This window comes from Camellia sinensis, chromosome 5 (assembly GCF_055761805.1).
Source record: "Camellia sinensis isolate YWXY chromosome 5, ASM5576180v1, whole genome shotgun sequence".
NCBI lineage: Eukaryota > Viridiplantae > Streptophyta > Magnoliopsida > Ericales > Theaceae > Camellia > Camellia sinensis.
The window spans coordinates 20205919-20271621 of NC_138965.1; the positions used below are offsets into that span (position 1 = coordinate 20205919).

Here is a 65703-nt window from a genome sequence, read left to right on the forward strand (position 1 = left end):
TTTTTCCTCTAAAAAGAGTTTCGGGGCATGATTAACAAAATTCGTCTAATTTTAGACAACAACAATTATTAAATTGAACCATATTCGAATATGTTAGATGTAAAATTGATATAATTAAAAATATATAGGCCTAATTGATTTTTAAAAAATAATTTGAGGATAAAATGAAAAAAAATTCCAAGAAAAATTAGAAACACCTCAATTTTTATAAAGGTGTGATTAAAAAATTTAGAAAAATTATTTATTCTTGATTTATCAAATTAACCGATATAGTTTCACTTTTCTATCTTAGTTCTTAAATAATAATGGTGGATACTTAGAGTAATGTGATTCGAGGTTCACCACTCCATAATGTTGTTTCTTTGCCCTATTTTTTCTATTGATTGTAAAAATAAGGGAAAATTATTACATTCTTACATTTTACTCATAATTTCACTTTAGCCCTTACCTTATTAATTGTCTCAGTCAACTTCCAGACTTCTAGTCAAGTTACTATTAAGTTATCTCTGTTTCGAAAACTAACAGACAACAATCATTTATTAATTACATTTTCCTACCCCTTCACTTTTATCAAAGGCTCATTTTAATCACTTCACTTTAGTCCTTAACAATCTTATACTTTTCTTAAAACCTTACTTTAGTCTCTTACGTATGATTGAGCTTAAATGTAATTTGACTTAAAATCTAAGGAATTGATTGAAACAATTAAAAAAATAAATAGCAAAGTAAGATTAAGCATAAAATATACCAATACAAAGTGTAATTTGTTTTAAACATAATAATAAATTCAAGCATTACCACAATGCAGCTATTGGATTGTTCTTTATCCATTGCAAAATTTTCAAACTTGAATTGTTAGTGGGATTATGATATCATATCACTATGCATTTGTCACTTGTGCTTGGGGTTCGCCATAAACAATTTCTTGTTCTATCCCTTGGAGATGCTATTTGTCTTTCCCATGCTAGAGAGACAAAGTTTGGTTTCAATTTCCATAATTTAATTTTTTAGAAATTAAGTTTTTTATTTTTTATTTTTTATTTTTTTATGTGTTTTTATTTTTAGTGATTTTTTAAAATATTTTAAGAATTATTTTACTTTTTAGATATATTTAATATGTATAATATTTGTGAAAAAAATCTTTAAAAAATTTACTAAATATCAAAAATACAAAAAAGAAGAAGACAATTTAGTACATTTTTCATATTTTTATATATTTATTGATTTTTAAAATATTTTTTATAAATATTTTGCTTTTTAGGTATATCTAAGTTAGGTGCATCTAAATTTTTTTTTAAAAAAAACTTAAAATATTAAAAAAAATACTACAAATAAAAAATATAGAAAACAAAAAATTTAGTTTCTAAAAAATTAAATTTTGAAAATTAAAACCAAACAATGATAATTTCAACTTTAACTATAATATAGTATAAAATAATTCAACATAGCACTCACTTTAGTGCTGTCTTCTTTTATTTTTCGTTTTGGGACAATTGTTTATTAGTGAAACAATCTAAAATTAATCACACTATATAAATTTGACACAGAGAAAATATTGGTGCTAAGTATAAGATTTTTTATTTTTTATTTTTATTTTTATACCAAACACATAACAGACTGGCACCTCATTGATAATTCTATTATCCAATTAATTTGAGATTTCCTCCTTTCTTTGTGTGTTTAGAAAAGAGAAAAAACTAACAAGGGGTTGGTTCAGTGGATAAGACTTTTGAATCCCTTATCCAAGGTTTGGGTTCGAGTCTCCATAACCCCTTATTAGGGTTAAATATACTCCTTAACACCTGGAGCACGCGGGGGCCTAAGTTTCGGCCCGGACGTAGATGCGGTGGGGTTCTCTGCAGATATGCTGTAGGTTTTAAGGGGCAATACTTCCTGATGGATATGTTAGAATAGCCTATCTGCATATCTATTTTATGAATCTAAAAAAAAAAAAAAAAGAAAAGAAAAAATAATTTCTCAAAATATGGTTGAAAGAAAATTTCATAAGATATTCCTTCCTTTTTGTCTTCAATGATCATTTGGAAGAATAGAAACTTTAAAGGGAGTAGTTGTCCTTTGTTGACTTTTTACCATACAAATTTTCTTTTACCCCGGCTTTGGTTTAGGGTGAGTGTGAATGAAGTGACCACATTTGTTTTCTTCCAAATCTTTTTACTTTTCATTACAAAATGTATAATTTCAATCCTTTATATTTTAAGTTAATTTTGTAATATTACCTTTTCATCTATCTGATACTATTCATGTTGACAAAATTTGTTATGCGAACGATATACAAGATTTTTCCTATTTCATTAGTATCCGTATATTTTTATTAAAAAAATTATTTTAATTATGTCACTTAAAAATGAGATTTTAATGGAAATAAAAAATAATTAAAACAATGTTTTAATAATGCAATGATGCTAATTGGAATTAACCTGTGTATTTAAGATGGGAAAACGAGGAGATTAGATTTTTTTTTTTTGCCAATTGGTAGAACATTAATTTATAAATATAAAAATAATTATATCAAACTGTTCAATTATAATCTAACAATATATAATTGGAAGTTCAACAATCTCCACAAAATATAACTCATAATGGGTAAAAATTAACAAATTCATACAACAAAAAAATATCATAGTGGGAGAGAAAAAATTAATCTTGAGAAATATTACAATAAAAAGATACTATTTTTATGGTGAAAGCTTCAAATTTTGGTCATGAAAGTTACGATTTTTGTTTTAAATATTATATTTTTTTGTGATAAATAAAAAAGTTATATTTTTTTATAATAAGCAAAAAAATCAATACATTTTATAATAAAATTTTATTCTTGTAATAAAAACTATACTCTTCATACAAGATATATACAATATACACAATTTTTTTAAAGTGCACATGCCTTTTCCTATTAATCTTTATCTTTAACAATAATTAACTCTATAATCTTTTAAAAATAATCAACTTAAAAAAAAAAATTTAACACAAAATATGATTTGTGTCCTATCATTTCACACATTTTAAAAACAAACCAATAGTTTTGATTTCACGCATTGCCATAGCCTTGATCATATTTGGGCCCCACAAGCCCTCATCCTTCCTTTCCCACCTCCCTCCTGTGGGGTTGTCTTTGACTATATATTTAAATACATCATTTTGGTCATTCATAGAATGATTAATCTTGTATTTACTATATAAAATTAAAAGGAAAATGATAATGACTTATCAATAAATTATTAATAGTTTTGATAAATATCAACAACAATAACAAAAAAAAAAATATTAAAATAAAATATGTAAAATGTTATAATTTTTTTTTTGGGTTAGTTACAAAAAAAAAAAAATTTAAGATTTCACGTATTTTTCACTTTAAATTCTAATGTTTCAATTTCGACAAATTAAATCTTATAGTTCCATCTATATTTCAATGTGGTCCTCTGTCCATTTCCATCTGCGTAAGGTAATGGGAAATGAAACATTGGAGTTTAAAGTAAAAAAGTGTGAAACCTTGATTTTTTTTTTTTTTTGTTTGTTGGTAATTAACCCTTTTTAATTTTTAAAAAAATTGTTAATTACAAAAAATTCTAAAATTTCACGTATTTTTCACTTTAAACTACAGTGTTTCATTCTCCATTACCTTACGTAGACGGAGATGGACGAGAGGTCACATTGAAACACGGATGGAACTCCAGGACTTAGTTTGTCAAAATTAAAATACTGAAATTTAAAGTGAAAAATATATGAAAACTTGAGTTTAGTTTTTTTTTTTGTTGTTGTTGTAATTAACTGTATTTTTTTCTTTATTGATAGTCTATTGAATTATCATTATCATGATCCACATTAAAACAACAAATTCTACGCCATATAAAAATGCCACACAATGACTATAAAATGTCAAAATTACCTTTCTCAATAAGGAAAATAGGTTTTAAAATGGGTAACATTTGTCTCTACACAAGTTGCCCCTTGTGTAAAATAAAGGTTAGCACCAAATTGATGTGTTTAAACTATCCTACATATATACATACATATATGTGTTCGTCCCTTGTATTTCCCAGGCTTGTTTGGATTTGTTAAATTTGTTGTATGCATGTATTGATTTTTTTTTTTTTTAATAATTGATTGTTCAGTTTGATGTAAGTGTCATGATATTTGTAATTTATTCTATCAATTGATATAAATAAATAAATAAGTTTTAAAATATTTTCCCACTGAATTTGTTCATAGAATTTTGGAGTGTTTTGACTTCAACTGAAATTTAAGTAATTCAAACTTTGTTCTTTCTCAATTAATAGGAGATTATTTTCAATGAAAAGAGAATTACATTGGTAGTCCAACAACTAGTCCCCTATATAGGAAATCAAATTGATCTTATGTTGTGCATTGTCTGTAATGCATTCTGTAGTGCCTGAAAACGAGATTGTTTTGAGACAAAACTTAAAAAAACACAAACACAAACAAAAATAAAAACAAAACAGAACATGCTCTTTTCCTCTTCCCCTATAGAGAATCAACTGAACTAGTCCAATTAATTCTAAACAATTCAAACTTGAAATTCTCAAGTTAGTAGCAAATTTTACAACATTAAAATAACACAATAAACATCATATTACTAACCCTTTGGGAGGTCTTTGTCATGTGCTCCACAGTATAATCATTCCAAGGATATGATACTTTTTTTTGTACTTTTGATACAAGCATGATTAGATTCCATAATTTGTAGGGATATTTACCAATAAATCTTACTTTACAAACTGTTATACCAAATAGTCCCACTTTTATTCTATTATACAAAATAGTCCTGCTGATGTGTTGATTTGGTCCCTTTTGTTTTTTTCTTTCATTTTTGTTTCACTCTGTGGACGAGAGTGCCCTTTCATTGATTTACAAACTGTCATTTTTGGTTCACTGATTTGGTCCCACTTTCATTCCGGTGTGGCACACCCTCAGAGATTCGCGCGCGTGTGTGTGTATTAGTGTGTGTGTGTGAGTGTGTGTTGAAGCATCTGTGTGTCTGCGTGCATCAGTGTGTTTGAGAGGGCTTGACCATGTGTTTGTCTCAATGAATTCGAAGACGTTGAGAATCTCAGATTGATCCCCAAATGCGACCATGTGTTTCACCCCGAATGCATCGATGCTTGGCTCAATTCTCATGTGACTTGTCCGGTTTGCCGAGCCGATCTCGTTCCTCAACCCGATGAGACTCTGCAAATTCCAGATTTCAATCTCCAGATCGATGTTCCGGAGGAAACCCAGAACCCCCAAAACCCAACCGATGAAGTTTCGATCTGGGTCGTTGAAGATCCGGAAGAAGACTATCTTCCTCCTCCTCCTAAGGCGCTGGACCGGACCTAGAACCAGAGCTTTAACCAGAACCGTCCTCCGAGATCTGGGTCGGTCGGGTCCAGACTATTTGAGAGGTTCCCCAGGTCGCATTCAATGGTGTTCCATCTGTGTGTCTGCATGTATCAGTGTCTTCCATCTGTGTGTGTGCGTGTATCAGTGTGTTCGATTTGTCCGATCTGGAATCACATGTGTGTTCGATGGTGTTCGATGTGTTTTATCTGTGTGTCTGCGTGTATCAGTGTGTTCGATGTGTTCGATGTATCAGTGTGTTCGATGTGTTGAAGCCATCGCCATTGCCCTCGGATGATGATGTGTTCGATGATGTTCGATGTGTTCGATATGGAATCACATGTGTTCGATCTGCTGCTGTGTGTGTTAATGGCGTCTTGTGTCTGCTAGAGAGAGGAGCTATGTGTGTGGCTGGGTCTCTATGTGAGAGAGAGAGAGAATGCTGAGAGTGAGAGAATGCCCAGCCTAAATAAAAACCCCTTACAGCGGTTTGCCATTGTGTGACGCCATGGCAGTGTATCACATGCAACACACCACACATCCATTTTACTAATCGTGCACGTGAGCCACACATTGAAGCCCCCAGCCGCATCAAATATAGGATACATAAGGGTAATTAGGTCCCTCACAATTAAATGGGACTAAACGGTTTAATAGAATAAAAATAGGACCAATTGGTTCATAAGTTCAAATTTTGGGATTTATTGGTAAATCTCCCTAATTTGTATAGTTTGAGTCCTGTTCTTTGAGTCCTGTTATTTTTATTATTATAATCAAGTCACTAAGTATGGAATAAACATACATGCATTAAAGTTTTTTTTCTTTTTTTTTCTTCAATGATTCCCTTGTAATCTTTTGCTTCTATTTTTTAAAGTAATCATTTGCTTCTAATTATCAATACACCACCACTATCCAAAGCATTTCTACTTGCCCATTTGATTTTCATGAACATTTCCAACTTTGTGGTTTGTTTCACCCATTATTATTATTATGGAAATCTCTTCAGTATGCAACCCTGGTAGACTATACCTTGCTATGTATTTTTTGATATATATTGCATATTTTTCTAATAGATGTTATGCAATCTTTTACAACAATTTGTGGTTATGTATTCTCTTTTGTGATACAAAAATGATTGAGGCCTCAAATTTTTTGGCTCAAATTTGCCTCGAATTTGGTTTTTTTTTTTTTTTTTTTTTTTGCTGGGTTGATGCTTTGCTTATTATTATTATTATTATTTTTATTTATTTTTTTCTGCAATGATTTAGCCCAGAAAAAACAAACAAAAAAAAAAAAAAAAAAAATTGCATTTCGAGGCAATTTCGCGCCTCAGTCTCGAGGCCTCAATCACGGCTCTTTGTGATAATATTATACATTTTCATTGAAACATTTTTGATCCACAAAATGTGCAGCACTACAACAAAAATACTTAACATTATTGTAAAATACACAAGTTTATATTTAAATCATAAATTACTGTAATTTTAACAAAAAAATTTACATAATATTATTATAAAAATGCATAACAAATAAATATCGAAACTGGAGGGTTTTCCTACTTCTACCACTACTATTATTATTATGCATAAAAACTTTTCCAAGAGTTAAGAGTGACAAAAGATGAATTATGATTTATCATTTGTTATGACTGAGCTTTGAACATGCGCATATGAAACAATCAATTGCTTCACACAATATCAAATATAGAAATAAAAAAATAAGAGTAAATTATGTTGATCTTTTAAAAAAAATTACAAATAACTCTGCTGTTGGGTCGGTGGACCGTAATAAGTACTATTCACTCAAACACTGGGTTCAATAGGGGGTTTGGGGGGCTCCCTCCAAGGGGGAGCGGGGTCCGGGCGGGTTTACCCCTTGACTGAAATTTTTTGGATACTTTCGTAATTTTCATATTTTTTCCATGTAATCCTAATTCTATACTTATAAATAGATAAGCGAGCGCCTCTTTTAGGTTAAGAGAGAGTTGTATTTTTTTGATCATAGTAAAAACCGCAGCAGCCGTGGACGTAGCCTCATTCTGGGGTGAACCACGTAAATCCTTATGTTCTTGTGTGTGAGATTTGTTTTGATTTGTTTTTCTTTCTTATTTATTATTTTGTGTCTCACTGATCTTGATTAGGAAGGGTCAGTTCCTAACATTTACAATTATAATAAAATTACGCCATATTCTCCCAAATTTCAATTCACATAAAACTGATAACACTCATTACATGCACTCCAGCAAAAGACATAGCATCAAGTACAAATTTTTTAAAAATAATTACAAAAAAAAAATGATAATATTTTGCTTCCAGCTAGATTTCTTAGACAAAAATAAAAGAGAGGATTTTTGTTAAAAACATTTCATTTCAAACTTTGTCGGTATAGTTTACATTTTTGATGTTTTCTTCCTTAATTTTTGTTTTACATGTTTTCATAAACTAATAAATAAAATACAAAGATAGAAACACTAATCAAAACAATTTTCAAAAATTCAAAAAGAAAGTGTTTATCACTGAAAATTGAGATGCTTTCAGAATTTTCTTTCAATAACAATTTGTTAGATAAGTTTACCTTTTTAGTTTCATTTTTCTCTCTTTGATAACACAATAAATATTGACAAGGATAATAGATGTGCTAGCATATGTAAAATACTAAATAGGAGTACCTTTATAAGGTTGGAGCAGGAGATTTATTAAAAAGTTATTTGAAATCATATAAATAACATAAATTTAAACACAATTTGGAATTCATTTATTTTTTGAGTTTGATTTGAACTTGACTCACCAAACTTATAAGCATTATAAACAAATTAAACTACTTAAGTTCAATTCGATTAAAACTCATTTAAAATCAACTCGAAAGGTAAAAAAGCCAAATTCGAATACATTTTGAAACTTATTAAGTTTTTAAGCTGAACTTAGACAATCTACTACACGACTCAATTTATTATAACCCCACATGTTAATCCAACCGAGTACGAAACCATTGCCTGTTAATCTCACAACACAAAGCAGATGCTACAAGGCAATGTTGGGTATAATAGGCCTACTAAAGTAAAACTATTTCACCTCAAAAACTATGTATAGCACAACCCAAATGAAAGAACTTACATAAAAAATAATATATATAAAAGAAAGGCCCCATAGCCATTAAAAAAGTTTAACATCAGCATCATGCAAATTCAATACAGAAATTCCAGATTCTACCAGGAAATGTTAGCAGAGTCCCAACAACAACAGGTCATGTTTTCAGTTAAAAATGGAACTGGGGATCTGATTTGCTCCTCTATCAAGTGTGAAATTGGCAAAAACAGAGAACACTTGTTGAACACTTCCCAACACTTGGTCGCACATGAAACACAAAACCAATTTTCTTTTTTTGACTTAATATTCATATATATGTCGTGCTTCACATTTTTTGAATTTTTGCGTGTCGGCGTGCCAGTGGCGTGTCACATTTCCATAGTTTGACCCACTTATGGAGAAGATTTCCATAGTTTGACCCACTTATGGAGAAGAGCCTGGCCACATGTGAAGAGTATATTGAGGATATAAATAATAAAGTTACTTCTCTCGTTACAGCTTGAGCCTTTTGATGAGTTGGTTGTCAACATTTCAATAAGTACATGGGAGCCGTATTGTGTAGCTTGATGGGAATATGCCAATACCTAAATCTCCATAATTATCTATACTACATTTTTAAATAACATAAACTATCAAATTTCTTCTTCTCTCCATCCCTGGGCTTAGAAAAAGAAAAATAAGACACACCGAGAGAGATCAATTGGAACTTGATCTTAGCTAAAATCACAGGTAAGTTGACAAGATAGTTTCAAATATTGATGCAACCTAATAAATGAAATATGGCTTAGTAAGTATAAAAGGACTCACAAATTGTGGAGATCAATTGTATTTATAAAATATATATATATATATATATATATATTGTGGAGATCAATTGTCTAACTAGTTATGGTCCAAGTTTGGGCACTAGAAACGTTGCAATAAGGAAAAGAGATCCGTGCCTGCAATCTGAGCACCAAAAAACAAGAACATCAATAAAGATTTTTGGTGGGAAAGGGAAAGGAAAAGGAAAAGTGACCAAAATTTAAATTATATTTTTGTAAATTTTCCCCTCTCTTTTCCTTTCTCTTCACAAATTCCTACATAATCTAAATAGATTCTTAATAATTCAAAGAATTTGACTCAATCTTTAGATCAAACTCTTTACACACTACTGGAATTTGGGGATTTAACGGCGTTTAATTAACGGCGTTTTATTAAACGTCAGCTTTTTTAAAAATTAACGGCGTTTTTTAAACGTCGCAATTGTTCTTAATTAAAACGGTACAGTTTTGTGACTAGAAGTCGTTTGAAAAGCGCCTCCGAATCTTGCCTCTCCTCAAACCCTATCCTGTCTCTCTAAACCTTTATTTTGATAACCCCATTTTGAGCACCGCCGTCTGCATATGAAGTTCGAATCTCTCCCTCACTCTCTTTCTCTCTCTTTCTTGCAGAGGATCGAATCAATACGAAGTTCTCTCTCTTGATTCGGTGATTCTTCTTCTTGAGCACAGAGCGATTGCGATTTTGAAGTTCGATTTTGAGCACCGTGATTTGGAACTCTTCTTCAGATCCGTGATCTTCGTCTTATTCGATCAGAGGTTAGATGTTCTTCTGTGCTCTGTTTGGAACTCTTCTTCTTAGACGTTTCTTCAGCTCTGTGAATCTCTTCTTTTATGCTCTGTTTCCACTTTTTGCTTAAATCATTATCTTCTTCGTTTCTAGTTTTACTTATTGTTCTGCTCAAATCACTATTCGGTAAATTTTCGATTTTTGATTTGTTAAAGTACAATGTTGATTTGGTTGTTGATTTTTGTTTGTGCAGAGAAGGATCGAGAATTGGGGGAAGCCTTAGAGAGAAGGCAGTTGAAGAGGTTCTGTTCTATATGTATTCTCTCTTCTATGTAATTGCCATTCTATGTATTTTCTAAAATAAATAAATGCTAGTCTCAATTCATCTAAATTGGTTAACTCTATATAACTTACTATTAGTCAGATTTGTGTTGTATATTTTTTTTGTTCTATGGAGCTCTATTGGGTTATGAATTCCAGTTTGGTTTAATCAGTTGACAGTAGTGATGACTGATATAGATATAGTGTAGGCAATTGAGCTATCTAGAAGTCTCATTATTGATTACTGATAAAATAATGATCAATTTGCTTCACAACTTTTGCTTCACAACTTTTGCTTCTAGTTTAGACTGTAATCAAATGCACGTCTTCTGAAAATATTTGCCAACAAAGTAAGAAGTAAAGAACTAATAGCATATTAGTGAGACTTCCTCATTTATAAGAGAAAAGTAAGTGTTATTTTCTCACATGTTAGTGGCTGAAAGCTGAAATAAATTGTTGGACCGGTTATATGGTGTCCAGGTGTCATATGCTATGATAGTATTATTAATCTAATGTCTAAATGATCATATATAAATAATTAAAAAAAAGAAGCATTTATAGCAATCGCTTTTCTAGAGTTCATATTAGGCCTATTGAATTTCTTATTTCACTTATCTATCTTCATTTGAAACTAGTGGATGACATGTAAAGGGGCAGAACAGATGGATGGAGATTGGAAAGGGCTCCACTTGAAACTTGTAAACAAGATTTTATTGAATTACTATGTAAAATGTGATAGACCAACTAAGCTTTTGTAGGACAGCTAAGGCAGTTCATCTTTGATTGTTAAGGTATTTAGGCTTTGTGGTTTTGTTGAATCTTGTTGTTCTAGAAGATACCAAACATTTTTATGTTTTGTAGGATGATATGAAATGTGCAGAGGCATATGTGAAGTTCATGTGGTAATTCTTGACTCTGAAGAACATGTCATCAATTAATAAACTATGTTCTTATGTGCATGCTCGTCTTGTGCTCTAGATTTCATTGTTAAGATAAATAAAATATGGGCTCACACTTCTTCCTGCACTTGATTTAGCAAATGCTTAGTTAATGAAATCTATTGTACTTCCTTTTGTTAAACTTGATCTAGATCTAAAGAAATTAGTTTTTATTTTTTTATTTCCAAGTTTAAAAACTCTTATTGATCACACATTGTCAGATCTGGATATTGGACTAGTGATAAGAGGGAATGGGTTGAACTATCAAGATCGGCCCGTTTATTGATCCTGTAGTTTGGGGCAAAACAGGTAAAGATTTTGACTACCACTTTGCTTTTATTTGTGTTCTCTTTATAGTGTTTTATCTAGATTTTTGTTATGTTTATACAAATATATTGTATTTTTTTTTTCCATTAATGTTCTTCACAGTAATTGCTTTTGTTTTGATTGGAGTATAAGAGTCTTTAGTGAAGGTATGGTAAGTAAGATTCCTGACTTTGAGACTGTTAGGGATATCAGAGAGAAGCTTTGCTACATAAGGTTAGTGAATATCATCGTAGTTTGGTTTGCTTTTATGGAATTTGAGATTGTTCTATATTTCTCTCTGTTTTGCAACACCTCAAGAATTCATGTGTAGTACATTTTTATGACAATTAGATTCAATGGTCAGTGTCTAAGTCTAATTTGATGAAGATGTTATGCTATACTTAATTTTCTCAAATTTTGTCCATGAAGTTTTGAGATTATTAGTTTCAATTGTTGTCAATTGTGGATGCTAAAGACTTAATTTTTATGTGGTTTTCATGCCTTTTTTAGGTTATCCTTTTGAAAGCAATCTGTGATCTATACTGTTGCTTTCCACTTGACAGTGCAAAGGCACAATTTATTCATGTCGTAGATTGTGAGGAAATTTCTGTTTAACTATCCCATTTTGTATAGCTCAATTTTAATGTTGGGTCCAACATTCCTGAAATTTTATTGCCCGGCCTAACATTCCTAGTCAATTTGTAGAGCATTTCTACTTGATTTAATGCTGGGCCAAAATTTCTTCATTACTTTGACAGTGGAAGCACTGGAAGCAGTGGCAGCAATAGAAGCAGGTATTATAATCTTTTTCTTTCATTTGTTATGTTTATTGCGTATTCTCGAATTGATTGAATTTTTTTAAGCAGTGAAAATAATCTTGAATAAAATCCATGATTTTGATTGAATTATTCTGTAAGGTAAGCTTCAAGGGTTGTTTGTCCCAAAAACTGGGGCAAGTCTTAGCATCTCTAGACTCAAAGTTCCTATAAAAAATACAGTTAAACAATGTATATTTGGTGTAAAAGAATTTGGGTGTTGCAGATGTTTGAAGACCATAATAGGTAGACACAGTTTCATGTTCTTTCTGTTCATGGACTTGATGACACTATTCGCTCTAAGCTTGAACATGAATTTGGAGCCTCCTCTGACTTGGGTTTCCACTTTCTCCATTTCCATCTTTCTGAGGAATTAGAGGGTGGTGGTGACTGGATATATCCACCTCCACCACCTCCTCCTCCTCCTCCATGTGTCCTTCAAATGAAGGTTGATCTTTCAACGGATAGGGATTCCATTCCACAGATAGAAAGTGGGGGGTTAAAGGATTCACTCCTGCTCCTGTCTGCTACTGCTGCTGCTGCTGCAACCCCCACCAGAGAGGACTGCATTCCTTTCAAATTGGCTACCTCTTTCTTCTCTCTCATTTCTGGAATGAAATTAGGCCCCTTGGATGTCAATGTCAATGACGCTGAATTTGCTCCACAAAAGGACTTGAACTTCAAGCTGATCTCATAAATTTTGATACTACTGCTTTGATTGCTCTTATATCAGGAATCAGTAATGGCAGTACACAGAATATTCTGGCTAAATCCGAGAGCGAATTAAGGAAGCGCTTTAAGAGCAACTATGAGTTTGTGATTGCCCAGGTATATATTTTATATTTCAAGTGCATGCGCTGTGCCATCCACATCATAATCTTAAGCATTGTTCTGTGTTTATTGTATGCATTAGATTAGTTATCTTTTCTGCCAATTCTATGTGCAATGAACATCTAAAGCCAATCAAGAAGGTTTATTCTTTCCAATTTTGGCTACTTGTATTTCAAGCATCTCCTTGAATATAGCTAGCTATGAGACCTAGGATAGTTTTGAGTGGATATTTTTTCCCCCTCCATGTTAGCATTGGAGACTATCATGAGCTAAATTTATATTAAAGAACTGGTATTTTTGGGTCCAAAATATAAACATACCATCTGGTGGTGGAGTGTGATCATAGAAAGGGAAAACATTAGGCAGTCATCAGCCGATTGCTTTTGTCACTTGATTATGACTTAGTTTATGCCTAATCACATATACTGAGGTGGGTACAGTGTACACTACTAGTCAAATTTTTTTTTTTGCAACTAAAGGCTGAGTGTGGATATATGATGACAGGAAACTCTCTCTCTCTCTCTCTCTCTCTCTCTCTCTCTCAGGATTTCTGCTAGTTCATTTTCTTTCAATTATGCCTTGATTTCTGATTCATTTCTAGTTCTTTCATCTTTGCTAATTTCTTCTTCTGTGTCGTTGCATTTTTATCGTACATCTGTTGTCTCTTTATCTTCAAGCTAGTTTTTTATCTTCAAGAAGAACTAACAAGGTAAAAGTACCAATATCACTAGTTTTTAATTTCTCACTTTTATAAATCTATTAAGACATGATGTGATTTGGTGTAGGAAATTAGTGAATAATTGTAGAAATTTGGACTGTTGACAGTCTTGTGCCTTGGCTTTTTTCCTTCTAAGATGCCTTTGCCTCATACTTTTAGATTTTGATTACTTTCTGTTTTCTTTTTTATTCCCTTTGTCTCGAGATATAAAAATCTGTAGTAAAAATAATTATATAAAATCAAACACAACATTCTAGTAAGAAAGTAAATATTTACATGACAAAAATGCAGCATGTTCTTTACAAAATAAGACAGTAAGATCTCAAACACCTCTTGAAATATGAACCATGTGTATAGTTTGTGCCATTGGCATTACAAACATGAATCAATAGATCACTCAACACCAATAATGTATTATAACAGATTATTAACATATTATATTTCCTAGAGCTGAATAAAAAACATCTAGCAGATGAGGAGTTGGAGAGTAGAGCATTAGAGAACTGATTGGCCATGATAGGAGAAGTGTCACATGTACTAGGATTTTAATAATGCATAATTTAATTTTCTTTGGATAGTTTAGGGAAATGAAAAATATACACAAAATTAGTGTTGTACTATTATATATTAGCAAAGATGACATGCTTGACAACTGAACCAGTGCTTACCCCATTCCTCCAAGTGGGACACCTTGGGATGCTGATGGCTTGGAGCTCTCGATTGAAAGGATTAATTGGTGCTGTCTGCCCATATTAAGCAAGTAGCAATTAAATCTAAAGAAAAGGTCCAACAAAAAATTGCATCAAACAAAATGATCTATGAATTTCGTCTGTTTTCATTTTTCAGACTTGAAAAAGCCTATTGCTGTCATTGCAAGAAAGTCGCGAGTTGGGTCTTCTAGGAATGAGGTCAAAACCTTGACTTCGATCCTCACTGCTCGAAGTAAGGTTGTTAGTGTGGACTTCTCTCAATTTTAATTTCATCATCAATTCTTTCCCCTCTGTACATACTTTTTCTATTTGTATATGTATATTATTCCTTGTTACTTAGTAGACATTGATGCAGCAGATGTTGATAATGAATTGGCAGCCTGAAATCAATTCAAAGATGAGATCAATTCTCATAGACTGGTTGACAGAGGTTCACAGGATGTTTGAACTAATGCCTGAGACCCTTTACCTCACAATTAACATAGTTGATCGGTACCTTTCAATGAATGTTGTCCCAAGGAGGGAGCTTCAGTTGGTCGGCATTAGTTCAATGCTAATTGCTTGCAAGTATGAAGAAATTTGGGCACCAGAGGTAATTGGTGTTCTATTTTCATCATTTAGAACCATGTCTGATCTAAAAATTGTTTGGTTTCACTGAAATTTGGGCACCAGATTTGATTATATTAAATCTGGAACAAGCAAGGAATATACATGTTCTTATTAATGGTGATTTATGTCTTCATGCTTTTGATAGAATTTATTGCTTTGTTCTAGATTTTCTTTAAAAAGATTATAATTTACAACTATTATTTATTTATCTGTAGGTCAAAAGGATAATTTTGCTGAGGGAAAGAGCTGATTCAAGATGTAAGAGGAATTTGCAGCTTTTTTTTTTTTAGCTAACATCTAGTGTTCTTTGCGTCTTTTTATGAAAAAAAGAAAAAGAAAGTGAAGTATAGGTTCCTTGTTAGTGGAACTGTCGTTGATTGCATTGGTTATTATTGATATGGGAAATTTCCTAGGTCCTTATGCAACACTCATCTGGTAGTCATTGACTGAATGAAACGTACATCGATTACATTTTTTTTTCCCCTTCTTTTTTGCCCACAGTGGTCCTCATTTTGATTGGGTGTGTAAAACATTTAATTGAATGTAAAAGAAAGTGAAGTATAGGTTCCTTCTTTTTTTTTCCCCTTCTTTTTTGCCCACCTGGCTCTGATTTTCTTTGCAGGATGTGGATGAGAAACTTTTGTATATTCTACAGGAGAGAGAGAGAGAGAGAGAGAGAGATTTGTATTTTTTTTTCAGCACTCAATTGAGAATTTGTATGTGTGGAGATCATATGATATGCTTGTTTTAATCGGTTTTGGGCATTTCTTGTGGATATGTATGTTGGGTGAATGGCAATGTTAAGTTGGGAGTCTTGCACCACTCACTTTTATGTACATTAATGTAATAGAAAGGCTTTTAAACATAGCAACTTTATATAAGTGTTATTTTTCAGTTTTATTACAGGGATTTTTTAGTTCAATTACATTAAAAAAAGTTTTTAAAAAAAACAAGGCTATCGCGGCGTTTCTAAAAAGGTCACTAAATATCACACCAAAGGCAGGATTTCTTTTAAAAAGAGATACAGCGGCGTTTTAAAACGTCGCTAAATAGCATGGTGACGTCATGCTAATGTTTAGTAGAACTTTTAGCGGCGTTTTTATAAAACGCCGCCTATAGTCATATAGCGACGTTTCTAAAGCGCCATAAAGTTATAGCGACGGCCGCGTCTTCGGCGTTTGGCGCCAAACGTCACAAAATGTTTTGACGGCGTTTTTAGGACCTATCGCGGCGTTTTTTAAACGCCGCTAAATCCTTGATTTGCAGCAGTGACATCCTTCAAAACATTAATGCTGTGTTTGGTTGGGGGATTTGAGGAGGGATTTGGAAAGGGAAAGGGAAAAGGTGTGTGAAACTAGATGAAATATAGGCATATTTTATTCATATTTCACCTACCTTTTCCATTTCCCTTTCCAAATCCCTCTCTAAATCCCCCAACCAAACACAGCATAAGGAAGGTTAAGTTTGAGAACTTCCAACCAAGAAAATTGAAAAATCAAATTTTATGAGGAAAAACTCTTTTAACATGAGCTTCTCTCTCTAGAGATTTTCCATGGCTCATCTATCATGGTAAGAGGGCTTCCGCCTCCAAGAGACCCGATGACATCCACCCCTGTTATTCCAAGTTCATATATTGGGTGTGTAGTTGTGTATAACCCTTGAACACTTCATATCTATTTTTTCGGGTTAAGTTCGGGTTTTCCACAGTTTCTTCTTTGGTTGCTTTACAATCCCCCCCGAAAATCCCTGGTTCATCTAGTCGATGGGTTTATACCAGCTCTCTCAAATTTTTCTTTGTGTGGCAGTGGGCTTAACAGTGAGAGGTAAGGTCTACCTCTCAGGATCTCTATCTAGGCTAAACCAATGGGTTGCTGCTCCTCCCTAGTTCCAAATTGTTGTTGTAATAGCCATTGTTAGAGAGGTTGGAGCGGGGATGTGCCTTTTAAGAGATCCCCTTGGTCTACTTGGTGTTGCAGATCTCAAAGGTATGGATTCATCTCCTTCTCAATGGGCTGGATGTGCTTGTTCTCTATTATTGGAGTGATACTGGCTTATTGCGATGTGAGAATTGTAATGGTGGTTACTGCCACCAGGGCATTGCCGTATCAATCGGTGGAGTTGTAATAGTGATAGGTGACCTTTGTATGAAAATTTGGTGAGATTAACAATGGGTGTGGATAGAGCTACTAGAGAAAACTGGCTATTTTGTTTGTGCCAGGAGAAGTCATCGGGGTAGGTGGTTGGCCTAAGCAGTTAACCTTTGGGCAGACCTATGTTATCTACAATGCAGATCATTCCAATACGTGGAACAGGAACGGGATTGTAATACGTGGTTTTAAAAAGCGGCCAGAGTCATTATACAACGTCGTTATGTAACAGTTGTGGTGTTTAACGCTACCCGTTACGGCTACCAAGGCCATTACAACGTTGTTACTGTTATGCCCATTACGCTTCTGTTTTTTATAAATTTTGTATGAAAGGCTATTTTCTCATTTTTATTTTTTAGTTGTTAAAATCACATACAAAAACATAAAACCTAAGTAAAGATCTTAACTCTATATGTTTTGAATATCCAATCTTCAAGTTCTATAAGACTTGAGTTGTTATCAAGATTAAATGAACTTCCTTCTATCTTTTTCTTTTCAAACTGTTATTACTTTTTTTTTTTATTGACAAGCTTTCATGACTTTTTCACTGTTTGTTTGGACAGAAAACATTTTATGAATTTTTTTTTTCCGTATTTTCTGGTGTTTGGTACAATGGAAAACATTTTCCATGGTCAACAGAAAACATGTTTATATAGGCAAAAAATGTTTTCCACTTTTAAAAGGAAAAAAACATTTTCCAAACTAAAGTCTTACTAATGAAACCACACCACCACCACCACCACCTTCATTACACCACCACCACCACCAAACATAGAAAATTATTTTTTGTAGAAAATATTTTTCATTAGAAAATGTTTTCCACCCAAACAAATGGAGCATTAAATCTTTAAATATTAACTTATATGTGTTTCCTCTTATGTTAAATTTTATGGAACACTTACGGGCTGGTCTTACTGACCGGAGTTATTTATCTATAAGTTCTGCTAATCTTTTCACCTATCAATATCCCTAAAATACCTTCATCACCTCCTTCAGCACCTCAACCCCACTATTATAACCCCGACCTCCAGCCGCCACCTTCGACGACAATCTCTGGCATACAGAATCATCAATCAAATCCCACTATTATTTAAAAACTCAACCAAAAAGAGAGAGCACCGCCATCAATTGTTGGCCAGAATCTAGCATAATGTAATAGGAAGCGAGTTTTCTGGTCACCACTAGAAAAACCTCTCCACCAACTAAGTGAACAAGACATTTCTCAACTTACTTGCAAAGATTGCCGCCAATAGCTTAAAGACAAAGATCTCTTTCTAATAAGAAGGCTTTAGGATGTGACGACCGTTGTGGAACAAATCGCAGATGATCCAACAAATCATCTCTCTCGAGATGCTCCTTGAAACACCGTCAAATTCAAACACCAAAGCTCAGAAGAAGCTTTACAATTCCAGCCCTGAAAATCTGTCACCTCTATATAAGTGTCCGTGGTTTTTAGATGCAATTGCTACGTTACAACCCCTGCTACCGCATCAATGCTACCGTTACCATTACAATAGCTGCCATCGTTATTTAAAGGCTCTAAAATGTGATACGAGAGGGATAGACTTGTATAACTTACACTTCAATAATTCAGGGTACTTTCAGAATAATTTTCTTTTGACAATTAAGCATCCAATAAAACATAGTTGTTTCTCTAAAATAATCATGGGGCAACACATTTTTATATAAGCATTATGACTTATTTTTGACATTTTGTCTCGCCAATTTCAATCACATTAGATTTTAGTTCATTATATTTGTTTCTCCCCTCCCTCTTGGGACATCTATAAGAAAATATATTGAAAATTACTTTTGGAGTCGCTTTTAGATCTCTAAAATTAAAGTTTTGGTACAAAAGTGTACCATATTTCAAAACATGCATTCCATGACATAATTCGCTAGAGTATTAGCATTTTTTTGGTAACACTGGGACAAACAAACAGATATGTTGCAGCTCCGGTATGTTGCATTGCGATGACTAATGAGCCCAAACCATGGGCGGGTTTTCCCAAAAACTATGGGCTGGTTTTTCACAAAACCATGGGCTAGATTTTGGTTACAGGAGGTTTTAAGGAACCATTATACGTTCCAATTGTTTTCACCTTTCATTGGCCTAATTCTGTTCTTATTTAGATCTACTTGATAAATTATGTTTTAAGAGTTAGGCATGTTTCCCCTCTTCGAAGGGTGTGTTTCCTTTGGATGTGTAATGAGCTTCATTGTAATATCTAATTTTTAGTATAAAAATTTTGACTTACCTACCAAAGAAAAAAAACCTCTTTGAACACTAATGACTCTTCATGTACATAGTCGCTCCTTTCACTACAAGAAAATGAGTTTTGGCGACGTTTATTTAACAGCGTTTTATTAAACGCCACAGTTTGATAATACTTAACGACTTTTTTTAAACGTCGTTTTTTTTAAAAATCAAAACGGCACTATTTCAGCAACCAAAGGTGTTTCAAAACGCCTTCGAATGTCCTATCTCTCTCTCTCCAATGGGCAAGCGGTGAATATCAAATATAATACATTTTGTAGCCCTAATCTCTCACTCACTCACTCAGTCTCTCTTTCGTTCTCTCTCTCACTCTCTCTGTAAACCGTCTCAACGGATCGATTCATCTCTCGCTGTAGCCCTAATAGAAGTTCTCTCTCTATTTCGAGGATCGATTCATCTCTCACGGATCAATTCATCTCTCGCTGTAGCCCTAATCAAAGTTCTCTCTCTCGATTTTGATTTCGAAATCTATGTTTCGGTGATTCTCTCTCTCTCTCTATATATATATTCATCCTTTGTTCTCTGCGATATCGATCTGAAGCTCTGAAGCTCTAAAGCTCTGGGAGATTGCGAAGAGAGAAGAGGGGTTGGTTTCGATCACAAAGGAAGTGATCTTAGGAGAGGCTGTGCTTAGATTTCTCAAATTAGTCTCAAAGCGATTTCGATTTTGAAATTCATTGCAGAGCGATTTCAATTTTGAAGTTCTCTCTCTCGATTTCGAAGCTTCACCGTGAGGTATTGATTTCTCTCTCTCTAGTTTTTCCCTCATAGTTCTTCTAGTTCTTTCCCTAATATTGTGTACAACGTGACAAATATCTAACTGCCAATCTAGTGCATTTTTCACTACTTAGATTATAATCACTTGTACCCCTCACAAATAATTCCAGAACAGCATCTATATTTTGACTCTATTTTGCTTCGTAGGCTGTATGTGTCAGGGTATCAGTTGACCAGTCAGAAGTGTATGCAGTTTAGCGACTTTAGACAGAGTGGTTCACCAGTTGGGTTAGCTAACCACAGAATTAGATGTATCACTTTTGTGAGTTAAAAAATAAAAAATAAAAAACCTTTGGAAAGTGAAATTGGTTGGTGATTTTAACAGAACGCAATCAGTGGTTAAGTTGATAGAGGCACCTTTTGGAGACAATGGTTTCATATGCTGAAACAGTAGCACGTATAGTTGAGAGCCTATACTAAGCATCAGTATTTCATAGAGTTCCAGGAGGCTTGAGTCCTTGAGTGTTTGATTTCTTAGTCTTTAAACTTTTTGATTTTTACCCTTAGGTATTCAAATGCAATGGCTGCATTCATATTCACTTTTGCATTGGATGGCATGAGCATCATCTAGGATCCTTGATTTCTTGTAATACTTTGATATTCCATTTTATAGCTCCATACTATATGTGGATTTGGAAACATACTATATGTGATTGGGAAACATGAGTATGGAGGTGTTGTTTGGTTTGTACGCCTTTTTGTTGGGTTTTGGGTTTCATTTTTGTTATATATTTGTTGGAGCTCTATTCTTCACTTATGTTGCCCTATTCTGATCTTCTTTTTCTTCTTGGTTTCTGGTATGCTGAATATTGTTCAGACGATCTGCCTCTATGGGGTATGTATTAACAAATGATTATTAAATGGTTGGCTCTTGTTCTTATTCATCAACTTTAGTTTTTGGTTCATAGATGTTTACAACCATTCCATGAGCTGTAGAGCTGTTTTTGGGTTCTATTATAGGCAAATGATTTTAATTTCCTTCTCTTCTTTTTCTTACTTGTTAATGTGTTGTTGTTGTTTTTTTTTTTTTTTTTTTTTTTTTGACCGTATAGCTTTATTTTGGAATATGAACACAAACTTGTCCAATTAATATTATCATGGGATTGATACCTTGATCAGACTACATCCCGGGCCAGCCATAGGCCTTAGCGGCTGACCAGGAAAGGGCTCAGAGTGGGCAGCTCTTTTCTGACAAAGTTAAATAGAAAACAAAGAAGAATGAGTATATTCTCTCTTCCTTTCCTACTAAAATGAATAGAGGGTCCATTGCTACGTACATTCCTAATGATCTGTCTCTGTTTTCACATGAAAAGAATGCTGGCGAAGGGAGTTAAGGAAGGGAGATGGTCACAAAAATTTGTTTCTCGGTGTGTTGTCTTAAACATTTTCAATTTTTTGTTTATTTATTCTTTTTGCACTCCTGTATCATAAGAATGCCCTCATGAATCCATTGGTTTTAAATTTGCAGTGCACTCTCTTATTATTATCCTCCTATTGTCCTAATACAATGGTATCAGATCAATCAAAAGGCAAACCAATTGCCTTGGGTAGTTCAGGACTTGGTTTTGTAACTAACTATTCCAAAAATAGGATTCATTGTAGCTAAGTGAATAGTATATATATATATATATATATATGTATGCATGTATTGAAGATATCTGAGTGTGTGTAGTTTTTGGAACTTGCATACCCAAGCAAAGAACCACCAGAAGCAACTCTGTTTGTTGGCCATCCCAACGAATACTATATATATATACAAAATTCAGGTGAGTTCTTTTGATTTGATGCTTTGTGATATTGGTCAAGATCATGGTGGCCATGTGTTCTGATAATTGACTTTCTCATTCATTTTGTTTGTTAATCTTTGTAATCTATCAAAACAATGTTTCAATTTGTGTATATATATATAGATCCCTGTGTTCTTTTTAGATTTCTCTTCTCTGTAATTCTCTTGCCTAAGATATTTAGCTTAGCTGAAACATTTGATGAATGGTTTCAAATATCTAGTGAAAAATGACCAACGGGAGGTTGTTCAGCAACTTCACAAGGTAAGATCATTAGCTCTTAAATCTTGAGTGCTAATTTGCGATATTCTATCTAATTTGTGCTAATTTGATTACTTTTTAAATACACATAAGGGACTCTCTTTTTACTTGTCTTCTTCTTCCTTTTGACCAGCCTCTCTGTGTCTGCATTTGCTTCCTTTTTCATTTTAGGTATGCAAAACCCAATACTTATCTTTCTATATATGTATATCTATTGTAATAATAGTAATTTTTACATGTGGGTTTGTGTAATGCAGATGATATATTTGGGGGTAGATCTTTAATGGGTCAAAATCTTCTTCAAGCCCAGAAAGGTGCTTTTCAATTATACCCTTTTTAATCCATTGTTTTAATGGGTATTTTTCATTTGAAATTTTTGTTTTGTTTTGTTTTGTTTTGGGGGTTTATAATGTATGTATCTGCTGGATTTGAATGCTTAAAATTTTAGCAAAATATATGATGATTGAACATTAACATATGGTTAGATTAGATTCAGTAGTAAAAAGAAAGAAAGAAAGATGAATTTATTTACTTTTGAGTATATAGCCTTTGAAAATCCTAAGTGATTCGTGATTAGATCAAGATTAAAATATTCCAAATCCCAAGTATCCAAAACACACAATCTAAACCAATAAGCACTTACGAAAGTGATTTAGATTGTTTGTTTTTCGGAATAAATAATAAATCAACACAAACGATTTTTACGTGGAAAAAATCACAATTGAAGAACCTTCAATTGTAATAAAAAACCACGGGCGAAACGCCACTAATCAATCCACTACTGAAGTAAGAAAGATTACAAAGATAACATACAAATTACCCCACTCAGTCAATTTGTCTTCGAATCTTCTGTAACTCTTTCACCACGCCTTCGTCTCGGAACTGATCAATCCTGAAGTTGAATCCACAACTTCACTTGTCGAATGAACGACTACGTACAGAATCAAACTCCTTTTGATACTCTACGCTTGAATCTTCGAAATCCACCGAAGAGATTTCTCTCTTGAATTTAAAGTAACCAACTCCTTGATGTATGTATCTTAGATCATGATTGAAGAACTCTTCTCAAAACATCAAGGAAAACTCACAAAAAGCCTCAGAACCAAACTTCCAACCAAACCCTAGGACTCTTGAATAAGATCTAAGAAAAGTTATCCTAAAAACAACCTAAACAGATATAAATAGGAATCCTGAGTCCGCGATCTCCGCTCGAGCGGACAACATCCCGCTCGAGCGTCTTCAGCAAAATCTGCGAGCGACAAAACAGAGTTCCGCTCGAGCGCTTGATGACCCGCTCGAGCGCGAAATCATGCCTTCCAGTATTTTAACAGACCTGTCAAAATACTGAGAGACTACAATATACGCTCGAGCGCCAATGGTCCCGCTCGAGCGGGAAGAACAAAAAACACAGGAAAATTACAACTTGTTCAACACAAAGTTTTGTACCTGGATTTGACAATCAAGGGACCTAACAGCCTTGATTAGCCGACCACACTTGATTTGGACACAATGTTTAGTTTGGTTTGATTCAATTCACTTCGGTTATTGTTATATCAAATTAAAATTTAATTCGCTTCAGTTATTGTTATATCAGATTAAAATTTAACTAGTATGGGGCTCTTCCAACGAAATTATCAATATTGTCTTGAGCATTTTCATTTTCTGAGGCATACAACCACAAAAATCCCCTATTTGAATGGTAGAATGAAAACTTGAACTCAAATCAGTTGTTTGAATGGTTTGTTATGGACTTGAAAATTCATTGATATAAATGACTGAAATTAAACATCTTGTGAAGGCTGTGTAGGAAAATTTGACAGAACCAAAGGAATCTTTGAATTTTTTTTATTTTTTATTTTCAGTTGAAAACTCAATCTATGTCGAATTGATTCGCTGCCTTGAACTTGTGTATAGTATCATTTCTATCATTATACCACCGCCAGAAAAGTGGACAGAGGAATGCTGGGGAACTGAATTGAAGGAAAGGCTGGAATACAAAGCTGTTCTGTTGAATCTTAATTTAAAATTAAAAAGATATGTTGTTTTGTTGAAATTGGAGTACCAGAAAAGGTAGTGTTAGTTTAAACTACTTTGACTGTTGGATCTCTAAATTTATTTATTTATTTATTTTCTTTGTGTTAGGGGTTTTTTGTCATTTGGTTGTAATTCTAGTACCTGTAAAAGCCTAGCATGTTACTAAACATGTGCCATTGCATTTATAGTTAAAATTATCATTACCAAAGTGCTTTCAGGAAACAATGATCAGATCATTTCCTATTGTGGTTCTTGTCTTTGAATGTTCTACTGATCTTTTCAGTTCAACTGATTTTAGTTAAATCTTACAGAATTGTCACAATCTAATTTTTTTTTTTTTAAAAAATAGAGCTATAACGGCGTTTTCAAACGCCACTGTAGTATAGTGTTAACGATTATATTTTAAAATAAAAAAGAGCTATCGCGACATTTTTAAAATGTCGCTAAAATACGACGTGACGTTATTGTACTGTTATACAGCACATTTAGCGGTGTTTTTTAATATAGCGACGTTTTTAAAGCGTCATAAATCTACAACGACGGTCGCATCTTCGACGTTTGATACTAAACGTCGCAAAAGGAATTAGCGGCGTTTTGATAGCTATAGCGGCGTTTTTTAAACGCCACTAAAAATCTAATTTCTAGCAGTGTTTGCAACTAAGAAACACAAACATGGACACAATGTACGAATACAACACAAACACACCGACACAAAATTTTATTTAAAAATGTAGAACACGACACTTAGAAAACGCATGCAAAATATATAATTATATATAATATATTTATTATGTCATACATAAGAATAAATAATTATTATATGTCATATATATGAATATGTAAGTCAAACAAAGTCTACAAGAGAAGAATAGGTATATATTTATATGATTTTTGTTTTATTATTGGATTCCAAATTATTTTATTCACACATGTGTTTTATGTATGCCTAAGTGTTGGAAAGTATTTGATGAGTGTCATCTTATTGCAGTGTGGGAATCGTAATGGTAGTTAACTTACTGCCACCAGAGTGCTGCCGTATTAATCGGTGTTGGCTATGAAGCACAAACACTCCAAAAAAGGCCGCTTATGGGTATCAGATATACTTTGGATATGGATACGAGTCCAATACGGTGGGATACATGTCGGATACGATAAATAAGTATTCAATTTTTTTTTCCTTCTAATTTTGGATACTAGAGGTATATGTGAGGAATACAGGAGGGATATGCCAATAAAAGTATCCAATTTATAATTTTTCCTACTTTTCATTTTTTTTTATTATTTTAATACGCCAAATAAGTATCCAAATTATTATTTTCTTATTTTTTATTTTTATTTTTATTTTTTCAAAGGTCAATGCCCTCTCCCTCTGTTTCTATGTCTCTTCATATTCCGTAGGGCTTGCATTGTCGTTCATTTATTCCTTTGTGATAGACCAATTTCTACTTTGTTAGTTGTGCTATAAGGGCTACTCCCTCATGTGTCAATTTGAATATACATATATATTGTTCACATTGTTTCTACTTTTTAATTTGTTTCTATTGTTATTTTATTTTGTTTTTCAATTTTGGACATTATAACTTAGGACTATTGTTATCGTTGCTTGTTTTATTATCTTTATTGTTGTTCTTTAAATTTCCTTGAATATTTAATTAAATCCTTTGTTATTGTTTTTTTAATTTTTTGTCAAAACTTGATTGCTATTTCTTTTGTTATCGAGGAATTTAGTACTAGATATTTTATGAATGTACTCTTGCATGGGTTTTATTTTTATACTTACTATATTAGTAAAAATTATAAAAATAATTTTATTTTACAAACGTATCCTCGCCATATCCATCTCATACTTTTTTGGTTTTGCCGTATCGCCATATCCACGTTGTATTGTATCTTGTATTTGTATTTGTATTTGTATTGGTGTTTCCTAGGGTGTTGGAGTTGTAATGGTGATAGGCGAGCTTTGTATGCCAGGTTGGTGAGATTAATAGTAGTTGGTCTGTAGATTGTGGATTAAGATGCTGGAGAAGACCAGCTATTTTGTTTGCGTCGGGAGAAGTCGTTGGGGTAGGTGGTCAGCTTGAGCGGACCTTTGGACGGACGAACAGAGCTAGTTGTGGATCTGGTGTGCTGTGTTGTGGTGCTTGTTATAGTGACTAATGAGCCCAAACCATGGGCTGGTTTTCCCAAAAACCGTGGGCTAGTTTTCACAAAACCTATGAAGCTCGGTATGAGTACTGGTAGCGGAAGAATATGGGTACGTCAATACGGTAAAATTCAAAAAAAGTAGGGTATGGGTACAGCTTGGGCTTGGTACATTTGTAAAAAAATATTTATTTTTAATTTGGGGTTATGCAAAAATTGATCAAATGGTTTAATTTATTAAGAAAGAAAAAAAGAAAAAAAAAAGAAAAAAAAAAGAAAAAAGAAAAAAAAGAACACCCAATTAAAACACATTAATGTGTGTTTGGGAGGGAAAAAATTAGGTACACACCTAACCTTTGACATAATAAACAAAGTGGTTGTCACGAGACTTGAACCCATAACCTCAAGATTGTTTGGAACAAAATTGATTAAATGGTTTAATTTGTGAAGATCCAACCTACAATTTACATTTAATGCCAAAAGTAAATGTACAAACCAAAATTAAATGTCATTATATTAAATAACTTACAAACCAACTTAATTTTAAAATCATGTTAACCATAAAACTAAAAATAAAAAAGAAGTCTAGCGAAATGAATTTTATCTCTGTAGTAGAAGAAAATATTACTTTGACCAAGGTACGGTACAACTTGGGTATATATTAGGTACTGGGTACGCTAAAAATTAAGAAGAAAAAATTTGAGTACATGTTTTGTGTACCCGATACATATGCAGAAGTACTATATAAAGTACCATACACCGGTAAGTACCCGGCACAGGTACAACATGTTTGTCGAAGTACCCATGCTTCATAGCACAAAACCATAGGCTAGATTTTGGTGACAAAAAGGTTTTAAGTAGTCATTAGGTGTGTTTTCCCTCTTCAATGGGTGTGTTGTCTTTGGGTGTGTAATGAGCTTTACTGTAATATTTATTTTTTTAGTATAAAAATTATGACTTGCCTACCCAAAAAATGAAAAAAATAAAAAATAAAAATCCTTTTAACACTAGTGACTCTTCATTTACACGGTGACTCTTTCATTGTAATCAAGAAACACGAACACAGACACGACACAGATATGCCGACACAATTTTTTTTTTAAAATAAAGAACACAACATGTGAGAGACACGTATAAAATATATAATTATATATATTTAGTGCCTGGTGTGCTGCGTTGTGGTGCTGCTTGCGGCGACTAATGAGCCTAGACCATGGGCTGATTTTTCCAAAACCGTGGGCTAGTTTTCATAAAACCATAGGCTAGAGGAGCCATTATGTATGTTTTTCCTCTTGAAAGGATGTGTTGCTTTTGGGTGTGTAATGAGCTTCACTGTAATATCTAATTTTTAGTATAAAAATTATAACTTAGCCACCCCCCCTCTCCCCCAACCCTAAAAAAAAAAAAAGAAAAACTTTTTTTAACACTAATGACTCTTCATTTACACGATGACTCTTTCTTTGCAACCTCAATAAAAGTGATAGGTGCACTGAGGTGCCAAGGTCTCCTCGGGCCTAGGCGCAAGGTGAAAGGCGAGATGCAGGCTTCACAGAAAGTGCGGCGCACCTTGTACATAAAAAAAAATATAATGTATTATAAGCAAATATTTAGGGTTCAACATAAGCAAAATGAAATATTAAATATTTAAAAATATAAATACCAACAACCACTACTATTTTAACATAGACAAATGAACAATATTTCAAAGTTTTACATAAAACATGAATAAGAAAAGAGGGTAGAAGAAGAATAGGAAAAGGGGGGAAAAACAGATTAGTCCAAAGGATGAAAAAGAGAAGAAAGCAAATGGAAGAAGAAGAAAAAGGCATCAACGTGAAGAAAACAGAAGAAGAAGGCAACAACTTCACAACCATGTGAAGAAGAAGATAGCAACATAGAGAAGACAACAATGTAAAGAAGAAGCAGAGAAGAGAATGAGAGAGAAACGTAAGAAGAAGAAGACAACAACGTAAAGAAGAAATTTTGGAGCTGTTGGATTGGATAATGAGAGCAACAACAGCAAAGTGTTCTTCGGAGATTAGGAATTAGGGCTAATTTTTCTTCTATCGTTGATTTGGGACAGAATGCCCAATGTATTGGCACGTTTACTTAAGAGTAGGGATCTTTTGTAGCTACACCATATTAAATCAGTGGTTAGATTTCAAACAAAAGAAATCAAAGTAACAATAGAAAAAAGCCCTCAAGGCGTTGGCCTTGGGCCTTACTGCGCCTTGGCCCAGCTGGGCGCCTTAAGCGCGACTTATCAAAGTTGCCTGGCCTGGAATACTAAAAGGCGCAAACCTTGGGGCTGGATGGGACTTGGGCCTAGGCACACGCCTAGGAGCGCCTTTGATAACACTAAATATGACACATGACACAACACAGACATGCAGACATGAAGTTTTTCTAAAAAATGTAGGACATGACACATGGGGGACGTGCAAAATATATAATTATATATCCTACGTCATATATAAGGATAAATAATTATTACATGTCATTTATATGAATGTTTAAGTCAAAGATAATAATTTTTAAAATTTAAAGAAGAATATGTAAAAAATTATATGATTTTTTATCTTTATTTTTATTTTTATTATTGATCATGAATCAAATATAAGTCTAGCTCTGAAAACTTCTTTGGTGGCAAGTCAATGATGAAGATGGGAGGAGCAGTAGTGGCTAGCATGGTGATGAATAAGAAAGAAAAGAGGAGAAACCACGGGAGAAGAAATGGTGGGGAGAGAAAGGATAGAAGTGCCACCCCCCCCCCTAAAGAGTAGAGAAAGAAAAAGAGCAACTAGGGTTTTATAGAGAGAGGGGCTAGGGTTTCATAGAGAAAGAGAAAGCCTAGAGTTTTCACTAAATTTGAGCCTTTCAGTTGTTTTCTCCTTTCATTGACCTATTTATGTTCTTATTTAGATCTATCTACTTGGTGGATTATCTTTTGCGTAGAAGTTAGGCGTGCTCTCTCTTCGAAAAGTGTGTTACAGTACCTTTGCGCATGTAATGAGGTTCACTGTAATATCTAATTTTTTTGGTATAAAAATTATGACTTACCAATAAATAAATAAAAAACTCTTTAAACACTAATGACTCTTCATTTACACAGTGGCTTCTTCTTTGCAGCTAAGAAACACAAACATGGACATGCCACATGGACATAACAAAACACTGACGCAAAATTTAAAAAATATATATTTATATATATATAAGGCACGACACGTGGAGAACATGTGCAAAATATATATTTATTATATGTCATATATAACAATAAATAATTATTATGTCATATGTATGAAAATTAAATTCAAATTTTAAAGTCTAAAAGAGGAAAATAAGTATAAATTTTTATGATGTTTTATAATTGGATTCCAAGTTATTTTATTCAAACTTATAATGTGTTTTATGTATGTATAAGTGTTGGAAAGTGTTTGATGAGTGTCATCTTATAGCGGTGTGTGGTCACCACCACCGGAGCGCTACCGTATTAATTGTTGTCTGCTATGAAGCATGAATACTCCAAAAAGGGTCGCTTATGAGTATCAAATATGAATACGTATAGCGATCCCGGGTTTACCCTTGTTGTATAGTGATTCGGACATGTGTCCATGGATGTTGGTAGTTGGTTATTATCGTGTTTACATTCCTTTTTCTTCATATTTGAGTTATAGGATGTGTTAGGCACGTTTGTTACAGGTTGGTTGTGTTCGGGAGCCTAGTGTTGCTGCCCAGAATTTTGGACCTTCGCTCGAGCGAGGAGTTTGTTGCTCGAGCGAGAGTGGGGTTCGAGTATGGTGGGTCGAGCCAGAGTGGCTCGCTCGAGCGAGCGGTTGCACCTGGTTCTGGACCTGAGAGCTGTCTTTCTTGGCTCGAGCGAGCTTCCTTCGCTCGAGCGGTCTGGATTTTTCTTCGCTCAATCGAGAACTTCTTGGCTCGAGCGAGAGTTTTCTGTGTCTGGTCGCTCGAGCGACCAATCCTTCGCTCGAGCGAGCGTGTTTTATATCAGCGGACAGCAGCGTCTAAAACATCACTTTTCACTTCTTTTCTTTGATCTAACCCTTGATCCGAGCCTCTCTCTCTCTAAACTTGCACTCTCTCTAAGATTTGATCTCCCTAGAGTGTGAATCTAGCCTAGGGCCTTTGTTAAAAAGATAGAGGGTGTTGAGAGCTTCGATTTAATCTGAAAAAGTTTGGATTTGGAGCACGTTGATCTTCGAGTCTTCATCTCCTTTGTGGCTTAAACTTCGAGGTAGGGATATCCTACTCCTCTCTATGGGTTTTGTCTTTAAATTTTGGTATTTTGAGATGTTGGGCTTGGTTTGGTAATTTTGTGAAAGTTTGGGGCTTTTGTGTAATTTTACAAAAGTTGGGGTTTTATTCATAATAAACCTAGATGCATGTTTAGCATAGAAAAATGGAATGATTGTTGAATCATTGATGAAAATGGGACCTAAGGGTTGAAATGTTAATTATGGGAATTGACCTAATTACATTGTTTAATTAATTGGGATAATTAATTGAAAAGAATGAAGAAATGAAATGTTGATTGAATATCCATTGTGCATTTATTTTCTGTTTAGAAATAACTGCTTTGGGCTATCGGTGGAGGATAGTCGTGATTGTTGTAGACAATGCATGATGATTAGGCAAACTGAAACTAATCAATGAAGTGTGTCATGGAATTTGACGGTTGATAGAATACATTAATTGTATGTATTGGGTGATTGTATATAGAACCAATGTGTTTGTATACGTTATGTGTAGAGGAGGAGATAGGGGATGTACTCCGCGGTTTAGGGGAAGATAGGGGATGTACCTCTAAACCGGATAGTGATGGGAGAAGATAGGGGATGAACTCCGTAGATACAGCTTATATGCTTGTCTAAAGAAGTGAAGATAGAGCTTATATGCTTATCTTTGTGATGTGTGGATATAGCCTTTATGCTTATCTGTGGATATTGTTGTTATACATATCTGTTATAGAATGTGGATATAGCTTATTTGCTTATCTGAGAATGTGGATATTGTTGTTATGCATATCTGTTGAGCATGTGGGTAGTGCTTATATGCCTATCTGTTGAAAGAAGGGAAATGAAAAGTAATTGGGACTTGTAAGTCGTTTGACATAAATATATGATTTATGTGATTGTATCAGTGTTGGCCATCTATCAGTTGCTAATATTTTAGGCATTGTTCATGGTTGGTTTAGTGTATTTCTATTGGGCTGTGGCTCACCCTATATGAGAATATCATTTTCAGGTGCAGGTAGCATGCCACCTCCAAGGACATAGCTGGGAGGCTAGAGGCAGGCATACTTTTGTTGCTTAACTTTTGATGTATTACATGTAACTTCAAGCCAAGGGCTTAATGTGTAAACGAGTTAGTACTCTTTTGTTGTAACCAAGTGTTAACTTGGAAAGCTGTAAGCCCGTAGGGCATTTTGTTATGATGTTAACATGTAATACTTATGTAATGGAACTCTAAGGAATAAAGGAATGTGGTTAGTTTATATGTCAATGCATGTCTTATTTGATGGGTTTAATGTTGTTATTTTGAGGGCGTTGCAACTTGGTATCAGAGCGTACCGGGTTCGAATACTTTGGGTACGTGGGAAGTGATTAGTATCACAATGGGTTTGTCTCGCTTGATAGAGACTTAGATGTAGTATCATATGCTATGTGCTTAATTGATAACATGCTTATGTGACTATGTGGGTATGGGATTTAATTTCTGGGATGTTGATTGGATCCTTGAGTTTCTGGGAGTCTTGTTGGAAAAGCACTTGATCAATGCTGTTTCTAACCGGAACTCTAGTAACGTCTCGGGACTATCATTATCCGGAAATGAAATTCGTAAGTGCTTATGTGGAATGAATTACAGTTGTCCATGCATTAGGACGTGAGTGTTTAGTTTCGGCACATTTATGAATGTGCTAACGTTCTGTGTTGCCATTATTAGTGTAACAACCCTCGTTACTGTTTACCGATAAACACTGATTACCGTTAAACTGAATTGATTATGACTGATAATTGGACTGGTAAAAGTACTGAACTGACTGACTGAAATTGGAAACCAAATTGATTGAATATATGTTAATTAAATTGCATTCTATCTGTTCATGCTTATATGTTTAAACTGCTAATTGAAGGCCTTATCGGCGGCCGAATTAGAAACCGATTAATGTTTTATGATTGTCATGATTAATGTGATTTTATGGTGTATTTACCTGAAAAAAACTGATTAGGTATGATTAAATTAGATTAAAATAAGCTAATTAAAGAGTTGGACTTAATTACCAAATTGCCACACTTAGTGGCCCACTCAATATAACATATTTGAGCCTCATTACACTTCATTCAAAACATTTCCTCAGCTCATTTTGAGAGCATAACCGAACTAGAGAGAGAGAGAGAGGAGATAACTTGATTTCATTGTGATTTGGCTTAGAGAACTTGAAGATTTGAAGTGTAGATTGCCCATTTGAGCTTCATTTCTTGAACTACAAGACCTAAGGTAGTGTAATTACCCTCTTGTTATGAATTGAGCTTGTTCTTGCATGATTCATGTCAAAAGTAGTGATTTGAGCATAGAACTAGCTTAAGTTGTTGAAATGAAGCTTAATTGTTGCATGCATGTTTATATCGCTAAGTTTTGAGGTTGTAGTTCATAATTCCTCACATGCATGTTCATGTCTTGAGAGTAGATCATGAATTCATCATGTTTTTGGAAGTTTAGACTCATTTGAACTTACTTTGGAGCTTGAAGTTGATTAAAGCCATGCATGTCACATTTGAGTTGTTGTTCTTGAAACTTGGTTTGAAATCATGTTTAATTGAACTACCCTTGGGCTTTGATTTCTCAAATTGATCTTTGAAACATGTTATACTATGAGTTTTGAAGTGTTTTCCAGAAAATTAGCCCAAAAGGATCGAATTTGATGCATTGGAACTTGATTTGAGCATTGGAGTTCAAATCTGGATTTTCCAGATTTCGCACTTCCGCTCGAGCGGGGGGAAGTGCCGCTCGAGCGTGGAATTCGAGCTCCCAGCATCTTGCACTGTTTTACAGTCCGCTCGAGCGGAGTAATGTACGCTCGAGCGTAGACCTTTGTCAGCATGTCCGCTCGAGCGGGGAAATCCACGCTCGAGCGGGACCTCTGATTTTCTGAAAATGTTTTCTGAGTGCATTTTTGCATCCTCATCCCATTCTAGGCATTCTTAGGCCTAGTTTAAGACAACTTAATGAGGATATAGATGTAGAACACACCAAGGCAAATTAGGAGTTAAGTTATTATCTTTCCCAACTGTGTAGCTTAGTGTGTGTTCGATCTGTTGACTGTGTAGGGTTGACTTCCGAGAAGACGCTCTAGCTTACTATAGCCCAGAACTCTGTGAGTAACATTTGTGTAAAGATATGTTCAAAATGATTATCTTCTGAACAATTAAACTGAACTGTTTCTGAACTGTTATTGTTAACTGAATGAATGAATGTATGACCTATATTCTGAACTGTATTGTGGCATCCTTAGCAACTACTGTTACTGTTACTGTTACAGAGATCTCTGTCGGTTCCCATGTTGGAACCACTACTGTTTACTGATATGATGGCCATCATTCACTGTTTGGTCTATTAAGACCCGGTCTATTAAGACCTACTGTACTGTTTAGCTACTGGATGTACCACATATGACTGTTATAATCTGTGAAACTTGGAGCAAAGTGCTGCACGGAACTAAGTGCTACAGAGTGAGCCACCTCTAGAATCTGTGCGAGACACCTCTTGAGTCCATAAGAACTGTACTGTTACTGTACTGTTACTGTCACTGTTACTGCTACTGTACTGTTACGGTTACTATTACTGTTACTGCTATTGTACTGTTACTGCTACTGTTACTGCTACTGTACTGTTACTGTACTGCTACTGTACTGTTACTGTACTGTTACTGTCACTGTTACTGTTACTGTACTGTTACTGTCACTGTTACTGCTACTGTACTGTTACTGTTACTATTACTATTACTGTACTGTTACTGTTACTGCTACTGTTACTGCTACTGTACTGTTACTGTACTGCTACTGTGCTGTTACTGTACTGCTACTGTGCTGTTACTGTTACTGCTACTGTACTGCCACTGTACTGTTATTGTTACCGTTACTGCTACTGTACTGACACTGCTACTAGTACTGCTAACGGATGTGCCACGTACGATTACTATGATTTCTAAATGACTGTTACGGCATCAAATATGAGCCACAAACTGACTAACCGATATACTGAATCAATGGATTGTTTTAAATATTGAAAAGACATTCTTCCTAAACCTCTTTACGTATTATGTTATTCACTGGGCTTTAGCTCACTGCTCATATATATATGTAGGTGTTCAGGCACCGGACCGCTGCTAGGAGCGTCAGGCAAGTTTTTGTTTTGTCAGCCAACCATTGTGCCTCACTGTGAGGTTCCAAGCCGTTCGAGCTTCGGCTTTGGGGTGTTTTAATATTCCTCGTCTGTCTCTGTAACTGTTTTGATTACTGTATAGACTGTATAGACTATTACTGTACTGTTTAATAGGGATTAGATCCCTGTTCTGAATGATTGTACTTGTTTGTGTAGACTGTCACAGCTCATTGGACATTGTTTATTTACTGTATTGGCTTCCGCCAGGCCCTGTACTCTGTTTTGCTGGATTACATTTAGGCAGGCCTTCGGTAATCTCGGATTACTGGCCGGTTACGGTGCTAAACCCATAGGGCCGGGTTTGGGTCGTGACAGAGTGGTATCAGAGCGATATTTAATCACGAGTTATACTGCACACACGTGTCCAAGTGAGCTATAGGATGTCCTAGAAAAGTAATTAGGGCATTGCATGAACATGAGAAGTGTGTGTGGCCATGATTTGAATAAATGTGTTAATGTGTTTAAGTATGCAACTGTCTATGCTTATGATTACCGTATTGTCTATGGTGAAATGAACACAACCTACATGCATACTTAAAGAAGTTACGTAAGTAATTAGGGCATTGCATGAACATGAGAAGTGTGTGTGGCCATGATTTGAATAAATGTGTTAATGTGTTTAAGTATGCAACTGTCTATGCTTATGATTACCGTATTGTCTATGGTGAAATGAACACAACCTACATGCATACTTAAAGAAGTTACGTGGTATAACATGTAATGTGAATGTTAATACCGAATATGGAATCTATGTGATTATGAACGTGTGGTAGTAAAGGGTCATGTGACCGTACCTGAGTTGAATTGAAAGCATACACACGTCTGATATGAAATAAAACGTGAAGTCAGTAAGAACCTCTCCTGGATTGATAATCACCCTGTTGTGTGTAAACAAGGGAAAGGGCGAGGATTGTGAACGAAACTGAATCTTCTGATCTGAGGATTAATAGGCTAGAATGAATGATTGAAGCCTTAATCGAAAATCTGAGATAATAAAGGCAGACATATGTGCCTGAACCAACTGAATATGAACTGATGACACTGATAGAGAAACCCAACAAACTGAAACCACCGAAATTTCTGGGAAGTACCGAACCACTGAAACTGAGGCTTGGGTTCAGAAACTGAGAAAATAGGTGAAGTGTTCTTCGAAAAATACTTTCCCCCAATGCATCCAAGATAGGGAAGTATCCGAGTTTGAACAACTTGAGTAAGGTGATAAGACTGTGGTCGAATACGAGGTAAAATTTACCTAGCTAATTCGATAGGCACCCCACATGTTAGATACTGTCTACAAAAGAATAGAAAAGAATTGAAGGTGGGCGTGACCTAGATGTGTTTGACTGAATTGACGTGCTAAAACCCAACAAAGCACGTAGATGTCCTGGATAGAGTATTAATGCCTGAGACAACGTAGCAGCATTGAAATATCCAAATCAACATCGTCAACCGAATCAGAAAGAATAAAACGGAAGTAACAGAAAGTGAAAATGACCACTGCGAATGGAAAACCTCGGGCAATAGCCTTGACCAATGATACACCTATCTGTACCGATTGTGGGAAATAACATTGGGGCGTGGCCACCGCCTGTCTAAAACTCGCTTTAGACGTGGACAGGAAGGACACTTGCCTAAATCTTGCCCACGAACTCAACCGAACGACATTGAGTCTAAACCTAGACCCTAGTTCCAGAGAATGCTCGGAACACTGAAATGACTGACGCAGGTATTACCTTAATTAGGTGTAATTGCCTATACGAACATTTGACTGGGAATCGTACATTCCTTAATCCGATAAAGACTGTGAACATACTGACGGAACCAACTGAATTACTGAAATTATGAACCCTATGCTATGAGAATTGTTAGGACTTGTGAACAGCGAGAATTTGCTGAGTTAGGTCCTTGTATCGTATTGCAACAACTGAACGTGAACTATTAAGCATGACCTTTTGAACTGTGCTAGAACTGTTGAACGTGGGAACACCTTATGACTGACTGTAATTCGAGAAATCTGTACAGCTATGATTTGGACTGAACTATTATATATTGACGGACATCATTAAATGATCGGACCCTTGAACTCGAATTATATACGTGAACTGTTTGTGTGTGGGACTTCTGAAATTAAGAACCCATATTAGCTTGTAAAAATGAACTACTGCGTATGAATTTGCGAACGAATGCTCACATGCTAATTGATTTTAGACTCACACCTGTACATATGTTCCCATGTTTGTAATACGATTAGGGCTGTCAGGTCTGGACTGTGGTTAATGAGCCTTTCGAGATCTACTATTTGATGCGGACTATGTACAACACCATAACGCCTTATGTTAACAATTACCTATGCTATGAAAACTGTTTGGACTCATGTACATGTTCGCATACCTTTGCTTAAGAATGTTACTAGACTGGGTAGACTTATGACTGTACCTTTGCTCGAACTGATTGGTATATAATTTGTTGATAACTTAACCGTTGGGACTATGACTCTAGAATTGTGTGACTGAATAAAGACCCCGACGAATAAACTCTTGACTGTGAATCGTGATCGTGGAAAATTGACATGACTGTTTGAATAGACCTGCGAGCCTATGCTCTAGTGACTGTATGACTGATTTGGAACCCTCGTAGGGCAACTCCCTATTATGTGTCCGAGAATCTCGCGTAATGTATTGCTGTATGCCATATGCCTATATGAAAGATTTATTTGGAAGTTGCTATACTGACTGTGATGTTTACCTCTCGATGTGAATAACTGCATTGCCTGTAAACTTAATGGGAGGAACACATTGTATATGATCTGTACTGCTTCGGTATGAATTATAATGATACCAAACCCTGATGTAAGTTTGACAATAAATGGACTCAGACTAATTGCGCAACTACCGACTGTGTACTAAAATGACTGGAGTATGAACTTCTGTACCTCATCTGGAAATGATAAGAATGAAACTGCTACCTGATCTGATCCGATAGAACCGTGGGTTGATGAAACCCTTTGTGTAACTAATAGAACTTCTGTTTGATGCTTATGCTTCGAACTCTTACTTATTATGATTGGGCAGAACTGGCATCTGAAATGACCTAGTCGAACTTTCATCGATTTGACTTGAGAAAACTCTTATTGAGAACTATTACCTGATTTACTTACAATATGGGGAAACTGGGTACATGACATGTGATTACTTACCCGGTATTACCGTTATGATTATGAACTTGTTTGACTAGGGAATGATTGTTTTGGTGATTACCGTGCTTCAGAACTGATGGGATTTATTGACAACAGACTGGTTTTGATTATGAACCCTCACTATCTGGAAGTATATGTAATCAGTATGACTTCTTCCGTATTGATACGTGGTATGATCGAATCTGTAAGGACTGAAACTGATGAATAGTATGTGAATGATTACTTCAGAACTCTGTCTACTGCTATGGAAGTGTTGTACAACTGACTGTGATGGATTACCGAATTAAGGACAAATTGAACAAAGACCAGATGAATGACTCAGAAGTGAACGAATCGAATCTCTGTAACTTAATGGGGGAAATTACTTATGAAATGAGGCCAGTGCAATCCATAACCCGATAAGTACTTGATATAAGTAGTGTGATTACCACTACAGTAAAGTTGTGTGCAACTGTATTCATGTTCTGTGTCACGAAATAAGTTTTGTTTCCTGTAATGCTATATGTTGTATACTGATTAAGGGGTCAACCTCTGATATGTATTCGTGACTCTTAATATTATGTGGTATATGTTAGCTGCCCGGTATTGGAGGTTCCTTATGGAACTTATATTTGTCTGCACTCTGTTACCCGTAGCGGAGGCCTCGTCACGAGGGCTCAGCTTCTGCTCTGTATTTGAACCTGTTCCTGACTCTAAAACCTGACTAGGTCTAAGACTCCATTATAATTCGGACCCTAATCTCTGTATGCGATTTATGATTCTGTTTCTGTGCACTGCTAAGATTGAGATTGGGTCATGAAACTGTTATGATTATGACTATGCTCCTTTTAAAGAGTAAAAGCTACTGTTATGTTAGGCATTATCTCGGTTGCCGTATGTTAATCCGAGTTTAGAGGACTAAACTCTTTATAAGGAGGGAGACTGTAACAACCCTCGTTACTAGTTACCGATAAACACTGATTACCGTTAAACTGAATTGATTATGACTGATAATTGGACTGGTAAAAGTACTGAACTGACTGACTGAAATTGGAAACCAAATTGATTGAATATATGTTAATTAAATTGCATTCTATCTGTTCATGCTTATATGTTTAAACTGCTAATTGAAGGCCTTATCGGCGGCCGAATTAGAAACCGATTAATGTTTTATGATCGTCATGATTAATGTGATTTTATGGTGTATTTACCTGAAAAAAACTGATTAGGTATGATTAAATTATATTAAAATAAGCTAATTAAAGAGTTGGACTTAATTACCAAATTGCCACACTTAGTGGCCCACTCAATATAACATATTTGAGCCTCATTACACTTCATTCAAAACATTTCCTCAGCTCATTTTGAGAGCATAACCGAACTAGAGAGAGAGAGAGGAGATAACTTGATTTCATTGTGATTTGGCTTAGAGAACTTGAAGATTTGAAGTGTAGATTGCCCATTTGAGCTTCATTTCTTGAACTACAAGACCTAAGGTAGTGTAATTACCCTCTTGTTATGAATTGAGCTTGTTCTTGCATGATTCATGTCAAAAGTAGTGATTTGAGCATAGAACTAGCTTAAGTTGTTGAAATGAAGCTTAATTGTTGCATGCATGTTTATATCGCTAAGTTTTGAGGTTGTAGTTCATAATTCCTCACATGCATGTTCATGTCTTGAGAGTAGATCATGAATTCATCATGTTTTTGGAAGTTTAGACTCATTTGAACTTACTTTGGAGCTTGAAGTTGATTAAAGCCATGCATGTCACATTTGAGTTGTTGTTCTTGAAACTTGGTTTGAAATCATGTTTAATTGAACTACCCTTGGGCTTTGATTTCTCAAATTGATCTTTGAAACATGTTATACTATGAGTTTTGAAGTGTTTTCCAGAAAATTAGCCCAAAAGGATCGAATTTGATGCATTGGAACTTGATTTGAGCATTGGAGTTCAAATCTGGATTTTCCAGATTTCGCACTTCCGCTCGAGCGGGGGGAAGTGCCGCTCGAGCGTGGAATTCGAGCTCCCAGCATCTTGCACTGTTTTACAGTCCGCTCGAGCGGAGTAATGTACGCTCGAGCGTAGACCTTTGTCAGCATGTCCGCTCGAGCGGGGAAATCCACGCTCGAGCGGGACCTCTGATTTTCTGAAAATGTTTTCTGAGTGCATTTTTGCATCCTCATCCCATTCTAGGCATTCTTAGGCCTAGTTTAAGACAACTTAATGAGGATATAGATGTAGAACACACCAAGGCAAATTAGGAGTTAAGTTATTATCTTTCCCAACTGTGTAGCTTAGTGTGTGTTCGATCTGTTGACTGTGTAGGGTTGACTTCCGAGAAGACGCTCTAGCTTACTATAGCCCAGAACTCTGTGAGTAACATTTGTGTAAAGATATGTTCAAAATGATTATCTTCTGAACAATTAAACTGAACTGTTTCTGAACTGTTATTGTTAACTGAATGAATGAATGTATGACCTATATTCTGAACTGTATTGTGGCATCCTTAGCAACTACTGTTACTGTTACTGTTACAGAGATCTCTGTCGGTTCCCATGTTGGAACCACTACTGTTTACTGATATGATGGCCATCATTCACTGTTTGGTCTATTAAGACCCGGTCTATTAAGACCTACTGTACTGTTTAGCTACTGGATGTACCACATATGACTGTTATAATCTGTGAAACTTGGAGCAAAGTGCTGCACGGAACTAAGTGCTACAGAGTGAGCCACCTCTAGAATCTGTGCGAGACACCTCTTGAGTCCATAAGAACTGTACTGTTACTGTACTGTTACTGTCACTGTTACTGCTACTGTACTGTTACGGTTACTATTACTGTTACTGCTATTGTACTGTTACTGCTACTGTTACTGCTACTGTACTGTTACTGTACTGCTACTGTACTGTTACTGTACTGTTACTGTCACTGTTACTGTTACTGTACTGTTACTGTCACTGTTACTGCTACTGTACTGTTACTGTTACTATTACTATTACTGTACTGTTACTGTTACTGCTACTGTTACTGCTACTGTACTGTTACTGTACTGCTACTGTGCTGTTACTGTACTGCTACTGTGCTGTTACTGTTACTGCTACTGTACTGCCACTGTACTGTTATTGTTACCGTTACTGCTACTGTACTGACACTGCTACTAGTACTGCTAACGGATGTGCCACGTACGATTACTATGATTTCTAAATGACTGTTACGGCATCAAATATGAGCCACAAACTGACTAACCGATATACTGAATCAATGGATTGTTTTAAATATTGAAAAGACATTCTTCCTAAACCTCTTTACGTATTATGTTATTCACTGGGCTTTAGCTCACTGCTCATATATATATGTAGGTGTTCAGGCACCGGACCGCTGCTAGGAGCGTCAGGCAAGTTTTTGTTTTGTCAGCCAACCATTGTGCCTCACTGTGAGGTTCCAAGCCGTTCGAGCTTCGGCTTTGGGGTGTTTTAATATTCCTCGTCTGTCTCTGTAACTGTTTTGATTACTGTATAGACTGTATAGACTATTACTGTACTGTTTAATAGGGATTAGATCCCTGTTCTGAATGATTGTACTTGTTTGTGTAGACTGTCACAGCTCATTGGACATTGTTTATTTACTGTATTGGCTTCTGCCAGGCCCTGTACTCTGTTTTGCTGGATTACATTTAGGCAGGCCTTCGGTAATCTTGGATTACTGGCCGGTTACAGTGCTAAACCCATAGGGCCGGGTTTGGGTCGTGACAATTAGGATGTCAGGACGAGGAAGAGGTGCTAGGCGTGGTAGACCTGCGAGGCAGGAAGCACCGTTACCGGGTGAGATTCCGACAGTGCAGGAGGGAGTTGGGCAGGCCAATGTGGCCGAGCCAGTAGGTCAGCAGGCTATGGGTGCCTTGGCCAGAGAGATAGCAGGAGCTTTGGGTATTCTTAGAGCTGGGAATCAGGCAGCTGAGACAGGGCCTTCTTTCTTGAAGAGGGAGTTCTTCCGGTCTAATTCGGACGAGTTTATTGGGGATCCGAAGGAGCCACTGAAGGCTGATGAGTGGTTAGAATAGATGAGTAAGACGTTCGAGATGCTTGGCATTGAGGACGGAGCACTGAAAGTGACCTTGGCATCCTTCCAGCTGAAGGGAGATGCGGGTCAATGGTGGAAGTACGAGAAGGCTCGTGTGGGCGGTACTTGGGAGGCGTTTCTGAATGCTTTTCAGGAGAGGTTTTTGTCTGCAGCAGCTAGGGAGAAGCTGAGGGATCAGTTTAGCCGGCTTAAACAGCAGGGCTTGTCAGTGGCCGAGTTTGAGGCTACTTTTACCAGTCTGTCCAGGTTTGCACCGGAACTGGTGGCGTCTGAGGAACGCCGTTGCTATGAGTTTGAGCGGAAGTTGAGGCGGGGCCTCAAGTTGAGAGTTGGTGGGTCTTACATCCGAGAGTATAGACACCTAGTGGACGCTGCAGCTCATATGGAGATTATGATGCAGGAGGAGGAGGAAGAATAGAGGGGCTCCAAGAGGAGCCAGGATAGTCAGGGTGATGGCATGAGACAGAAGGGTTATAACCCTCAGCAGTCTCAGGGTGCAGTCTCTAGATCGACCTTTCCAGTGCCGAGTGTAGGCTCAGGGAGAGGCAGTCAGGGGGAATTCACTTGTTACAAGTGTGGCCAGCTGGGTCACAAGGTTTCAGTTTGCCCGCAGAAGGGTGGGGGTCAGAAAGCTGCTTCTTCTTCAGCTAGACCGCAGAGTCAGAGTTTGGGCAGGGGGCAGCCCTTGACTTGTTATCAGTGTGGACAGCCTGGGCACCTGAAGAGGTTTTGCCTATAGTTGAGTGCCACTTCGGGAGCGTCTGGTTCTAGGCAGACGCAGGGTTTTCAGCCAGCTCAGTCTGTGCAGGCCTCGAGGGCCAATCCGGGAGTTTCGTCATCCCAGTCTGTGCAGCAGTCTTTTGCTCCGAGAGGTGAGCAGGTAGACCAGGGGCCTACGGGGCGCGTGTATGCTGTTACCGCGCAGGATTTAGTACCGGCTCCATCAGTAGTGAGAGGTACTTTTCTGTTTTGCAACTCAGTTGCTAATGTGTTGATAGACACGGGTGCATCTCATTCTTTTGTATCTGCTGCATTTGCATCTGTTTTGGAATTGGAGTTAGCACGGTTAGCATCTCCTATTTGTGTGGTATCGCCTTTGGGTGGTGAGTTGATCCTGAAACAGGGTGTTAGAGGAAGTGATATAGAGGTCGCCGACTATAGGCTTCCTTTTCCGTTTGTTGTCATGCCCATGAAGGGTTTTGATGTTATTTTGGGTATGGACTGGTTATCGTCATACCGGGCTGTTATTGATTGCTACCGCCAGAGGGTCACGTTATGTACCTTGGGCGGGGAGTGGTTCCATTTCTTGGGAGACCGGGTTGGTAGTGTTTTGCCACCGGGGTATGATTCGCGAGGGCGAAGTGAGCTTAGTAGTCTACTTGCTAGCTTTGAGAGTGGTGAGAGTGGTGAGACCCAGCTTGTATTGCCGAGGGTGGTTTGTGAGTATTCGGATGTCTTTCCCGAAAATCTTGTTAGTTTGCCACCTCACCGAGAGATAGAGTTCTCTATTGATTTAGTACCGGGTACGGCGCCGATTTCTATGGCACCTTACCGTTTTGCTCCAGCAGAGTTGGTTGAGTTGAAAGTTCAGCTCCAGGAATTGCTCGATAAGGGCTTTGTTTGCCCTAGTGTTTCACCGTGGGGAGCACCGGCACTCTTTGTTAAAAAGAAAGATGGTGCCTTGAGATTGTGTATTGACTACCGGAAGTTGAATCGGGCTACGGTTAAGAATAAGTATCCTATGCCCCGTATAGATGATTTGTTTGACCAGTTGAAGGGTTCCCGTTGTTTCTCTAAGATAGATTTGAGATCGGGTTACCACCAGTTGAGGGTCAGAGAAGAGGATATTCCGAAGACGGCATTCCGTACGCGGTATGGCCATTACGAGTTTCTGGTGATGCCATTTGGGCTTACCAATGCACCGACAGTCTTTATGGACTTGATAAACCGGGTTTTCCGGGAGTTCTTAGACCGATTTGTGGTCGTCTTTGTGGACGACATTCTTATCTATTCGCCCTCAGAGGAGGAGCACGAGGAACACTTGAGAATGGTGCTTGAGTTACTTAGAGCCCATAGGCTGTATGCCAAGTTTGGGAAGTGTGAGTTCTGGCTGAGAGAAGTCAAATTCTTAGGCCACGTAGTATCCGGGGAAGGGGTGTCTGTTGATACATCCAAGGTTGAGGCAGTGCAAGATTGGGCACAGCCTAAGAGTGTGTTTGAGATCCGCAGTTTTCTGGGATTAGCTGGGTATTACCGTCGGTTTGTGAAAGATTTCTCCAGGTTAGCGTCACCGTTGACTAGACTGACTCGGAAGGGAGTCAAGTTTGTGTGGAGTGAGACATGTGAAAAGTCATTCCAAGAGTTGAAAGTTAGATTGACCACCGCTCCGGTGTTGATTATTCCGGAGAGAGGGTTGGGTTATGCGGTTTATTGTGATGCCTCACGAGAGGGTTTGGGTTGTGTGTTGATGCAAGAGGGGAAAGTGGTAGCTTATGGCTCACGTCAGTTGAAAATACACGAGAAGAATTACCCCACACACGACCTAGAGTTAGCAGCTGTGATCTTTGCCTTGAAAATCTGGAGGCACTACCTTTATGGTGAGAGGTTCGAGGTATTCTCGGATCATAAGAGTTTGAAGTATCTGTTTACACAGAGAGACTTGAATTTGAGGCAGAGGAGGTGGATGGAGTTCATCGAGGATTATGATTTTGAGTTGCACTATCATCCGGGAAAGGCCAATGTTGTGGCCGATGCCCTTAGTAGGAAAACCATTAGTGATGTAGCTTGTATAGCCATCCGGGAATGGGAGATGTTGGGAGCACTTGGCGAGTTTGATTTGCTACTGGGCGAATCTGTTGAGGCTGCGGCCTTGTTTTCTGTTGTTGCGCAGCCTACACTTGTGATTAGAGTGTTAGAGGCACAGAGAGGTGACCTTGAGGTAGAATCCCTCCGAGAGAAGATCTCCAGTGGGAAAGTTGAGAAGGGCTTGACGGTGTATCCCGACCTGAGTGTGAGATACCGAAATTGTTTGTTTGTACCGGAGTCTTGCCGAGAGGAAGTACTCCGAGAGTTTCACCATTCGCGCCTTGCGGTGCATCCGGGAGGTACTAAGATGTATCAGGATTTGGGTCGCCAGTTTTGGTGGCGGGGTATGAAGAGAGATGTGGCTGTTTTCGTATCAAAGTGCCTTACTTGCCAGCAAGTGAAGGCCGAGCATCAGAGGCCAGCGGGTTTGTTGCAACCCTTGCCTATTGCCGAGTGGAAGTGGGAGCATGTCACTATGGACTTCGTTGTAGGTCTTCCGAGGACTCAGCGGGGTAGTGATGCTATTTGGGTGGTTGTAGACCGGTTGACTAAGTCGGCGCATTTTATTCCTATGCGCGTGAGAGATTCGGTAGATCATCTTGTTGACTTGTATATTCGGGACGTAGCGAGATTGCACGGGGTCCTAGTGACGATAGTCTCAGATAGAGATCCTCGTTTTACTGCTAGGTTATGGCAGAGTTTGCAGAGTGCCCTGGGCACTAAGTTGACCTTTAGTACGGCTTATCACCCTCAGACTGACAGGCAGTCCGAGAGTACTATTCAGATCCTTGAGGATATGCTTCGGGGTTGTGTCCTGGACTTCAGTGGGACGTGGGAGAGGCACTTGCCATTGGTGGAGTTTGCCTACAACAACAGTTTTCAGTCTAGCATCGGTATGGCACCGTTTGAGGCCTTGTATGGCCGACCGTGTAGGTCTCCAGTGTGTTGGGCCGAGGTGGGTGATGCACCTTTGTTGGGTCCGGAGTTGGTTAGGGAGACGACGGAGAAAGTTGAACTTATCCGTAGGAGGCTTGTTACAGCCCAGAGTCGACAAAAGAGTTATGCCGACCGTAGGAGGAGGCCTTTGGCGTTTGAGGTAGGTGATCATGTCTTTCTGAAGATATCACCTAGACGAGGCCTGATGAGGTTTGGGAAGAGTGGGAAGTTATCCCCTCGGTTTATTGGTCCTTTTGAGATCCTTGAGAGGATAGGTGAGGTTGCTTATCGGTTAGCCTTACCGCCGCAGTTGTCCGGAGTGCATGACGTGTTTCATGTGAGTATGCTTCGGAAGTATGAGCCAGATCCATCACATGTGCTGGATTGGACCGATTTAGAGGTAGATGAGGATGCCTCGTATGAGGAGAGACCGGTTCGGGTCTTGGATAGGCGGGATCAGGTCTTGCGTGGCAAGACCATTCCTTTGGTGAAAGTCTTGTGGAAACATCACGGAGTGGAGGAAGCCACTTGGGAACGTGAGTTGGGAGTCCGTGAGAAATATCCGGACTTGTTTGTTGATGTGTAATCTTGTATTTAAATTTTACATTTTGTTGAACTTAAGAGCTTTTATATATGTCTTAAGTTGTGAAACATTGAAAATGTTTTGGTTATTGGAAGTATGTTTTGGAACTTGCCGCATATGGAAGTTGAATGTGACATTATATATGTTGATCATATTGTTGAAATTGGAAAGTTAGTGCATAATGTTGGTGCATGTTAAAAGTACATATGTTATTTACATATTGTGAAATGTCTCTTGTTAAAGGGATGGGATGACCGGTAATGGGTCGAATTGTTAAATGTTAAATTGTAACATTGTCTAAAATGGAGGAAAACTTGTTTTGAAAACTTGTGCTTAATTTCGGGGGCGAAATTCTTTAAGGGGGGGAGGTTATAGCGATCCCGGGTTTACCCTTGTTGTATAGTGATCCGGACATGTGTCCGTGGATGTTGGTAGTTGGTTATTATCGTGTTTACATTCCTTTTTCTTCATATTTGAGTTATAGGATGTGTTAGGCAGGTTTGTTACAGGTTGGTTGTGTTCGGGAGCCTAGTGTTGCTGTCCAGAATTTTGGACCTTCGCTCGAGCGAGGAGTTTGTTGCTCGAGCGAGAGTGGGGTTCGAGTATGGTGGGTCGAGCCAGAGTGGCTCGCTCGAGCGAGCGGTTGCACCTGGTTCTGGACCTGAGAGCTGTCTTTCTTGGCTCGAGCGAGCTTCCTTCGCTCGAGCGGTCTGGATTTTTCTTCGCTCAATCGAGAACTTCTTGGCTCGAGCGAGAGTTTTCTGTGTCTGGTCGCTCGAGCGACCAATCCTTCGCTCGAGCGAGCGTGTTTTATATCAGCGGACAGCAGCGTCTAAAACATCACTTTTTCACTTCTTTTCTTTGATCTAACCCTTGATCCGAGCCTCTCTCTCTCTAAACTTGCACTCTCTCTAAGATTTGATCTCCCTAGAGTGTGAATCTAGCCTAGGGCCTTTGTTAAAAAGATAGAGGGTGTTGAGAGCTTCGATTTAATCTGAAAAAGTTTGGATTTGGAGCACGTTGATCTTCGAGTCTTCATCTCCTTTGTGGCTTAAACTTCGAGGTAGGGATATCCTACTCCTCTCTATGGGTTTTGTCTTTAAATTTTGGTATTTTGAGATGTTGGGCTTGGTTTGGTAATTTTGTGAAAGTTTGGGGCTTTTGTGTAATTTTACAAAAGTTGGGGTTTTATTCATAATAAACCTAGATGCATGTTTAGCATAGAAAAATGGAATGATTGTTGAATCATTGATGAAAATGGGACCTAAGGTTTGAAATGTTAATTATGGGAATTGACCTAATTACATTGTTTAATTAATTGGGATAATTAATTGAAAAGAATGAAGAAATGAAATGTTGATTGAATATCCATTGTGCATTTATTTTCTGTTTAGAAATAACTGCTTTGGGCTATCGGTGGAGGATAGTCGTGATTGTTGTAGACAATGCATGATGATTAGGCAAACTGAAACTAATCAATGAAGTGTGTCATGGAATTTGACGGTTGATAGAATACATTAATTGTATGTATTGGGTGATTGTATATAGAACCAATGTGTTTGTATACGTTATGTGTAGAGGAGGAGATAGGGGATGTACTCCGCGGTTTAGGGGAAGATAGGGGATGTACCTCTAAACCGGATAGTGATGGGAGAAGATAGGGGATGAACTCCGTAGATACAGCTTATATGCTTGTCTAAAGAAGTGAAGATAGAGCTTATATGCTTATCTTTGTGATGTGTGGATATAGCCTTTATGCTTATCTGTGGATATTGTTGTTATACATATCTGTTATAGAATGTGGATATAGCTTATTTGCTTATTTGAGAATGTGGATATTGTTGTTATACATATCTGTTGAGCATGTGGGTAGTGCTTATATGCCTATCTGTTGAAAGAAGGGAAATGAAAAGTAATTGGGACTTGTAAGTCGTTTGACATAAATATATGATTTATGTGATTGTATCAGTGTTGGCCATCTATCAATTGCTAATATTTTAGGCATTGTTCATGGTTGGTTTAGTGTATTTCTACTGGGCTGTGGCTCACCCTATATGGGAATATCATTTTCAGGTGCAGGTAGCATGCCACCTCCAAGGACATAGCTGGGAGGCTAGAGGCAGGCATACTTTTGTTGCTTAACTTTTGATGTATTACATGTAACTTCAAGCCAAGGGCTTAATGTGTAAACGAGTTAGTACTCTTTTGTTGTAACCAAGTGTTAACTTGGAAAGCTGTAAGCCCGTAGGGCATTTTGTTATGATGTTAACATGTAATACTTATGTAATGGAACTCTAAGGAATAAAGGAATGTGGTTAGTTTATATGTCAATGCATGTCTTATTTGATGGGTTTAATGTTGTTATTTTGAGGGCGTTACAATATGCGTCCGACACAACCGAATACAATTCGGATAAAATAATAAGTACTCGATTTATTTTTTTATTTTTTATAAATTTAAATACGGGAGGGATATGTAAGGGATACAGGAGGGATATACCAAATAAGTATCCAATTTTTTCCTTTTTTGTTTTTCAAAGGTCAATGCTCTATCCCTCCCTCTGTTTCTATGTCTCTTCATATTCCATAGGGCTTGCATTGTCACTCATTTATTCGCTTGTGATAAACCAATTTCTATTTTTTTAGCCTTGCTATAAGGGCTACTCACTCTCATGTTAATTTGAAAAGGGAAAAAAACATTGTTCACATTGTTTCTACTTTTTAATTTGTTTTTATTGTTATTTTATTGTTTTTTAATTTTGGATATTATGACTTCAGGCGCTATTAAGGTTTTAAAAAGTAGCCGCAACCGTTATGTAATGTCGTTGCGTAATGGTTGTGGTGGTTACTACCACCCGTTACGGTTGCTATAGTGGTGTGAAGGAAATTCACATGTGTAACGGGCGTTTCGGTGTTACATAACGACCGTAGTGGTACCATAACGGCCCATTACACACCGTTACACACTTTTATAATATTTTGAATAGCTTCATTTTTCAAAAAAAAAAAAAGTTTACAAAAAATAACAAATACTCAAATGATCCAAGCCCAAATAAAAAATCTTATACGAGTTTTTTTTTCTTTATAATTTATTTTTTAATTTCTATTTCATTACATAAGCATGTAAAATAAAAATATATAAACAGTGGTTATATTTATTTTTATAGTTATTTTGTTTAATATTTAATTGTAAATATTTTTTATTCTGTTACTGTTATATGTTGTCTAAAAAATGTCTTTAAAAAAATAAAGAGTTAATTACCAAAAAGTCTTGCCTACATATTTGGTGGTAGCTTAGGTCCTGTCAAAAAGTTTTTAAACCAATATGTCCCATTTATAGGTAAAAAGACGTTTTGCCCTTTAATCCCAAAATTGAGAATGTTCTCAATTTCAAAACTGAGAATATTCTCAATTTTCAAACAGAGAATGATTTTCAGTATATAATTATCAAAATTAAAAAAATTTTGTTTGGCTTTTGAGAAAAGTATGGGATTGAAAAGAAAGATAATTCTGCGAATATTTTAAGAAATTTATAATTATCAATTTTGCGAAATTTCTCAATTTTTTCATGATTAAAATTGAGAATATTATAAACTAAGAAGGTTCTCAATTTTAAAAAACTCTCTCTCTCTCTCTCTCTCTCTCTCTGCAATCTGTCTCAATCTTCTATTTGGTTCTCTCGTCTCAGCTATTCACTTTCTCTCCGATTGAAAAACAAAATCTGGAGCTTCTACAGACTAACAATGGCTATCTCAGTCCAAAACCTCATCAAGGAGCGCAAAGATCCATTCGTCTTCTCTCTCTTCGTCCTCCTCCTCTTCATCACATTCATAGAAAAGTAAACAGGATCAATCACAGCATTCAAAACATTGGTGTAGTGAAGCAGAGTATTCGGGTCGACCATTTCTTTGGATGGAGTTAACGGTTTAAAAAGCGAATTATCAAGGGGAACAACCCCTTTGTTCTGCATAAAAACATAGTAAGGGTATAAATTGATCATAAATGGCGATTTAGTTCGGGACAAGAATTGAAGCAATGGTAATACAAACTGGGTCAGAGATTGATTGGAAAAGGCCTAAGAAGGAGGAAAAGGGTCAAGAACTATTGAGGCGGCATGAGGGGAAGAAATTTTGATCTGGGTGTGTAAATTGGCGGCGATGAGGGCGGTGTAGAGGAATTTGATGGCGGTTACGAGGACGGGGGAGGAGGAGGGGACGGTGGTGAGGACCTCGTCGCCGACGGAGATGGCGGTGATTCGGGTTTCGGGGAAGAAGCCGTCTTCAGCAAATTGTTTCGATCGTTTCGGAGGGCGCGAGACAGAGCCTGAAGAAAAATGGATAAATTGGGCTATTAAAAATTAATGAGACTTGAAGGAGCAAATAATTTTATTTAGGACTTGATGGAGTATAAGTTCACAAAATGGGACTTGTATGTAAATGCCCCAAAAATAAATAAAATCAGTAGCTCAAAAATAATTTTTGTTTATGGCACAATTTTTATTTTTATAATCATTTCATTCAATACTTAATTGTAAATAATTTTATTTAGTTAACTGTAAAGTGTTGTCTAAAAAAATGCCTCAAAAATAATTTTTGTTTATGGCACAATTTTTATTTTTATAATCATTTCATTTAATAATTATGAATAATTTTTACTCAGTTAGTTCAGGTATTGGTCAAAAATAATTTGTAGACATTTAAAATCAATTATTCTTAAAGTCATTAACTATTGAAATAAAATGCAAAAAGCTCCTTTTAATAGTGATTTAAGAATATAAAATATATTGTATTATATTTAAAAACTAACAAAAATTTATCAAAATCTATTTTAAACCCCAATAAATGTGATTCTGAAGAAAAAAAAATATGCATATCGGCAAGGTTTTTTTTCAAATTGAGCGAAAAATTAAAAAAATCACAAATCCGATTACTGCAATCGTTACACTACGGCCTATACACTCTGCAACCATGCCACCGCAACCATTACAGCGGCCGCAACTGCTTTTCGAAACCTTGGGCACTATTGTTATAATTGCTTATTTTGTTATCTTTATTGTTGTTCTTTAGATTTCCTTGAATATTTGGTCGAATCTTCTATTATTGTTTGTTAATTCTTTTTCAGTACGTCTGAATGTTAATTTATTGCTCTTTCTTTTGCTATTAAGGGATTTAGTACTAGATATTTTATGAAAGTATTCCTACATTGGGTTTTATTTTTATAGTTACTACATTACTAAAAATTATAAAATAATTTTATTTTACAAACTTAAAATCGTCGTTTCCATATCCTACTTCTTTAGGTTTTGCCGTATCATCATATTTTGTCGTATTGTATTCCGTATCCGTATTTGTATCCATGCTTCCTAGGGTGTTGGAGTCATAATGGTGATAGGTGAGCTTTGCATGCCAGTTCAGTGAGATTAATGATGGGTCTGTGGTTTAGCTGCTAAAGAAGACTGGCTATTTTGTTTGCGCAGGGAGAAGTTGTTGGGGTAGGTGGTTGGCTTGAGTGGTTACCTTTGGATAGACAAACGGAGCTGGTTGTGGCTCCGATGTGTTGCGTTGTGGTGGTTCTTGTGGTGACTAATGAGCCCAAACCATGGGCTGGTTTTCCCCAAACTGTGGCCCGTGGGCTAAATTTTGGTGACAAGAGGTTTTAAAGAGCCATTATATGTTCCAGTTGTTTTCTCCTTTTATTGACCTAATTCTGTTTTTATTTAAATCTACTTGGTAGATTATGTTTTGTGTAGGAGTTAAGTGTGTTTCCCTCTTCAAAAGGTGTGTTGCCTTTGGGTGTGTAATGAGTTTTACTGTAATATCTATTTTTTATTATTTTTTATTATGATTTACCTACCAAAAAGAAAAAACTTTTTTAACACTAATGACTCTTCATTTACACAACTCTTTCTTTGCGACTAAGAAACAGGAACATGTACATGGCACATAGACACGCTGAAAATTTTGTTTTTTTAAATGTTGGACATAACACGTGCAAACTATATAATTTTATCTATTTATTATATGTCATATATAAGGATAAATAATCATTAATGCCATCTATATAAATATTTAAGTCAAAGATAATCATTTTTTTTAAATCTAAAGGAGGATAATAGGTATAAATTTATTTGGGTTTTTGTTTTATTATTGGATTGACGGTTATTTTATTTAAACTTGTAATGTATTTCATGTATGTCTAAGTGTTGAAAAGTGTCTGCTGAATGTTGGGTCGGATCAGGTCGATGTCCAACACGACAGTGACCTTCTTAGAATGTCCGTGCTTCTTAGCTTTGTTGCATGTTCACAAGCACTGAAGAACATAATATAGTTTAATAACCTATTTTACCATTAGTAACAACCTAAGAATAAAGTTGTTGGAACAATCTTCTGTGTAAATAAAATAACTAGAAATAAATTCAAACAAAATAAATAAATAACATACCAGATTTATTTATCGAACCGAAATAAAATTAAGACTAAGTCGAGTGTGTGACACTCTGTCCTTAAGACAGATTCGCCCCGCTATGGTGCTTACGGTTGAGTGGCGTCTATCTCCCAGGATACAATGATCTTTAATCAACTTGTAGTAGCACTCCAAAACAAATTGTTCGGTGAACCAAACCTGTGTTCTTACTCTCTGAATATTTATTCTTAAATCTAAAATGAAGAATAATGCACTAAAAATAATTTGGACAGCAAAAAAGACAATTTATGAGACTGTTTTTTTCATTCCCAAGACTGTTGGTAAACCCATGTATTTATAGGCAACATCACACTCCCGAACAGGTGCAATTACATGTAGTGAACAGGTGTAACAGATACTGTTTTGAAAATTATACAGATCTGGACAAATTTGAAGAAAAACTGCCCGTACCACATGAAGCAGTTTTCTTCCTTCTAAACAAATTTGAAAAAGTAGCCGTTTGGAGAACTATCAAACAAACTGTTTGGAATATACTTTATTTAAACTATTAGAATAGTTTAATCAAAGTCAATAGTGAAAAACCTGTTTGGACTTTATTTTATAAACTATTTTGAATATATATATATATATTAAACTATTTGAATATATATATATATATATATAACAAATTAAATAGTTTAATAAATAAAGAAAGAGGTACAAATTTAAGGAGACCACTTAGGAACCCAAAAATTAAATTTAGAATTTAAATTAAATTCCCACAATAATTTTTTATTAAAAAATTCAAATGAATTTTATCTAAAAAATTAATGTTAAATCCGAAAACGACGTCAACTTCTCATTCACTCATAAATGGTTTTGACGTTCCGTCTTCACCGTGTGACTTGCCACGCGGTAAGGAACACGTCACCTCTTCGGACCCACCCCAAAAGAAGTTCGGGGCCCACTCAAAATTGAGCTAATAAAAAATATGCCTATATTAAACAATTTTTCTAACAATCCCCCACATGAATGGAATTTGACGGAGAGAAAATGCAACAACATGATCTAAATACAGAGAGTACAGAAATTGAAAATATTCTGCAAAGGATAGGTAGCTTTTGGCTTTGAACCTTCCCTTGTGAGCACTATCGGATTTACTGGCTAACCAGTGAACATGATGTCTTGAATTGTTCAGCCGTTTGTGTAAACCAAGACAATAGAACTCACACAGTATATTCCCAGACACAGTTTAGTTCTCACTATTGTGTTCATTTTGGCCCTGAACAACCTGGTCTTTCATGAGTGTTCTAGAGAATTGTAGCATTTCACAAATCTCATAGAACCGGCCCAGTTCACACTCACATAGGTGATTCTTATGAAGAGTATCCTGCCATACTCCATTAGGTTTACCTAGATATAAGAATCATTAAAATTTTACTTAACCTTTGACGCTGCAGACATCACTATTTCATCAAAGAAATTGGTAGGAGTTAGACTCCCCAGTGATCCTTCTGAGTCAATCACAACTCGGTTGTCCCTTTGAACCTAGATCTTGGGATCTCCAGTCAACTAGGTTGGGTTGCCGTTGTGGTAACTCTTATTTAATAGGCTTAAGTCCCATTCCCCTCGATGAATTTTCAACTAACTCTCTTGCTAACCCTTTGGTTAGTGGATCCGCTATGTTGTCTTTAGACTTAACATATTCTATGGAAATAATTCCATTAGAGAGTAGTTGTCTCACGGTGTTATGTCGACGACGAATGTGTCGTGACTTACCGTTATACATATGACTCTGTGGTCTACCTATAGCTGATTGACTATCACAATGTATGCATATAGCAGGCACCGGTTTTGGCCATATTGGAATATCTTCAAGGAAGTGGCGAAGCCATTCTGCCTCTTCCCCTGCTTTGTCTAAAGCTATGAATTCAGATTCCATAGTAGACCTAGCAATACAAGTCTGTTTGGAAGATTTCCAAGATACAGCCGCCCCACGAAGAGTAAAGACATATCCACTGGTGGACTTCGAGTCTCTAGTATCCGATATCCAATTTGCATCACAGTATCCTTCAAGTACTGCTGGATATCTAGTATAATTAAGCCCAATGTTACAAGTAAATCGAAGATATCTAAGAACCCTTATAATTGCTTTCCAGTATTCTACTCCCGGATTACTCGTATATCTACTTAATTTACTTACTGCATAAGCTATATCTGGGCGAGTGCAGTTCATCAAGTACATTAAGCTTCCAATAATTTGGGCATATTCTAATTGAGAAATACTTTCCTGTATATTCTTAGAAAGATACAAATTAACATCTACAGGAGTTCTAGCAAGATGATCATCATCTTTGCTGAATTTGTCAAGTATTTTCTCAATGTAATGAGATTGTGACAAAGCATATCCTTCTGATGTTTTGGTAATTTTCATACCAAGTATTACATCAGCAATGCCCATGTCCTTCATGTCAAAATGTTTATTCAACATTTTCTTGGTAGTTTTAATCATGTCATTATTACTACCAATGATGAGCATATCATCTACATAAAGACATATAATGACATAACATTTATCTGTGTTTTTAATATAAACACATTTGTTACACTCATTAATTTTAAATCCATTTGACATCATTGCCTTGTCAAATTTCTCATGCCATTGCTTTGGCGCTTGTTTTAAACCATATAATGATTTAACCAATTTACACACTTTCTTTTCTTTTCCTGGAACAGAAAACCCTTCTGGTTGTTCCATGTAAATTTCTTCATTTAACTCACCATTTAAGAAAGCGGTTTTTACATCCATTTGATGAATTTCTAAATTGTATAGAGATGCAATGGCAATTAGCATTCTAATGGATGTTATTCTAGTAACCGGTGAGTATGTGTCAAAGTAATCAAGACCTTCTTTTTGTCTAAACCCTTTGACCACGGGTCTTGCCTTGTATTCGTCAATTGATTCATCCGCTTTCAATTTTCTTTTGAAAATCCACTTGTACCCAAGAGGTTTACAACCTGGTGGCAAGTCCACTAATTCCCAAGTGTGATTTTGCAAGATGGATTCAACTTCACTGTTGACAGCTTCTTTCCATAAAGGAGCTTCAGGACTGGACATAGCCTCCTTAAAAGTTAAAGGCTCATTTTCTAACAAATATGTTAGAAAATCTGGACCAAAAGATTTTGAGGTTCTAGCACGTTTACTACGCCTAGGTTCTTCTTCCTCACTTTGGTCTAACTCTTGTTCTTGATCATGTTCTTGATCCTGGCTAGTAATGACATCATGAGATCTCTTATTATTATTAGTCTCTTGTCCAGTCTTATTTGGAAATACATGTTCAAAGAATGATGCATTTCGAGACTCAATAATAGTATTTACATACATTTTGGAATGTTCTGATTTATGAATCAAAAATCGATATGCACTACTATTCTTAGCATAACCAATGAAAATGCAATCAATGGTCTTAGGACCTATCTTAGTCTTTTTAGGACTAGGAATAGCCACTTTAGCCAAACACCCCCACACTTTTAAGTATTTGTAGGATGGTACTTTTCTATGCCACAATTCGTAAGGTGTTTGATTCACTTTCTTTCGGGGCACTTTATTAAGTATATAATTAGCAGAAAGTATTGCTTCCCCCCACAAGTTCTGAGGTAATCCAGAACTTATTAACATGGCATTCATCATTTCTTTTAAAGTCCTATTTTTCCTTTCAGCAATTCCATTTTGCTGAGGTGAGTAAAGAGCGGTGGTTTGATGAATTATTCCATGTTCTTTACAAAATTCACCAAAAGGTGATTTATATTCACCACCTCTATCACTTCTAAGTTTCTTGATTTTCTTACCAAGTTGATTTTCAACTTTATTCTTATATTGAATGAAAGTTTCCAAAGCTTCATCCTTGGTTCGAATTAAATAAACATAACTATATCTAGTATAGTCATCTATAAAAGTGATAAAATACTTTTTCCCACCTCTAGTTTGATTTGATTTAAAATCACAAATGTCACTATGAATTAATTCAAGTGGTTCCGTACTTCTTTCAATTGAATGAAAAGGAGTTTTAGATAATTTTGCCTTAACGCAAATTTCACATTTATAATTTGAATCAATGTTAAATTTAGGTAGACATTCCATATTAATTAATCTACGCAAAGATCCATAATTAACATGTCCTAGTCTACCATACCATAAATTTGAAGACTCAAGCAAGTAAGAAGAAGATGTAGTATTATTAATAACTGAGGGTACAACGGTCATTACATTTAACTTGAAAAGGCCATCAGACATGTAACCTTTTCCTACATACATCCCATTCTTAGTAAGTACAAATTTATCACTCTCAAATACCAGCCTAAACCCATTCTTACTCAACAAAGATCCGGAAACAAGATTCTTGCGAATGTCCGGTACATGTAACACATTGTTGAGAGTGAGTTCCTTTCCAGATGTCATCTTGAGTATAATCTTTCTTTGTCCTTCAACTTTGGAAGTTGAGGAGTTGCCCATAAAAAGTTGTTCACTATTGTCCACTGAAGAATAAGATGTGAACATCTTTTTGTCGGCACAAATATGGCGAGTAGCACCAGTGTCCACCCACCATTCTTTAGGATTTCCGACAAGATTTACCTCGGAAACAACTGCAGAAAGATTGATATCATCGACACCATTGGAAATATTGTCCACTTCAGTCATGTGGGCTTGAGCAGGCTTCTTGCATGTTCTTCTTTTGTTTTTGCCTTTGCTACGGCAATCTTTGGCTCGATGTCCCTCTTTATCACAGATGTAACATTTGCCATTAAACTTGTACTTTTTATTATCACCCCCTTTAGAGCCTTGTGATGAACTTTCTCCAGAAGACTTTCGTTTCTTGGTTTTTGAAGCATGTTCTACCACATTTGCTTTAGACTCCATAGGATGCTTACCAGCCCGCTTTTCAGAATTGCAGTTGTCCTCCTCAATTCTCAAACGCACAATTAATTCGTCTATAGAAATTTCTTTGCACTTGTGTTTGAGGTAGTTCTTGAATTCCTTCCAGCCTTTTGGTAATTTTTCAATTAAGGCTGCAACTTGGAAGGATTCACTGAGAGACATACCTTCTGCGTGAATGTCATGCAGAATGAGTTGGAAATCTTGAGCTTAGCTGATCACAGTTTTTGAATCAACTATTACAAAATCCAAGAATCTGCCAACCACAAATTTCTTTGAGCCGGCATATTCCGTTTTGTACTTTTTCTCCAACGATTCCCAAAGTTCCTTTGCTGTCTTGATTGGACTGTAGACGTTGTATAATGTGTTGTCAAGTCCGTTCAAGACGTAATTCCGGCAAAGGAAATCGGCATGTTTCCAGGCATCAACCGCAGCAACCACTTGCCGGTCGGTTTCATCCTCTTTTAGGATAGGAGCATCTTCACGGAGGAAACGAGTCAGGTTCAGAGTTGTAAGATAGAACAACATTTTCTGTCGCCATCTTTTAAAGTCAGTTCCTAAGAATTTCTCTGGCTTTTCACCGTGATTTATCGGTACTGTTACAACATGAGAGGGGGTTGGCGTCATTGCAGCCACCACAGTAGTACTTGTTTGGGCATTTGTTTCAGTAGCCATCAATTCTAATATATAAAACAAAATTATAATTAGAATTTACACTACACAAAAAATTAAACCAAATTCACATAATTAAATTCTGTAAAAATAAAAGAAACAAGAATGTAACTTTTATTTTCCAATTAATTTGAAAATAAAATAAAATTTTATTTAAACAAATTAATTTCACACAGAAAATTAAATTCTGTAAAATAAAAGAAATAAAAACTATAACTTTTATTTTTTCAATTAATTTGGAAATAAAATAAAATTTTATTTAACCAAATTAATTCCACACAAGAAATTAAATTCTGTAAAATAAAAGAAATAAGAAAATAACTTTTATTTTTCAATTAATTTGGTAATAAAATAAAATTTTATTTAACCAAATTAATTCCACACAGAAAATTAATTTCGGTAGCACTTCAATAATTAAAATACTGAAACAGAATTTTAAGTAATGAAAACTCAGAAAATAATTTCTAAAACCCAAAATTAATTTCTGACAAAATTCCATAAAAATATATTCTGAATTGTTAATGACACCAGTATCGTACTACTAGTTGTTGTCAAAGAAAGAGACAGTATATTACTACTATCTGTCAAATAGCATATAATCACTATTTATTTTTCCAACCAGAATATTATTTTGTAAATTCACAGAAAATAATTTTCTTCCGAAATTATTTACGAAGAATGAAAAAAAAAAAACGAAAAATTCTGTAAACAGAATAATTCGGGTCTATCTTAAGATTGTTGGAACAATCTTTTGTGTAAATAAAATAACTAGAAATAAATTCAAACAAAATAAATAAATAACATACCAGATTTATTTATCGAACCGAAATAAAATTAAGACCAAGTCGAGTGTGTGACACTCTGTCCTTAAGACAGATTCGCCCCGCTATGGTGCTTACGGTTGAGTGGCGTCTATCTCCCAAGATACAATGATCTTTAATCAACTTGTAGTAGCACTCCAAAACAAATTGTTCGGCGAACCAAACCTGTGTTCTTACTCTCTGAACATTTATTCTTAAATCTAAAACGAAGAATAATGCACTAAAAATAATTTGGACAGCAAAAAAGACAATTTATGAGACTGTTTTTTTCATTCCCAAGACTGTTGGTAAACCCATGTATTTATAGGCAACATCACACTCCCGAACAGGTGCAATTACATGTAGTGAACAGGTGTAACAGATACTGTTTTGAAAATTATACAGATCTGGACAAATTTGAAGAAAAACTGCCCGTACCACATGAAGCAGTTTTCTTCCTTCCAAACAAATTTGAAAAAGTAGCCGTTTGGAGAACTATCAAACAAACTGTTCGGAATATACTTTATTTAAACTATTAGAATAGTTTAATCAAAGCCAACAGTGAAAAACCTGTTTGGACTTTATTTTATAAACTATTTTGAATATATATATATATAAAACAAATTAAATAGTTTAATAAATAAAGAAAGAGGTACAAATTTAAGGAGACCACTTAGGAACCCAAAAATTAAATTTAGAATTTAAATTAAATTCCCACAATAATTTTTTATTAAAAAATTCAAATGAATTTTATCTAAAAAATTAATGTTAAACCCGAAAACGACGTCAACTTCTCATTCACTCATAAATGGTTTTGACGTTCCGTCTTCACCGTGTAACTTGCCACGCGGCAAGGAACACGTCACCTCTTCGGACCCACCCCAAAAGACGTTCGGGGCCTGCTCAAAATTGAGCTAATAAAAAATATGCCTATATTAAACCATTTTTCCAACAAAAGTGACCTAATTACCGGTTCAAAATTTCTAATGAACTTAACAGAATAGGAAATGTTTAATGTATATGGATTATATTAACTCACCATTCATCTGCTACGTAACCAATGCTTATAGTCTCCACGCCACTTGATTCTGTAATTTGAGATGAAGTTCGCTCTAAACCATCCCAACGTGCAACTGCAGTTAAAAAAAGGTTTAAATGAATTAATGATATTCAGACTTTTGTTAGTGCTACATTGACAGATTTTGATACTTGCTTTGATGGCATTTCAAAGAAAGCAAGTGGGCAAGTCAAGACTAAAGTCAGGGTAATATGTCACTGATTAACTAAATTGCAACAACCACATTTTGCAGATTATTAACAGCACATTTGATTTTGCTTCATCTCCGTCCCCCTCTGCCTTGTTCACAAAGATCATGACATGATATGATATGAATGAGCTGTGGATGTTGTTGTTGTTCATTTGAGTTAATTATTGGGTTTTTGATTATTTGCTCAGTTTATAGTTTTGATAGTGAAGAGATGAGATGAGATGAGATGAGATCAGTTTATTTAGAACCTCTTATTCAAGAGATGGAAGATAGAGGGTGGAAACCGGTTCTACGTAAGCATGGTGGTAATCAACTCTGGGTAATGAGATCCATACGATCTTTGTGGATAATCTCCCAGAATCTATGGATCCAAAAGGGTTGTATAATATATTCACAAACTATGGGATAGTAAAGGATGTGTTCATCCCCAACAAAATGAGAAAGTTGACTAGATCAAGGTTTGGGTTTGTCCGATACGCTTGTCCAATGGCAGCGAATATGGCGGTCCAAAAAGCTCATGGCATCTGGTGTGATAACAAAGCTTTGAGAGTGAAGGTAGCTGATTTTGTTCAAGGAAAGGAAGATAACCAGAAACCAATAATCACATCAGTTGGCAGAAGGGCTGTGGACATAACTAGCAGAGCTCCAAATATGCTACAAAGGGAAAAGTCTTATGCTCAAATATTGAGTGGTCCAGGGCTGGCCTCAAATTCCCACATCAGTATACAAGCATACGAGGAGGGTAATGGATGGTTGTATGAAAGTGTGATTATTCGATTGAAATCTCAAATTCTTGCGGTGGAGTTCAAAGAGGAATTGAAGAACAGAGGTATGGGTAATGTTTACGTTAGAGATGGAGGGGGAAGAGATATTGTGTTAACGTTTGAATCAGCGGTTACAATGCAAGAGAAGCTCAAATCAATGGAGGGGTGGATCTAGACATGGAGCGAATCAGTTAAGGTGTGGCAGCGGGGGATGATTCTTGATCAAGAAAGATTTGTCTGGCTCACGTGTTATGGTGTTCCCCTGAATCTCTGGAGTAGCAAAACATTTAGTAGCATTGGAAGGACATGGGGGGAAGTCATAGGTATTGATGAGGGCACCTCCAGAATGACGTCTTTACACAGTGGAAAGGTGAGAATTGCTACTAAGTATATGGAGTCCATAAACACAACTATTATTCTGCGATGCAAGGGGATCGACTTCCCCGTCAAGGTTTGTGAAGAACAGGTGGTGATTTCAGAGGTGATATACAAGCAATGCAAATGTTGTAGTGAACAGCCCCAAACGGAAAATTCAAATTCAAATGGTCAGGAACAGGACCAAGAGCAGAGATCCATTGTGGGGAGCAAGAAGGGAGAAGATGAAGCTGATGTAGAGGGCCACATTGGTGGTGCGCTGGACAACACAGGTGATATGAAGGTACGGGGGACAAGGGTAGGATATGATGACTATATAGCCACTGATGGACAACTGAGGGAGCTAAGTATGTCTAGGGTTGAGGAGACTATCATGTCGATAGGTCAGCCGGACTGCTTGCAGAAGCAACTTGGAGGTGGAGGTGAAGAATGCGGGTTCTAGTCAGTCAAATCAGGGACAACTCCTATTCAAATTCAAACTGAAGGTAACCAGATTATGGTAGATGATGTTGTTACTCTAGGTTATATGAAAAGTCTTAGTGGGCCAGAAAAAGATGCACCTGGGCTTAATATAGAGGTGTTATTAAATAAGGCCCATGTCTTACAGTGTAGTAACATTCTGGGCCATAGATTTTCTGAGTTAAGTGATCCAAAGGATCTGCTAACTGAGGAGGATGAAATCCAAAATAGTAAGGGAAAGGCAACCCATGACAGTGTGGATAAGGAGCACTTCGGAGCAGCAACAAGTTACACGGCAGTGGTCAATCAAACAAGGACAAATACCACAAAAGAGAAAGGTAAAGGGGTGGTGAAATACCGGAGGAAGAAAAAAAGAAATATACAAATAGGGGTTGGATCAGTGTTGAACTTCAAGAAATGGGCTATATTTAGGTCGGCAGCTGCAACTATTTCCTTGTCCATGGCAAGCAAATCGGGTTCTGGTCAGTTGCTACTTAATGAGGCAGAAACGTCTCTGAAGATAGGAAAGTTGCTTGGGCTGAAATGTAAAGGTAATGATGATGAAGTAATTAGTAAATTGATGGAAATGGAAGTTAAGGATAAGGAGGTGCTGGGTGAAAAGGGTAGTAAGGCAGAATAATCTGTATCTGCTATGGAGTTTTTGGTGCGTAAATTCGTTTTAATGAAGATCTTATGTTGGAACGCTAGAGGGCTAGGCAAGTCCATTAAAGGAGGAAAATTAAAAAACTTTTATTTGAAAGAAAGGTGGATGTGGCATTGTTTCAGGAAACAAAGAGGCCTATTATAACTGAGGAATTTGTCAAATCTTGTTGGCCCGGGGAACAGATGGCTTATATGGCTGTGGACTCAGAGGGTGCAGCTGGTGGACTACTGTGTGTCTGGAATCCACAAGTGTTTCAACTTCTGGACTGCTGTTGTAACAGGTATTTTATTATTTTGTCTGGCACTCTTTTTACCAGTCTAGCTTGTGTTTTTGTCAATGTTTATGGCCCGACTGATGGTGTTGGTAGGAAGGGACTATGGGAAACTTTGAAGAATTTAAAGAGAAGCTTTATTAATCCTTGGTGCTTGGGGGGTGATTTTAATGAGGTTAGGACATTATCTGAGAGGGTGGGTTGTTCCCAAAGATGTGGTGGTTTGGAGGATTTTAACGAGCTAATTGATAACCTGGAAGTGTGTGACTTACCAATGTTGGGGAGAAAGTTCACTTGGTGTAATTCTCAGAATGGTGCCAAATGGAGTAGGCTGGACAGATTTTTACTCAGCCCAGATTGATTGCAAAAATTTAATTTTAAACTGTGGGGATTACCAAGAAGGCTCTCGGATCATTGTCCTATATTAATGATGGAAGATGAAAGAGATTGGGGTCCAAAGCCATTTAGGTTTCTAAATGCCTGGTGTCTTCATCCGAATTTCAAGATTTTTGTGCAGAAAATTTGGACTGAATCTCATGTGAATGGTTGGGCTGGATTTAAGTGTTTAAGGAAACTGAGATTACTTAAAGAAGCATTGAAAAGATGGAACCTTGAGGTGTTTGGCAAGGTAGACTTTAAACTCAAGCAACTGGAGAAGGAGATTCATGTCTTAGATTTGGTAGCAGAACAAAGATTACTTACTGATGCAGAGAGATCTACCCTTAGGGAGTTAAAAGGTGAAGCATGGAAGTTGAGTAAAATGGTTGAATGGTTATGGTTGCAAAAGTCCAGAGCTAACTGGATATTAAAAGGTGATAGAAATACCAAATTTTTCCATGTCATGGCCTCCACGAGAAGGAATAGGAATGCACTGTGCTCAATTGAGGTTAATGGGGCCTTGACTGAAGTTCCTAAGGAAATAAGAACCGAAGTGTTCAATCACTTTCAGAGGCAGTTTTCAGAATCATGGTTTAATAGACCAAGTTTATGTGGTCCATTTAAGTCTATTGGGGATGGAGAGGTGTGTGTTGCTTTGGAAGCTGAGTTCACAGAATCTGAAGTTGTGGCAGCTCTTAAGAATTATGATGGGAATAAGGCCCCTGGCCCTGATGGTTTTAACCTTATGATGCTTCAGAAGTGTTGGCAAATAATTAAAGGGGATGTGATGCAGTTCATAAGTGAGTTCCATACCAACTCAAAGTTGGTCCTTGGTATTAATAGGTCCTTTGTAGCTTTGCTTCCAAAGAATGAAAATCCTTATTCTCTCAGTGATTTTAGGCCTATCAGTCTTATTGGATCATTGTACAAAGTGCTTTCCAAAGTCTTATCCAGTAGACTTAAGGTTGTTTTACCGAAGATCATTAGTGAGTCTCATGCAGCTTTTATCGGAGGTAGAAGTATCCTTGATGGTATCCTGGTTGCTAATGAGATTGTTGATGATTGGAAGAGGAAGCAAAAGAAAGGTCTTATCTTAAAGCTTGATTTCGAGAAATCATATGATTCAATAAATTGGGAGTTCCTCTTTTCCATGCTGTCAAACTTTGGTTTTGGGTCAAAATGGATCAAATGGATGAAGGAATGTGTCTCATCTGCCCAAATCTCTATTCTGGTGAATGGATCACCTACAGCTGAGTTTAGCCCTCAAAGGGGACTTCAACAAGGTGATCCCTTATCCCCCTTTCTCTTTAACATTGTAGCTGAAGGTCTTAATATTCTGATACATAGAGCTGTCCAGGCTGGATTGATCAAGGGTGCATCAGTTGGTTCAAATGATCTTACTATTACTCACCTACAATTTGCCGATGACACAATCTTGTTTTGTGAGGCAAAGATGGAGGAGGTGCTTAATATCAAAAGAATTTTGAGATGTTTTGAAATCTTGTCTGGGTTAAAGATAAATTATCACAAGAGTGTAGTGTGTGGTGTTGGAATTAATGAAGACCTTACCAAAGATTTTGCTGCCATATTGAACTGCGTGCATCATAAGCTACCTTTGAAGTATTTAGGGATGCCATTGGCGGCTAATCCAAGGAGGAGAAGGTCTTGGCAACCTGTCATTGATAATTTCAAATCAAAACTTGCTTCCTGGAAGCGTAGGCTTCTTTCTTTCGCCGGTCGATTGACAATGATCAAGTCTGTGCTATCTTCTCTACCAGTGTTTTACTTATCTTTATTTAGAATGCCTGAAGGGGTAGCCAAAGTGATTGATAGAATTCAGTCCAGATTTCTATGGGGGGTTGATGAACTTAGGAGGAAAATTCATATGGTTAAGTGGGAGGAAATCACTCAAAGAAAAAGTAACGAGGGTCTTGGTATTAGAAAGCTAAGAATCATGAATGAATGCCTTCTTCTCAAATGGTGGTGGAGGTTTGGGAGTGAATCTGACTC

General features: G+C 36.3%; 1 protein-coding gene across 9 annotated transcripts; it reads left to right on the forward strand.

The window, feature by feature from the left end:
* The first annotated feature begins 9770 nt into the window (after positions 1-9770).
* Positions 9771-16069, forward strand: LOC114308240 (cyclin-B1-4). Of its 9 annotated transcripts, XM_082868349.1 has the most exons (8): positions 9771-10024; positions 10249-10297; positions 11178-11218; positions 11476-11563; positions 12266-12354; positions 13109-13203; positions 14993-15226; positions 15459-15851. In XM_082868349.1, exons 5-8 carry the CDS (start codon positions 12285-12287, stop codon positions 15531-15533), a joined length of 474 nt encoding a protein of 157 aa, XP_082724475.1. In that variant the 5' UTR covers positions 9771-10024; positions 10249-10297; positions 11178-11218; positions 11476-11563; positions 12266-12284; the 3' UTR covers positions 15534-15851. The 9 variants fall into 9 exon arrangements, 8 of the variants coding, with proteins under 8 accessions (XP_082724475.1, XP_082724474.1, XP_082724478.1 ...); XM_082868348.1 differs by lacking the exon at positions 11178-11218; XM_082868352.1 differs by lacking the exons at positions 9771-10024; positions 10249-10297; positions 11178-11218; positions 11476-11563 and adding an exon at positions 15866-16069 and having other exon boundaries at positions 11570-12354; positions 15459-15501.
* The last annotated feature ends 49634 nt before the right edge of the window (positions 16070-65703 follow it).

Coding starts and splice junctions, on each gene's coding strand:
- LOC114308240 (XM_082868349.1), top strand. CDS start 12,285: ATGCTGGGCCAAAATTTCTTCATTACTTTGACAGTGGAAGCACTGGAA. Junction 13,204..14,992: donor ATGAGTTTGTGATTGCCCAG/GTATATATTTTA, acceptor TTGATGCAGCAG/ATGTTGATAATGAATTGGCA. Junction 15,227..15,458: donor AAGAAATTTGGGCACCAGAG/GTAATTGGTGTT, acceptor ATTTATCTGTAG/GTCAAAAGGATAATTTTGCT.